At 52.1% G+C, this 69,930-nt stretch overlaps 3 protein-coding genes across 6 annotated transcripts in view; 2 read left to right on the forward strand and 1 right to left on the reverse strand.

Annotated features, from left to right (window-relative positions):
- The window catches only part of LZTFL1 (leucine zipper transcription factor like 1), a 12,589-nt gene extending 8,034 nt beyond the window's left edge, over positions 1–4,555 (forward strand). For both annotated transcript variants that reach the window (XM_021683062.1, XM_021683061.1), the window contains exons 8-10: positions 2,020–2,196; positions 2,929–3,032; positions 4,100–4,555. In XM_021683062.1, the coding sequence (XP_021538737.1) occupies positions 2,020–2,196; positions 2,929–3,032; positions 4,100–4,118 (300 nt within the window). In that variant the 3' untranslated portion in view covers positions 4,119–4,555. The remainder of the gene's footprint in view (positions 1–2,019; positions 2,197–2,928; positions 3,033–4,099) is intronic.
- A 20,638-nt stretch (positions 4,556–25,193) lies between these two features.
- Positions 25,194–55,864, forward strand: SLC6A20 (solute carrier family 6 member 20). 3 transcript variants are annotated; one of them, XM_044917324.1, is made up of 11 exons: positions 25,194–25,410; positions 37,185–37,325; positions 39,200–39,291; positions 41,385–41,612; positions 44,629–44,739; positions 45,531–45,811; positions 46,702–46,864; positions 49,196–49,400; positions 51,168–51,327; positions 53,486–53,651; positions 55,252–55,864. In XM_044917324.1, the coding sequence occupies exons 1-11, from the start codon at positions 25,290–25,292 to the stop codon at positions 55,399–55,401; spliced, it is 1,818 nt and encodes a 605-aa protein (XP_044773259.1). In that variant the 5' UTR covers positions 25,194–25,289; the 3' UTR covers positions 55,402–55,864. The 3 variants fall into 3 exon arrangements, with proteins under 3 accessions (XP_044773259.1, XP_021538738.1, XP_044773264.1); XM_021683063.1 differs by having other exon boundaries at positions 45,570–45,811; XM_044917329.1 differs by lacking the exon at positions 44,629–44,739 and having other exon boundaries at positions 45,570–45,811.
- A 5,817-nt stretch (positions 55,865–61,681) lies between these two features.
- SACM1L (SAC1 like phosphatidylinositide phosphatase) overlaps positions 61,682–69,930 on the reverse strand; it is a 60,110-nt gene continuing 51,861 nt past the window's right edge. The window contains exons 15-20 of the mRNA XM_021683230.2: positions 68,872–68,941; positions 68,681–68,753; positions 67,868–67,961; positions 67,683–67,775; positions 66,753–66,810; positions 61,682–63,437 (exon numbers count right to left, since the gene is read on the reverse strand). Coding sequence (XP_021538905.1) covers positions 63,301–63,437; positions 66,753–66,810; positions 67,683–67,775; positions 67,868–67,961; positions 68,681–68,753; positions 68,872–68,941 — 525 coding nt within the window. The 3' untranslated portion in view covers positions 61,682–63,300. The remainder of the gene's footprint in view (positions 63,438–66,752; positions 66,811–67,682; positions 67,776–67,867; positions 67,962–68,680; positions 68,754–68,871; positions 68,942–69,930) is intronic.

Consider the following 69,930-nt stretch of genomic DNA (forward strand, 5'->3'; position numbering starts at 1 on the left):
GAGTCTCTGTGATGGACACCTGAAAATGATAGGGCATTGCATGTTAATTATACTTCAATTTTTAAAAAAAGGCAGAATAAGTTTCAGCTGTCTTTTTCACCTTTTTCAAATAGAATAAAGGTATAAACTTATTATGAAGTGTTGGGGCGCCTGGGTGGTTCAGTTGGTTGGGCGTCTGACTCTTGATCTCGCTCAGGTCTTGATCTCAGGGTCTTGAGTTCGAACCCTGCATTGGGCTCCATGTTGGGCTCCACAAGGGCATGGAGCTACTTTAAGAAGTCGTCTTAGTTACTGTTCATTTTGACCCACCCCTGCCACTCCCTGAGAGGGACGCCACTGTTGTCCTGCCTCGGGACACCCCTGTCCAGGAAAGGCCGGGGTGGGGGACGTCGCTGGGGCAGGTACACAGCTCACAGGCTTCCCACGTCCCCAGAGCCCACTAGCACACAGATATTCTGACTCAGTTTATTTTTTTTTAAGTTCTTCTCCCTTTTACCTTGACATTCCCATTACAATGGGGGGAAAGGAAGTGAAGAAAGGAGGAATTTTTAGTTCATTGGATGTGTATTCGGTTTTATTATACAGAACTTATTATTAGTTAAGTCGGCCTTCGGTAAGTATGACAAGATAGAATGAATTTACGGAGTCTGCATCCTCACATCCACCTGCGTCTGGCGGTACTCGGTACGATGCGCTGAAATGCCTGGCTCTCCAGGCCTGTCTGAGCAGGCCACCGAGTACTGCTCCTGCTGCGGAACGTTCTCACGTGCTCAGTTCTGTGTCCTGGGGCCTTCCCGTCGGCACCAGATGCTGGAACAGACTTCCTGTCAGCCAGACCATGTGAGCGGATTTGCAGGGCGGCCCTGGCTTTTCTCATGTCTGCTAAACAGTCCCCAGACTTACTTCGTTAGGCTTCTGTTGTTACACTTTTTTTTTTAAGATTTTATTTGTTTATTTGACAGAGAGAGACACAGCAAGAGAGGGAACACAAGCAGGGGGAGTGGGAGAGGGAGAAGCAGGCTTCCCGCGGAGCAGGGAGCCTGACGTGGGGCTCGATCCCAGGACCCTGGGATCATGACCTGAGCCGAAGGCAGACGCTTAACGACTGAGCCACCCAGGCGCCCCTGATGAATTTGTTTCAAAAGCCATTTTGGACTTTGTTCCAATTTTACTTTTCAGATTTTGGCAAAAGCAAAAGGTGTACGTGCTTTCACTAGCTGCAATGAAGTAAAATCTTTTCAAAAGACTAGATTTCAAAAATGAGTGAGGAATTTTGTTGGTAGTACTGCTTTATCTTTATATTTAGCAAATATATAGACCATTTTCCTGTTGAGTAATACAGCTTTTTTCTATTACAAATGTATCCAGTGAAAAACAAGATCCAGCTGCTTTTATCATGCCGACACAGTGTGCGAACGTGCATATCGCATTTATACAAAAAAAAAAAACCTTAAAGTCTTATAAATTTAGCAAGCCATATAATCAGTAAGCATTGATTAGGCTCTCATACCTTAATGTAAATAATGATTAAGACATATGTCTATTAAATTTTTGATATAAACTCTGTTAGGTTTACTATTTTTCCATCTGTATCATTCAAAAGTCTTCACCAGGGTTGTGTTTTTTTTTAACCTGACTTTTCAAGAACGGAACTTGTTTGCCATCCCTACCCAGGGACACACAACCTTGTCAGATTTAGGATCTCACCTCTCTCCTGTTCCTCTTTGGAATTCCAGCAATTCATAAATGATATTTTACATATCTGGAGATGAGTGACTACTGAGCGTTGCCATGTGCAGGACACAGGGCACGGGGGCTGAGGGTGAGCTGGGCGCGCCAGCGACCCTCTAGGAGCGGGAGCTTACCCGGGCTGGCGGGGGCGGGGGGGGGGGGTGCGGTGGGGGCAACATGCACACGCACAACATTTGCTTTCATGTCATGATGCTGAATCACTGTTGTAAAACAGTCACCGGTTAGGGTGTCAACATGAAATTATGTCAGTGCATGTATCTTTCATAGGATTTTATAAAAGCCCAAGACTTGAATGACTTGGAAAACACAGTTGCTGCTTTGAAAAGTGAGTTTCAGAAGACACTTAATGACAAGACAGAAAACCAGAAGTCCCTGGAAGAGAATCTGGCGACAGCCAAGCATGACCTACTGAGGGTTCAGGAGCAGCTAAACATGGCTGAAAAGGTCAGATTTGTCTGTGTGAGGAACAAGGGTCACTGAGGAACACATTGGGGGCCAGCCGCAGATTTTCCTTTTTCTCAGTGTATTGGCCAATACATGTTAGAAATTTATCATTTCTGGGCATTGAGATCCTTCTGTCTTTGGCGCTAAGATATCTATGGTAATAAAAAGTCGCCACTCCTTCCCATGGAATGGTCAAAGACTCCTCCACGGATAGCTTACGTGAGCTGCCCTGCCCCCCCCCCATGTTGCCCATCCCTCCCACAGCCCCACAGGGATGGGTGACTTCTCTTTAAAGGATTCTATCCCTTGTTCCTAATTTCTATGAAATACGTAGAGAACCATGTTCTTCAGTTTAGGGATTAGACTCTTAAGCATACGGGAGCTAAAATGTAACTGAACAAAAAAATCCTCTTCCTAGAATACTGGTACCACTTTGGGATTTGGGGGAAAGTCATGCTTATTTCACCTGAGAATTAGTTTACTATTTCACACAGACTTCTCATTGTACTTAGTTACATGCTGACAATATTACTGTTTTCTGGACTTCTCCTTTGAAGGAATGTATTTTTAAAATTTGCATAGCCTTAATTTTATATAAGTAAATTTTAAAAAGAAATTAGAAAATAATATAAATGGAGTATTAGTAAAATTAGAGCAGAAATATACATGTTTATGAGATGTGTTACTTCTTCACTGTTTCGTAGTAACGGACTGATATTTTTCACTGTGCAGGAATTAGAGAAGAAATTCCAACAAACAGCAGCTTATCGAAACATGAAAGAGATTCTCACCAGGAAGAATGACCAAATCAAAGACCTGAGGAGAAGACTGGCCAAGTAAGCCTGGCTGATCCTGTGCGGCTCTTGGATTTGTCTCACCGCCGATTGATGTGTGTCCTTCACTAAATCTCAGTTTGTGTCCAGAGAGGTCAGGCCAGGGGGTGCTTGCTGTCATTTAGTCCAGAAGGCTGCATCTGAGGAGAGCAGAGGGGCTTTGGCTGGGTCTTGTCCATACTGTCTGTAAGGGCTTCAGTGTAGGTTCAGCCAGGACTTTAGAGAGAGAGAGAGAGAGAGAGACACACACACAGCTACACTAGACTACCCTTGGCAATGGATTCCTTTAAGCAGGATAGCAGAAAGGAAACCCAGCAAGCTAACAGGGCACCCTTGGGCCTTTCTCCTCAGGAGTGTCGGCAGGAGCCTAAGACCTGGTCATCCTGTGCCCTCCCTCAGTGACAATTTAGGTGGTAGAGAATGCGGTCCCTGCAGATGGGCACCATCGGAGGACCGGGTCTCTAACTGCGTGCTGCCCCGGGAGCAGGAGGGACGGTGCCGTTACCCGAACTCAGTGTACAGCGTGGGGAGTCTGCGGTGGGCCCACCAGTAGTCACGGCTCAGCCCCCAGTCCTCCCGGCCCACGTGTGCTCTGCTCCTCGGCTCATTTCTGTCCTCCGCGGTTTGGTCTGGAAACCCAGCTGCCGTTTTACCTTTATCAGGGCTCCAGGGGAACAGAGCGAGGAAGTAAATCCCAGATCCAATTCGTCTGTAGAGAGGGGGCTTTGTTAACCTTGTCCTCACGTGGTCCTATCAGCACTTTGTGTCCATCCGACAACTCGGATAATTATACAGAGTTTCTGCTGTCCTAAGCTGTCATGGGTCTAAATGCCAGATCCAGAGAGTTGGAGTCCGAAGGTGTCCTCACGCTTCGCTGGTCCTTTGTCCCCCTGTTGGGGGAGCCCCCTCATAGTGCCGTGACTGTCTTTGACTTCCACCCCAGTAGTGATTCTGCGTTACTGGGGTAGTCACTGGAGAGCTTGCAGGTAAACTCACTGGGTAACAATGACAGCAACAAAAAGTATCATGATGTTATTTGTGGTCTTAACGGAATTTTTATCTCTTTCCAGGTACGAACCTGAAGATTAAATCCCAAAGATTTCTTCTGGAAGCTGCCACCACGTGGAAGTACAAGCTGTTTCGCACCTCAGGCATGTATTTTGAAGCAGTCTGTTACATTCCCTCTCTTTATTTCTCTAATATATAGACTTTGCTTCTAATATTTAGAACGAGACTTCCTGTTTCAGTTACCTAATTGAGAAGAGGGGAACCTACTGACCGACTCTGGCCAGTCGTCCCAGACTCCTCTGAGCGCGCCTGAGTCTTAGTTCCGATGCAGTGAGAATTCTCTATTAGTAAAGAAGAGACGTTTAGAGTGGGAAGAAGAGTCTTAGCGTTTTGCATTAGTATAAAGAGTATACTGTTTCAGTAAATGTTAAAGCTAGCATCGTCTGTTCTTGTGCATTCCCCGGGGTAAAAATAAAAACAGAGTTATTAAAGATAGTTATTACAAATAAACCTATTTTTCAAAATCAAATTCATTTTCTCTATTTCATTATAAAATATGAATGCATTGAAAATGTGCCTACCAACTTTTATAGGTAGCATTTTTATCAGTTATAAGGAAAATTAATAGAACCACGAGGATTCGATTAACTTCCGTCTCTCTAGCTAAATGCTGTAATTATCAGAGGACGTGCAGACATTTTTTGCAACCCGACTTACCATGAATCTGGATTACTGATGGAGAAGTCAGATCCATCCTGTACTTCTACAGTTGAGAAAGTATCCGGACCCAGAATAAATATAATCTTTATACTTCAGTTTTCCAGAATATTCTCTTAAATTATACTTTTAAAATGACTTATATTCAACATAAAATCAGTTACCAGACCTAAGATTCAACTTTGATCATAGTTTATTTGTATGCATCTACAGTAACTGCATTTTCAAGGGGTTCTGATTATATTTCCATTGGTTCTGCTTTTTTCTTGAGTGATTTTGGATAAATCATTAGAAATGAGGCCTCAGTCTCCGCAGTCATGTAATGCAACGATTTGCCATAAAGATAAATAAAATAAGGTCCACAAAGCAGCAATGCGTCAGAAAGAAAGGACTGACTTCTCTCACGTTATTTAGAAAGTAATTGTTCGCATTTCCAGAAGCTGAGTGTCACACGCTAAGTGAGTGCTGTCTGCTGAGAGAGGCCATCCCACTTGGACAAATGAAGATTTTATTCACTAAGAAGAGTTTACTGATCAGATGATAAGGCTCGTTATTATTTTTATTCAAGCTTTTAATATTAGCCTTGAATTTGCTGTTTTTCTTGGAGGCTTTATGTTAAAATATCGAAGGAAGAAATGATAAATGTCCCCTGAAGAGGACACAGAAGGCAGTCTTAAAAAGATGAATGGATTAGAGAAGGGAGGGAAAAATCCAACAGGCCAGCATTTATTGCATATTCTCTCCCCACCTTCCCCTCACCGTTCAGGTCACTCATCAATCTCTCTTCCTTCTAGAGCTTTTACCCACATAGTTCTTTAGCCCCAAATTGATAGTCTCTCCAAAAATCTATCCCATTACTTAAGGACCAGGACATTCTATATAATTCAGAAACAGAACATGCTAGTAGATCCGTCAGAGACCATTTAATCATTCCTTCCCTGCATCTTTCCGAATGTGATGCCCAAGGGGGAGGAAGAGGTGTTGAGAAACCTATATTGCTAAGTAAAATTTCAACTTGTTTTTTGGTAGCAACTTTGAAATATTCTGTATAGTGTGTTCCAGTCCGATAATAAATTCAAAAGTATTTCTGAAACCTTAAAACCTAACTATGCCCCACGTGAAGATACATACGACATTCTTTGACATAAATCAAGGTGATGATTCTGTCACATCTAAATCCCTTGTACTCTGCTTTTGCCCAGTGTCGGGCTCCCTGCTCAGTGGGGGGGGTGTGTGTGTGTGTGTGTGTTTAACTCATGCCTTTAGCAAAATGAAGTTCTAAATGTTTATTTTTTGCATATTTACCTAGTTTTAAGATTTATCTCACTTGACTGAGAAAGCAAGCTTTTCTGGTCTATATATTTTGGGTTCCTAAGAGCATTGGCTCAAGCCTTGCTTAACCTTCCCATGTGCTAAGCCGTCTAGACGGTATATCTACCGTCTTCCCGTGTGCTAAGCCATCTGCACGGTATGTTCCTGGCTGTCATGATGCAGCTTTGGTTTAACTTAAAAATTCAAGGCTCCTGCTAAGTTATGACTCAGACCTTTGGTTGACAAAAGTAAGTATAAAGGGTTTTTATTATTAATTTCTTCTGTTCAACATTTAAGCATTCATTTTTTCCTCACTATGTGGTATGTTCTGAGTCTCTGTTAACTGTCTAATGATCATCCACTTGCGTCTTATAAGACTATTAGGAAAATATTGCTCTACATTGAATTGAATGTGTAATTCTGTTTCATAAGACCTCTGCTATTTGTTAATTCCATTCCGATGAATGAAACAGTCCATGGAGATGCTTATATTTTTAAATGCTAGGTGCTGTTAGATAGAGTGGATTGCACACATTTGGCATTAATGATTTCCTTGGCTTATGTGTAAATGCTTATTATATTCTAAAGCTTTGCCATTAGAAGTTCGAGACCTGATTCCTCTCGTGTAAGCAAGTCTTTTAAAAATAAAAGACAAGGGGCACCTGGGTGGCTCAGTCGTTAAGCGTCTGTCTTTGGCTCAGGTCATGATCCCAGGACCCCAAGATCATGACCTGAGCCAAAGGCAGACGCTTAACGGACTGAGCCACCCAGAAGCCCCTAGATAATACTATTTAAACAACAATTTTTAATACCACACAGAGAAAAAAGTTGGAGTATTTTACAGATTAAAAAACCACTGATACTAGATAAAGCAAAATTGGAATTTGAAAATCCTTCATAAACTTTTCAAAGTAACAGTAGGACGTGAGGTGGGGACGGTGTACCAGAAATGAGGTGGACGGCCCCTCACTGCCTGGCAGAGGAGGGGCCACGTGCTGCCCACAGACTCACGTTCTGGAATCCTGTCCGTTGGAGAATCGGAAGTCCTGGGGACCCGGGTTGTGCAGCAGCCCTACTGTGCACGCATCGCCTCCTTCCTTGTTCTGCTGGGGGGAGTGCCAAGGGGAGAGCTGTCTGCCCGCCGGCGGGCTCTCCTGTCTGGTGCCCACTCCAGCAGGCCCTCCCTCTGAGCCCTCTGGCCCCATCCTCACTGCGCCTTGGCCTCCAACCTCCCGGGAGGCATTGCAGCAGTGTGGTAGGACTGGCTTTGAGTGCCCCTGCCAAGGCACCAAATCCCAAGTCACAGAGGAGAACCCACGTCTCAGGAAACTCTCCTTAGCCAGCTTCTGTTCTGTCACCCGCGGGGCGCCCACGCACGCTCTTCTAGCTCCTGCCGGCCCACGTGAGCCAGCTTCTTCAGCTCTTCGCGGGGAATAATTCCCTTCCTTTCCAAGCAGGACAGTATCTCTTGCCACAGGCCATGCTGGTAGTCATCCCCGTTGTCTGATTTAGGAGAAACGAGTGCAAGTGGGGGCAGATCGTGGGGAGGACAGAGGTTCTCTGGCCAGTCTTCTCTGTCAAGAGAGGCCTTCATGTGATTTCCAGGTGAGGGGAGGCTGCTCTCTAGCCCGGGCATGAGCCACTTACTAGACCCAAGCATTCAGGGGGGGTCTGGGGTATCAAGGCTCTTGAGGGCTTCTGCCCAGATGGGCCCATCTCACATCTCAGAGTCCCCGCCCTTCCTAATCAGAGCCTGGCTTGAGCCACGGGGACTTACCAGGCCTGAGAACTCAGTCCACTTGGTGATCATGGCCCTCGAGATCCCATCCTGGCCTGATTCTCAGCACATTCTGTCGTCTGCATAGAGGAGATGTGGGTCTCTTCAGTGTGCCTGGGGCATTCGGATTGTCACAGCGTCTCCTGTGGTGACAGCTGGTTGACCAGAGCCTGCTGCTCTCTTCATCACCGCGGTCGTTCCCACGCTGGAGTTCAGTAGCTGGCCCAGCAGCACGCCGGCGTCTGTCACCTCCGCACTCCACATCAGGAGTGGGATCCTGTTGTCGTCTGGCTGGCATCCAAGTCCAGTAGTTGGGCTCCCCTAAAAGCAGGTCCTCAGACAAGGGTTTTGGTTGAAGTAGTTTACTTGGGAGGGGACCACAGGAAGCACAGTGAGGGCATGGGGGTGTAAGGCAGGAAAGGGAAGCAAGCCGAGAAAGGGCGTGTTCATGTGCAGGTGACCACTGTGGACCACCAAGCTCCATCCCACTCAGGAGTGAGGAGGCCAGGGCGTCATCCACCAGCTCCTTGTTTACCAGGTTGAGCCTTGCTCCTGGGGTGTTAACTCCCAGCTCTTCTTGTGCCTGGGTTGAGCATGCTCCAATGTTCAAGAAAGGCCCTTGGGTGAAGAGACACAAAGAACCTTCTGCAGGCCACCTCCAGGTGAGGATAAGTGGGATGTGTGGGGCATTGATAGCACGTGGTCCCACGATGAACAGAGAACGCAGAAGCTAAATGCAGTGGATGTTCTATACACGCTGTCAATACTTCTCAAAGGGTGAACTCAGAGGAGAAGTCACAAACCCTGCTCAGCCTTTCAGCCCAGTGCGTTCACGTGGCCAGACCACAGCTGCCTTCCCATAGTAGCGGCTCTGAGGAAAAGAATATCCCTGGACTGAGGGAGCACTCAGGCCAGACCTCCCCTCAGTGACTCAAGTATGAGGGCCCATTATAGAAGCTCAGTCCTAGTGTTTGTGAAACTGCACCTCTACGTCCTGCACAAGCACTGCTTAGCCCATGAAAACCTTGGGTAGATTGTTCAAAATGAGATACTAAGTTGGTTTTCTAATACCAAAATTTCCCCATACCAATGACCAAAATTTTTGAAAACCCGGCCACTAGAAAAATCTTTCATACAGAACATAATTCCCGTCCTTTTAAGTGGTGAGTCACAAACATAATTTTCTCTTTTCCTGATGACTGGAAGTCAGTGTTATAAGTATCAATGACTGTCCAGTGACCTCGGGCAGCTGAGGTGTGGAGTGCTGTTTGCCCCAAAAATAAGTGGTTTACAAGCACCGTGGTTTTTTTTTTTTTTTTAAAGATTTGTTTATTTGAGAGAGAGAGAGAGAGAGAAATAGTGCGCAAGCGAGGGGAGGGACAGAGGGAGAGAACCTTCAAGCTGACTCCCTGGCGAATGCAAAGCCCATGCAGGGCTTGATCCCATGACCCATGGGCTCACGACTTGAGCCAAACCAAAGAGCTGGACACTCAACCAACTGAGCCACCCAGGTGGCCCAAGCACCATGTTTTTTGAACTATTGCATCTTTTCTTAGGGTTTACCCACATCCACTGATGTCCTTTCCTATCAGGCTGGTAGCTCACACTGATTTTGACCAGTGTGCCAGTCTCTGTTTCTAAGTGGTATGGGCTTGGAAAATAAAAAGAGAAGCTTATTATAATTATTTATATCCCCAGAGTGAGGGCTTAAGGGACTCCTCTTCTATGGGTGAAGTGCATAGACTTTGTGGTATCTTGGCAGTTCCAAGACATTTTTAGGTGCTTTATAAGAGAACATTAACCTGCCAGGTTATCAGCTTTATTTCAAATAGTTGCAGTTTGCAGGTAAATAATTCTGGGTAAGTGGGATATTATGTCTTATTTATTTCTCTTGCCTTATTGCATTGGCCAAGACCTCTAGTACAATGTTGAATAGAAGGTAATAGAGGACAGCCTTGCCTCATTCCCAGTCTCTGGGGTAAAATTCTAAATACTTCATGAATAAGAATAATGTTTACAAGGGGCGCCTTGGTGGCTCAGTTGGCTAAGTGTCCAGCTCTTGATTTCGGCTCAGATCATGATCTCAGAGTTGGGAGATCAAGCCCCACATCAGGCTCCATGCTGGGCACGGAGCCTGCCTAAGATTCTCTCTCTCCCTCTCTCTCTGCTCCTCCCCCCCACACACAAAAAAATGTTTACAATATTCTGTATTAGATTAAGGATGTTCTTTTCTATTCCCAGTTAGCTAAGAGCATTTATAAAGATTAAAAAATGGGTACTGAATTTTGCCAGATGTCGAGATGATATACTTTTTCTCATCTTTTTCTGTTAATGTTGCAAAATACAACACTTAAGTTTCTGATGTTCAACTATCCTCAGTGTCCTGAAACCACTCCACTCGGTCACCGTGACAGTCTGGCATGCCGGCCACACAGGCAAGGGTTGAACCACAGCTAATCTGAGTCCTGGCAGGCGGTCTTGCAATTCTCCCAGTTGACAAGGGGGAGGGGTGGGAGGCTTGTGAGGAACTAGTCCAAAGCCACCTCCCACGAGCTGCCCACCTCCCCCGGGAGGGTTCTGATGAGCTCAGGATAGACAATATAAACTGCTTCCATGCGGTCTAGACCTGGTCCCTCAGCAACGCAGTGACCCCCAGCTCTTGTGGCAGCCATCCTGCCCCTTCTGGCATGTGGGAGAAGGACCCAGGGAGCCGGCACCCTTGCCTGGCTCTCTTCCTTTCATTGTGGATGGAGGTAATAAACTGCCAGAATCTAAAAGTGGCTCCTTGTCTCTTCACCATCTGACTCAGTCCCGCCTTGGCTGCAGCTGTGTGCTTGGTAATCCCTTCAGGATAAAGGACTGGGGCCCCAGCTATGGGAATGTCGCTGGCAGTTGGTCCTCAGCTGCCTATCCTTTGCAAACTGCCCAGCTAAGGAGAATCTCCTTGGCCAATTTTACGCGCCCCACAGGGTGACAGCATCCGACAAGGGTCAATGCAGAGGTATAAAAGCCAGGCCCTCTTGCCCCCTTCAAGACCCCCACAGGGTCGAGACCCTTTCCATGGGGACTGCCCAGTCCTGCTTCCTTCCCCTTCCCAAGGACCCCCCCCCAGCTGGGGTCCTGCACACCAATCTCTCTGTCAGGGTCTGCTTCCCAAGGGCCCCCACCTGCAACAGTCAGGATGCACTATCCTTTAATATCTTGCTGGTTCCTATTAGTTGACATACTATTTGGGGGTTTTGCATCAATATTCATGTTAGAGTTTGGTCTGGAATTTCCCTTCCTTATAAAACAGCTGTTATTTGAAAGCCACCAACAGTACTTCTGAATGAATCACTGCTTCACATTCAACTAAACCTTTGAATCCTTGAACCAGTGCCTGTCCCACTTGGTAACTAAAATCCATGATCTGCTATCAGAATCAAGCCCATCCTGAGGGAGAGAATAAATAGATGGGGAGAAGCCCGAGGGAGGTAGGCGGGGGTAACAGGCAATCCCCAGTGTCCCCCAGGACAGCTGTCCTGTTAACTCAGTCAAGGGCTCCTCGCCGGCTGAGGTTGCTGGCGGGTTCCAGAGGCCTAAGCAGCAGGTCCTAGCAGGAGCTGCGGGGTCCGAGACGCAGACTCTGCCAACGGCACCGTCTTGCAGGTGCATCCTTGGTCAGCCTCCAAATAGTCAGCCCTGTCTGTTCTCTGTCCCTTCAGTTTTACCTTTTCTGCTTCCTTGTACATTCTTGCCACATAGTCTTGGACTCTCGCATCTTCACACCTCCAGGATCCCCAGTGGGGATTTGCTTTAGACAATTATTACATTATTCTAGACAAACCACCTGATGATATCATCTTTTCGAGATATAATTTACATATGATAACCTGCACCCATATGAGGGATCCGGTTTTATGAGTTTGCTCAGATGCCGATGCCCGACCGAGTGTCCACAACGAGGAGGGACCATTTTCACCACCCGCCAAAAAGTAGCTCGTTCTCCTGTACAGTGACCCTCCTGTGCCCTGGGCTCGGGGCCACACTGACCAGCTTTCTCTCGGGAGTGCTCAGCTGGTATCATACAGAATGCTGTCCTTTATGTCTGGCTCCTTCCGCTCAGCAAAATGCACTTGAGCTTCATCCTCATGGCTGTGGGCAGCATCCAGTCTGTTGGCGCTGGGCGGCCCCCCAGGGCGCCAAGTGTCATCACTCGTTTATTCGGCTAAGTCTTAGAATACTTCAGCCAGGACTGACCACGCTGAAATCAGTAAATCAGTTCCTTTTCAGGCTTGAGTGCCTAGTAGGCGCCAGGCCCTGGTATTTGAAATGCATCACAAACAAAATAGTCATTTGTGCCCTCATGGAGCTCACAGTGAGAGACACAGAAAATAATAATAATAAATCAGTGAAATGGTATATACATGAGCTTCCTAGAGTTGCTGGAGCAAATTACCTCAGACTCAGTGGCCCTCTGTGTGTCTTCTCCCCTTCTCTTCTATGGACACTTGGATTGGAGTTAGTGCTCTCCCTAACCAGGATGCTCTCATCTCAAGACCCTTAACTTAATTGCATCTGCAAAGTCCCTTTTCCAAGTGAGGTCACACCCATAGGTTCTGGGTGGACATTTTTGGGGGGCTACCATTCAAACCGTGCAATGTGTTGGAGGAAGAAGGTACTGGAATAAAGTAACAAGAGTAGTGTAGAATGAGAAGGAACAGGAGAGCTGAGGGTGCTGAGTGCAAGGTTGGTAGGCCGGTCAGAACAGGCCCCCTTGAGGAGTCGTCCCCCGGGACTCGGAAGGGAGTGGCCGGGCATGAGGGAAGGCAGCAAGGAGCCCCGGGGCTGGATCCTGCCGGCTGTGGGGCTGACTGGGAAGAATCCAGATTTTACTCAGAAGGAACCGTTTGCGGAGGTGAGCCTTGGGATGATAAAACCCGACCACTCTGTTGGCTGTGTTGAGAGCAGACCTCCTTGGGCAAGACTGGGAGTGGGGGCAGCTCAGGAGTCCCCCAGCTGGGAGCCCGAGGCTTGCATCAAGGGAGGAGCCGTGCAGGTGGGAAGAGTGGTTGAGTCTGGGTGCTCTGAACCGAAGGAAAACTTAACAGCAAAGCGTACAGATCCTAGATGTACAGCTCACAGCACTTCCACAAGGGAAGTACTTTGTTTAGCACCCAGATGAAGACTCGCCCGTCATCTGCCCCTAGAGGCCTCCAGTGCAGCTCCGAGGCGGCCCCGTCTCTGCCCAGAGACAACCACTCTACCGCCTCCCAGCACCTGAGGCTCCTCGAGGCTGTCCTTGAACTTGACACACATGGAGTCACACCGCGTATCCCGTGTGCAGCATCTTTCAGCCCTGTGCATGCGTTCATGTCCCACCGCAGTCCGTCCTCCTCCTCCTCCTGCCTCGCGTCTGCTCGTGTGAACTTTCCACGGCTTCCTGACCGTCTCACCGCCGCTGGACATTCGCCGGAGTTGCGGGGCGGGGCTGCAACACGCTGCGCGGGACTTCCGTGGGATCCGTGGGCGCACGAGCACCGCTGCCGGACCGTGGCGCACACCAGTGGTGGCCGTGAGACTTTTCCATGCCGCCCGCTGACACGCCTGCCAGCTACGGAGGAGAGTCTGACCCCGGGTCTGTGTTGAGGGTGAAACAAACAGGACATCGGGGCAGACTGGAAGTGGGGTCTGAGAGAGGGGCACCCGGAATGACTCCAGAGGGTCCGGCCTGAGCAACTAACGGCTCGGTGACACTTGGGTCAGCAGAGATGAGGAGTAGGTCCCGGGAGGTGAAGGTCAGGAAGTCTGTCTGTGCCTCGCAGACATCCCAGCGAGGACGCTGGAGAGACGGCAGACAGACAAGGCTAGACGTCTGGGCTGGAGAGACAGTGGTGTAGATGGCTTTAACCATGAGAGAGCAAGACGCACCAAAGAGGTGAGTGTGGGTGAGAAGCAGGGGTGCTGTAAGATATCACGAGAGCAGGGAGAAGAGGAAGACTCAGCAGAGGAGACAGGGAGGGGCTGCAGGAAGGAGCAAACAGCAGGGGGGTATGGGGGGGATAAGGAAGGGACACTGAGGACTGGCCTTCAACTGAGCCATGTGGGGTCACTGGTGACCTTGACCAGACAGTTTCCTTAGACTGGGGGCTGGGAGGTGATAGGTTGGTGCAGGTGAAAGTAACGGGAGGAGAGAGACTCGGAGTAAGCATAGACGCCTCTTGATGAGTTTTGCTATAAAAGAGCGAATTCAAAACCAAAACCAAAAGGCAACAGGGCAGAAGTCAGAGGGGAAAGTGGTATCAAGCAAAGGGACCGTTTCCCTGGGATGGGAGAAGCCCAGCGTGTTCTGTCTTCCTCCCCACTAGAACACGCGCAAGCCCGAGATGGTTTTGTTGACTCTGAAGGCATTTTCATGAAAGTGGGAACGGCCGGAGAGAGCGGGCAGAAGTGGGCCGTTCACCAGGAGCCCCGGGAAGGGTGGGAAATGGAAAATGTGTGTTAACGCTGCACAGAGGGTCCGGATGTGCAGCCAGGTCTGCAAACCCTGTGTGCACTGCGGGGTGTGAACGTGCCTACAATCACCCCCCACCCCGGGAGTCCTGCTACAGCGTGCACTTTGACTTAAGGGGGCCGGGGGAGGGGCCCGCGTGAGTCTGCACTTCTCACAGGCTCCCCGGCGGTGCCCACGCTCGGCCACAGAGCCCATTTCCAGGACCGACAGGAGAAAGAAATCCAAAATAATCTGAACTGGTGAGCTTGCGGAATGAAGCGCGTGTGTTTTCTGGCAGAGTGAGGCTCATAGGGCTTCTCCCGTTAGGAAGGTGAAGAACAAGCACAGAACAGCACCGCAGGACACAGTGGAAGTCCTTAGGGGGTCCCCGATGGGGACAGCGCGGCCCCCGGGACACCCTGACCCTCGAAAATATTTTCGCAGCGCCCCGTCTGTTCTTCCTCACAGATCACGCCTCCTAGCTGGTCCTAATTGTTTGTTCCCCACACAAATATGTGGGGCGAAGAAGCACACGGGGCCAACGCCAACAGAAAGTACGGAGGGAATCTCGGCTGCCCACTGGGCCCGGTGTTTGCCCAGGGGATCAGCTGAGCGGTCCTGGGGAGCGGCCGCACTGTTTTCCCACTAAACCCTTTTCTGCGTCTGTTCGCTGGGGCCTGAAAAACACCTGTTTGTTCCACTCAGGCCTTTCTGAAGGATGCCCCCTTGGTGGTGTTTATGCTCACGAGCTAGACAGCACCAGCAGCAACTTGCCGAAAATCGCTTCAGCTTACTTTGTTGAAGGCGGTCGTCCTTGGGAAGGTGTTATGTGGACAGGAGGACCCCGGATGTCACACTTGTGGGTTTCCTTTAACCTCACTCCACGTCTCTCAAGGCCCTGAGTTCTCCCCAGCATAGACTCTGTCAAGTCTACAAATTCAAGCATTCGCTTCAACGTTTTCCCTACATTAGTTTACGTTTAGGCCTTCTGTGCTTGCAAGCCTGAGACCTCTTTTCATTTTCTTTTCTCTCATTTTTAAGGCTGCCATGAATGTCACCTGTGTCTGTGACTTCATCCTGTCCCACAGCGGCGGGAGGGCCAGAAACAGCCACAGCCTGCCACCGCCGCCCCCAGGCCCCATTCTGTGTGGCCGTCCCCGCCTTGGTCATCCTCCACCGCCCTGGGGCTCGCCGCCGCCCTGGGGTCGGCCGCACAGTCTGAAGGGCTTGGGAGCGCTCAGTGAGGAAGGCCCGCAGCCTGTCCCATGCTGCAAATGTAAAATGCAAACTCAGAAAGGTCATACGCTCATTTTTTCCCCCAAAGTCCATCAATCACGATACAGTCAAGTGCCTGAAGTGCATATACAGTACTACCTGTCACAGGTGCCATGGAAAGGCTAAATTGAACACATTTTCTACAAGTTCCAGGGAGAAGAAAAAAAAAAAAACCAGTGTTCGATGAGCCCCAGGGAAACCATCAAGACAAATTCTGAATGTAGGCCATTCTGCAACTGACACAATTAGCCCAGTCTCTCCAGAAAGTTCATGCCACGGAAATTAAAAGGTGGGAAAACCATCCCAAAAGCAGCTCTGGGGACACCCGAGTGGCTCACTCGGTTAAGCGTCTGCCTTCGGCTCAGGTCACGATCTTGGGGTCCTGGGATTGAACCCCACGTGGGGCTCCTTGCTCAGCGGGAGCCTGCTTCTCTCTCTGCCTGCCACTCCCCCTGCTTGTGCATGCGTGCTCTCTCTCTTCTCTCTGACAAATAAGAAATCTTTAAAAATAAAAAAAAATTAAAAATTAAAAAATAAAAGCAGCTCTGTTCGCAACAGCCAAATGCAAGGTGTGAGCCTGATTTGCTCCCGGATAGTCATAAAGGGCGCTAGGGACAACTCCCTGAAATGTTCACTTTGCATATTTTGACGAAGCCTAAAGTTACCTCCTTAGAACATTTTAACCCCTATCACGCTTCTAAGTTACGTGCCCAAGATTTAAATTCTACCTTTTTATTTTTTCAAAATTGCACAAAGTAAACGCTCTTCTGCAGTGAGACCTTGGTCATGGATTAAGGGCTCACCGTGACGTTCTGGCTCATCCTCATGATGTATCTTGATACATATTTTTCTTTTTTTAAAATCCTACCTGGGATTCATTGGGCTGCATGAATCTATAGTGGGAAATGATGAGCTCTTAGACTTTAAATACTACTCTGTCTTAGATTCTCCCTCTTCCCCTTCTAGAATTCTAAGAAAGCATATGCTACTTTATTGCTCTACATATCTTAACCTTTTTCATGTTTTTTTAACCTCTTTGTCTCTGTGCAGTGTTCCAGAAAATTCCTTCTGAGAGATCCTTGAGTTCATTGACTCTCCCTAGCTGTGTCTGATCCACTCTGAACCCATCCACTGAGTTTCTGATTTCATTTACTGCGGTTTTCTTTTCTAGAAGTTCCATTCGGTTCTTATTCTAATGATCTGTATCGTTTTCTGTTCTCTGCTCTGTTTCCTGCTTTCTCTGCCAGTCACGGACAGACGAGTATAGAAGTCTCTCTCATGATTGGCAGCCAGATCAGTCTCTCCTAGCGGTCCTATCCAGTTTCTTGAAGCTGTTTTATTCATTGCATTTGACTTTGAAAATGTTACATCTTTCTGGTGACAGATGTCCTTTCTGTCACTAATAACACTTTTTGGTTTCAAGTCTGTTTCGTCTGATGTAATACAGCCCTCCGTGGCTTTCTTTTGGATACTATTTTCCTGGTACTTCCTTTTCATCATTTACCGTAAATTTTTCTGTGATGTTACGTTTAGTATGCGTCTTCTAAATGAATTTTTTTATTCCAGTCTTTGTCCTAGTCCATTTAAGTCATGTGTATTTACCGTAACTACTGGCACACTGGGATGCATGGCCCCATCTTACTTTTTGCTTCCTATTTGTTCTGAATTCTTATTAATACTCCCCCCACCCCACCCAACCACCACCTTTGTTTGCTCTCATCAGACCAAGCAAGAATATAAAGCAAGGCTGCTGTGGAGTCTTGACGCATGTACATGAATACATGGTACAACCACTGTTAGGGATCATCTACCAAAGTTGAAAATACACACACAACTGTTTCAGCAAATGCACCCATAGAAAGTCATGCGCACATGCACCAGGACACACGTACCCAAAGGCCCTGGCAGCTTTCTTCACGACAACCAAGCTCAAAGAAAATCCACATGTCCACCGAAAGTAGAGCGGATAACCGATCTGTGGTTATAATCATATAGAAAATACGATAGAGCGGCAAAAAAGGGAATCAACTACAGCTACACATGCCAACTTGGAGGAAACTTCAAAAACAATAATAACGTGACAGGAACAAAGTCGAACACCAAAGAATAGCCACTGTATTTTTCCATACTATAAAGTTCAAACACAGATAAGACGAAAATGTAGCGATGGGGGATTCACGCCCGGGGAGTAAAACCACACGGAAAAGCAAGCAAGACGCCATCAGCACAGGGATCCCCTCCGCAGGGAGAGTGGGGGTCTGACGTGCAGGATGGGTGAAGGGGCCACTCAGCGCAGGCAATCCCTTTCTGGCCCCGGGCGAGACGATCATCTGTGAGCTATAGATCTGATGTGCAATTGTCTGCCTGGGTGTTCTATTTCACCATGCACAGGGAAAACAGGAATACAGTCCAGAAGTATCTCTTTTTCTACTCATTACCATCTTTTGCCAAACTTCCACACTCACTGACAATGTTGACGTCCTTACATGGAGGTGTCTCATCTTCAAAGTTGCTGTGCGTTCGGTGTCGGCCCGGGTATGCGAGGTCACAGGGGAGGCTCATTCTAACCTAGGTCCGGGGGCCACGTTACTCCCTGATCAGAGGTAAAGGAGTGAATGGTGGGATGAGGGATGGAGATGGAGAATGTGGGACACACACACACAGAGAAAAGCTATCTGCCATGTCAGGGAGAGCCGGGTGGCCGGTGGGACAGACACCAGCCCCAGGAGGTACAGGAGACAGTAGGAGCCCACGCTCAGGGAGGCTGGCCACGAGAGAGAGCTGCAGGTGAGGTCCCAGCCTGGAGGGAGTGCCCTCAGCTGGCCAAGCGATGCTCAGGACCTGGGTTAAGTCATCAGTAGGCTGAGGGGGATGGAAAGAGAGGCTTGAGAGGTGCACAGAGAAGATGGGGGACCCCGGCCCAGGGCCATGAGACAGGACAGGACAAACAACAACAGCAACAAGCAAGGCCCTACTGAGGCCTCATGGCCCGATCACAGCTCTGCGAGATCTTTCCAGAAGCACCTACCAGCAGTCCGGGGAGCCCAGAGAGGCTCGAGTTTGGGTGGCACAAGGCTGAGAGACAGCAAAAGGACTGGGAGTCAAGGGGGTTAGGAGGGCAATACATGGAATCGGCTGCCCGTTAGGTCCGGGCCAGAGATGGGGCCCTGGTCCCCAGGAGACAGACAGGTAGTAGGAGGGGTGGGGGTTGGGGTTTCCCCTCTCGCAGCTGGAGGGGCTTCAGGGGACAGAGCCACCTGGGGCATATCCAGCCTCCCAGTGGGAGGATGAGGGGTCGCATTCAGCATCCCGAGAGGTGGAGGAGCAGAGCAAAAGAAGGTCCCATCTTTTCTGGGGACAGGACAGCATTCGGACATGGCTGCATCCCACTCACTTGCTCACAGTCCGGGCCCAGCAGGTGGAAAGCTCTCCGTGGGAGGAATTAGCATAGAACCCCCCCCCAGGCTCCCCAGACCCCAGGCAGGAGTACCCGGCGGGGCTTCCTGCAATGATGGGGACGCTCCATATCCTGCTGCGCAGCACGGCAGCCACCAGCCGCACACACTGCCCCACTCTTCAAGCGTGGCTAGTATTGATTTCCTATTAGTTCATTTAACGTTAAGTAGGGGACGCCTGGGTGGCTCAGTCGAAGCGTCTGCCTTCGGCTCAGGTCATGACCCCAGGGTCCTGGGATCGAGTCTTGCAACAGGCTACTTGCTCAGCTGGGGGCCTCCTTTCCCCACCCCCACCCCCTTCCCCGGCCTGTGCGCGCGCTCTCTCTCTCTCTCTCTGACAAATAAATAAGATCTTAAAAATAAAATAAAGTTAAGCAATGGCAATGTGGCCAGTGGCTGCCATGTTGAACAGTCCAGCTTCAGCTCCCCTCCTTGAAAACAGAGGCCTGGCCTTGGCAGTGGGGCTCCAACGTTTGGGGACCTTAACACTTTAGTCCAAGTTCTCCACGGAAACCCCGTATCTAAAAACATGCTGGTGGGGCTCCTCCGCTCGGGCTCCCCCTACTGCCTGCCAAGCCGCGGGCACGCCGTGGGAATTCCGGGGCTCTGTGGGCACCGCCTGTGGGCAAGGGGTGGGGTGTCTGCACTCGCGGCGCCGGGAGGACCCGAGGCGGCTCGTGGCAGCGCCACCGACAGACATTGTGCAGCTGGGATATTTACCAGCTTGTCTTAAAAGGCATTAGACCAACACCAGCTTTACAGGTATGGTAATGATGGAAAGCTTCCTTTTAGAATGCATTTAAGTGAAACGGTGAATTCATTTAAAGGATAATGATAGATAGATAATAGTCCCCGTGGTTCACAAATGGGGCAAAATGGTGGTTCAAAATCCTGGCAGACGTGGCTGCGGCGTGGGGAGCACTGAAGGGTCTGATCTGGGAATCCGGGGATTTGGACCAGGGCCAGCGGCATGCCCTTGGCACCTTGTTGGAAACGCACACTGGGAGGCCCCATCCTGAACCTACTGAAGCAGGACCTGCGTTTTTTTGTTTCTTTGTTTTTTAAAGATTTTATTTATTTATTTGAGAGAGAGAGAATGAGAGACAGAGAGCATGAGAGGGAGGAGGGTCAGAGGGAGAAGCAGACTCCCTGCCGAGCAGGGAGCCCGATGCGGGACTCGATCCTGGGACTCCAGGATCATGACCTGAGCCGAAGGCAGTTGCTTAACCAACTGAGCCACCCAGGCGCCCCAGGACCTGCGTTTTAACGAGCCCCCAGGGCATCTGTGGGCACATCAGTGGGGCTGGCTACGCCGAGAGTCCCAGGGTGGAGCCCAGGAGCTCCACTTGCAGCCAGGAGAGGCTCAGGTCTCCTGGGAGCTCCTGTCCCCTCAGCACCACACACACACACACACCCACACACATATGCACACACATGTGCATGCACACACTCAGCCCTGATGCGGGGGCCCCCAGCCTGGCTCTCGGGAGGACCCTCCTCCTCACCCCCTGACAACCCCCCCCACCGCCACCCCCAGCAGCTCCTCGTGGCTTCTGCACTCCCATCTGCGCTCCCCCAGAGAGAGCAAGCAGGTACCTTGGGCAGGAGGGAGGGGGCGCTGTCCTGCCCCGAGGTGTGCCTCCAGTCCCCCAGCCTAGCAGGCTCCTGGCACATGGGAGGTGGGCAACAAAAACTCGAATGCCTGAGGAAAACTTCTGAAATGTGGGCGCCTTAGTTGTCGATGCTATGGAGCAATAATGATGAATTGACACCAAAGTGCTCATTTATCAGCTCGCCTTTACTGAGACTCAATGATGCACCTGGAATAGGGAGAAAAAGATGAATAAGACGTGACACCAGTCGGTTAAGCGTCTGCCTTCGGCTCAGGTCATGATCTCAGGGTCCTGGGATCAAGCCCCCATTGGGCTCCCTGCTCAGCGGGGAGCTTGCTTGTCCCTCTCCCTCTGCCTGCCGCTCCCCCTGCTTGTGCTCTCTCACACTCTCTCTGTTAAATAAATAAAATATTTTAAAAAAGACGTGACACCAGCCATGGAGCAGAGGGGACACAGATCTTGCACTCTTCGTGACAAGGCTGCATGGACAGAGGACAGGACAGCGTTAGAAACCAGATATGCAGCCCCAGGCTGGGGGGCGGGGGAGAGGGAGCAATGTAGCCTGGCCGGAGTGGTGGGCGGGGTGCTGGACTTCCAAGAAAGGGGTAGTATTTGGGGGCGCGTGGGTGGTTCAGTTGGTTAAGCGTCTGCCTTGGGCTCAGGTCATAATCCCAGGGTCCTGGGATTTAGCCCCACATAGGGCTTCCTGCTTGGCGGGAAGCCTGCTTCTCCCTCTCCCACTCCCCCTGCTTGTGTTCCCTCTCTCGCTGTCTCTCTCTCTGTCAAATAAATAAAATCTTTAAACAAGGGGGGGGGGTAGTATTTCATCTGGGTCAAGAAGAATGGAGAGCCTTCTCCCAGGTCAAGAAGGGAGAAGGTGATCCTGGCTGAGGGAACAGCCCAGGAGGACAAAAATGCACAGCATTTTCCGGAAGGTGAAAAGCCTAGGTGAGCAAGGGTCAAATTCCTCCTGGCCCAATCAAAAAATAAATTCCTCAGGGCCGTACAGACCAGGCTCAGGAGTTTGGACTTTATCTCATGAGGAACTAGGGATTGATGGGGAGTTAACAGCATCATCTCGAGGGTGGGTACATTAATCATTAAAAGCTGGGTGGCTGGAATTGGTGTGAAGAGTCTGGAACCCTGGCACGGGGCCGTGACCACACCTGTGCAACTGAATCAGGGCCGCCCCTCCTTTCTCCACCACCCTCTTCCCCAAGTCAGATAACTGGGGCAGGCTGGCCTTCTGTCCTGATTGACATGGGGCCCGATGAGACCGGACAGGCCTGTCGGAGGGGAGGATTTCTTCCATCCTGGCAGTGGGAGCCCCCAGGGAGCACTCAGGGTGGGGCTGCCCTTGGGCACTGGACCTCTGAGACCTGGACTCGCTCCCCGGGGCCCCTGCCATACAGAAGTTGCCGGCTGGTACCTCTTCCAGAATCCTGTGAGCTGATTGTTAAAGGCAGCCAATATTAGAACTTCAGTTATATAAACTAACAGGTAAATGGTGTAAACCAGAGGTGATAAATGCGCTCAAACCCCACCACTTCTTAATTGTCCACTGCACCTCCGTCATGCTCTCGAGGCTGTGTCTACTGCGTGTGTGTAACGGAGATCCAGACAACGGTGGGTTCCTGCGCGTCTCTGCCCAACTCCATGTTCAGTGGCACCGTGTTGGAAGTTTGGACTTGGCCACAGGGGGAGTATTTACACCGGTGAAATTGGCGAGCACTACCAACCAGAGTTCTGTAGAGAGCCGTGGCTTTAGCATTTGCCACCACTCACCCCCACCCTCTGCTTTGCTGGTTTCCCGTGGAAGCGCATCCACCCCTCCCAGGCCTGTTCTTCATGCTTCCAGCAGCACAACCGGTCTTCTAAGCTTAGAGAGAGCTGTCGTCGGTGGGCATGAGGAAGGTGTGAGGACCTTACCAGGAGCCCTGAGCATCTGCCCCTGAGAATTTACTTAGTCCTACTATGGGGAGTCTCTGTGCGCTTCCCACAGCCCCCACCCGGCGTCCCCCGGCCGTGATCAGGCTCCTGGGGCGTCTGGCAGTGTGACTGCTGGGACCCTCTGGCCTGACCCCTGGGGGTGGGGAATGGAAGAGGGGCCTTGACTTTGTCACACCAACCACCTGCAAGCAGACGGCAGGCAACCGCACTGGGCGTCCGTCCGGGGTGGCCAGCTCCTGAATGCCACCGTGTGGCCGGCCACCCTCTAGGGAAAACTCATTCACAAGAGTTGTTTGTTAAGAGTTTGTTAAAATCAGGACCGTCCGTTCATCAGAAGACACCATTGATAGAATAAAAAGACAACCCGAAGGCCGTGGGAAGGAATTCGTAATACCTAAAACTGACACGGGGCTCATACCCAGAAGGAGTAAGGAACTATCTAGGTCAGGAGGAAAAAGACAAGTCAATTACAAGCTGGCAAAAGAACATGCACGTCATGAAAGAGGGTATCCAGATGACCCAGTTAGCCTATGGGAAGGTATGCAGCCTCATTCGTATGAGGGGAAATTAAAATTAAAAGTCACAGAGAACCATCATGACACACCCACCAAACCAGGGAGCACTTTTAAAACAGAACGATAGATGTTGCTGAGGATATAGAACAACAGAAACTCTCGTGGGAGTGCAAACGGGTACTACCTCTCTGGGCAACAGTTTGGCAATATCTGCTCGTGCTGAACCTCCAGTTAACCGTCCAGCCCGGAAGTTCCCAGCGATGAGTGTACTCGTCCCTCAGTGGCACTAGAATGTTCATCACCGCCTTATTCACAATAGCCCCAACATGGAGACAATACCATGTCCTTCCGGCATCGCCTGGAGTCAGTTCACAGCATGGAGTACTATGCAGCAGTGAGGAAGAACAGCCCGGAGAGGTGCGCACTGGAGCAGAATGACTCGCACAAGGAAGCCGGGCATGAAAGCGCACATACTGCCCAAGTTCATGTGTGCAGAGGTCCAAGCAGCGGAAACTAACCTATAGCCATAGACACCAGGATGGTGGGTCCCTCTGGGGAGGAGGCAAGTTGTAGGAAAAACACTCACTAGAATCCCAAAGTTTAAAAAAGCAAAAATAGTCTCCCTTGCTGTGTTGTGGACTTCTACGGCTTTGGCTGTTGGAGGTGGAAAGTTCAAGGACAGGCAGCACGTAGGAGGAGCCCCACCTTCCTTATCACACAGCCCTTCCTGAGCCACCGGCCAGGCAGGGACTCCGGGGATTGATTTCATTTTGGCTTCAAGGAAGATTTCCACTAGCAACTCCACTTTTTCATCTCTTTTTAATTTTATTTATGTATCAAGCATTTTCTTAGCAGGCACTGTACCAGGCACCGTTCAAAGTATATCATCATTATTAACTGATTTAGCGTGCTACCTTTTCCATTCATTCAGACCTCTGGGGACTCATACCAGTGGCCCCTTTATCAAGCACGTACTATGTGGCAGGTAGTAAGCTATCAGTTAATTCTGACATGAGCCCTTGGGAGGGGGCTATGTTTGTTTCCATTACAGATTAGGCAACAGAGGCTCAGAGAGGCTCAGTGACTCGTCCAAGGTCGCACAGCTCAGTGGCAGAGCTGAGATCCAAAGCCAGCCCTTGGCGCTTCTCCAAAGCACCAGGCTTAGACAGGTCTAGTGACCACCTTGAACGGAACCACCTTTCCAGACGGGTTTTCTTAGGCCTTAACTCCTGTATAATGAATCAGAATCTCTAGCCCTTAGACCCACCTGAGCAGTAGAGTATCCCACAGAGCTTGTTCAAAACGGGATTCCTGACCCCCACCCGGCACTACAGAGCCAGACTCCCTGCCCTGCACACAGTAGGCAATTAGGGCCTGTCTGCAGATGGAGGGAAACCTGGCTGCCCCCATTGCTCTTCCTCCCAGAAGTACTTGTCTGCAAAGGAGTGGAGGCCCTGGAGAGTCCCCCTCTCCTTCCCTTCCTTTCTTCCAGTCTCTGGGCAAATGTCCTGTCTCCTCCTCTGGGAAGCCCTCCGGGACCACGCAAGCCTACCGCCACGATACTGCTCACGGTTTTGCTTTGCCTTAGTTGCCTTCCTCCTGTCTCAGTCTTTTATATGGACTAAAACGAACCACATGAAACTGTCCCTTCTGTAGGTCAACAGTAGTTGAAACTGGGACCTTTTATCCCGGCCAGTTTAAGCATTTCCCTCCCGAAATGTCAGTTCCCGGAAGGGTCGGGGATGTGTGCGTGTGGCTCACAGCCCGTCCCCAGACGAAGCCCAGCACCCAGTAGGCACCCAGGAAACGATGGTTGGGTGGCTGGGAGAACCTGACGGCTCCGAAGAGCCGCGCAGCAACACCCCGGCCCGGCCGTGGAGCCGGAGAGTCCCGGGCGCCGCCCCGTGCCCCGCAGTCCCAGGCGCAATCCCGGGCGCCTCCCCGGCCGCGGCGGCCGGGCGGGGTGGGGCTCGCCGTCATCCATTTACCAGTCTCGCCCCTCCGGCGGGCGCGCGTTAATGAGATTAGCAATTAAAAAGCGAGCGAGCAGGCGCGGCCCAGGCGCGAGGCCACCCGCAGGCGGAGCGGGCAGGGACGCGCCGGGCAGCCGCGCTCCGAAGCAGCCCCGCGCGGCGCCCGAGGGGGAGCCGGCGCCCAGCTCGCGGCCATGGAGAAGGCGCGGCCGCTGTGGGCCAACCCGCTGCAGTTCGTCTTCGCCTGCATCTCGTACGCCGTGGGCCTGGGCAATGTGTGGCGCTTCCCCTACCTGTGCCAAATGTACGGCGGAGGTGAGTGCGGTCCGCGCGGGGGGGCACCTGGCCGGGTGCCCCGACTCCGGGCCGGTAAACTGAGGCTCGCCGCGAGCGAGGGGCATGGGGGCGCAGAGCCCGCCGTCTCGGACCCAGCACCTCCCGGTCCGCTGCCGAGCTGTTATCCAAACCCGCCCGCCCCCCGCGCCCTCTGCAACTCCCCACCCCCACCCCACCCCACCCCACCCTAGGGGCCGCTGAGTCCCCTCCGCACCCCTGCTCTTGTGAGCCGAAGGAGGCTCTGGACGGTTTTCCCCCTGGGGCAAGGGTCTGACTTCTAGTGAGTAAAGCTGACATTTACGTGTAAAAAGTGAGCAGGAAATGGTCTTGTTCAACAGAAACTCCCGCTACAGTTTTCAAATCCGAAACATATTCCCAGCAGTTCGTTTTGAAACCGGTTAAAAGGATCTTGAGCCAGTTCTTTACATGTTTTATTAAAACATTGGTTTGGATTTGGAGTCACAGATAGCAGGAAAGGCAAATCATTCTATTTCTGTTTTGGGGGTTTTTGTTTTGGTTTTACAAATGTTTCCCCTAAAGCATCAGGGCACACTCACTAGATAGACCCACCCACGCCCATCGCATTCCCTTAACGTGGCAGGGTGCTGGGGACACCTTCGTGACATGCGAGAGAGCCTCTGTGCAGGCCAGCCTGTCGTTTTGGAAGGCGGTGTGGCAAGAGGGATTGAAGTCTCAGCATGAAACAGAGTTTTCCTCCTTGGTTCCATTTCTAGAATTCTACCGAAAGGAAATTATCAGAGGTCTGACCGAGGGTGGCGATGGAAGGACGGTCTCAATCTTTTAATAAGAGGAAAACGTTAGAAACTTCCTGAGCCCTCAACGAACGGGGTTGGGTCAATAAGTTATGGAACATCCGTGCAGTGGGGCTCTTTGCAGCCGCTAAGATGGAGTTTTCAGAAACTTTCATAGGAGTTTTCTCCTGTCATGTATTCAGTGGAGGGAGGGGAAGTTAGATTCAAAACTGTATAAAAGGGATGGTCTCAGTTACGTTTAAAAATATGCCAAGAAAAGAGAATGAGAAAAAAATACACCAAAATGTTAACAATAGTTATATCTCAGGGTGATTTTTCTTTGCCTTGGATCGTGTGTGGGGGGTTGGGGGGGGGTGGGGGAATGTCTTCTATAATCAGGAATGTTTTTTCACCATAAAGAACAATAAAAGATGTTAGACCAAAGTATTAAGATTTAACCCATTTAAGAAGGACCAAGACCTAAAGTACTGCTCCCCCTTCCCCTCCCCCCACCCGCTCAAAAAAAAAAAAAAACAACTTGACAAAAGGTTTTTTCTCTGATTCCTTCTTTTATTTGAAGGGCATTAATACAGCATAATGATGGGAAGGGCATGTGTTGCCATGTGTTGTAACAGCTTCATAACTGACTTTTGAAAGAATTGTTTGTCAGGATGAGATTTCCAGGTCATTCTGTGCTCAGCACCCCTACCCACAATACCTTTGTCCCGGCTGCGTGTTTTCCAGCTATCGGGCCAGGTGAGCCTCGCTGTCACATGACTGTTAATTCCTTGTTTCTAACAAAACACCATCCCCTGAATAGACTGCCGGTGACATGGGTCAGTTGGAGTAGTTCTGAAATAGAATATATGTAAGGAGTTGCTCGGAGAACAGCAGGACCCAGAAAAGACAAGAAGAAATCCTGTGTCCGGTACGGAGTATGCTCGGGCTGGCTGGCTGGCTGGCTGGGTGGAGAGAGACGGATGATGGCTCACGGGTGGGCAGACACCGAGGAGAGGCTGGATTGGTGGCTGGCTGGGTCCGGGGTGGGCAGATATAAGCGGGGCGGGTGGCACCCTCTTAAGCATAAGTGTCTACAGAATAAAGACCCATTGGCTTATCCTGGCCCAGTAAGGGCTTCATCGCCCAACACCTGCTCTTCTTTCCACCCCATTTCCCGCCACTCATCTTCCAGCCCCACCAAATGTTCTGGACTGTTCTGGACAGTTCCCTGTCAGCGAATGCCTACTGTCTGCCTCCACACTTTGCACGAGCTATTTCCTCTACCTGGGAAGCTGTCCATAGCCTGGAGCCCTCCTTTCTCTGCCCCCCCCCAACCAGCCCCACTGGTGGGGCCAGAGAAGCACCAAAGAATATTTGTTGGATGGCTGAGCAGGCTCTGTTGGGAAAAGCGCGGGGTACGTGAGGTAGGGATGCTGGTGGTTTTCCCCAAGCCTTTCCCTGTCCAGGGGTGGTCTATGTGGCCCGAAACCCAGACCGTTTGCAGACCTATTCTTTACCTAAAGCTAAAGGGTAAACCAACCACATCATGAAAGAAAGGCTCCAGAGGAGTGTTCAACCTCCTTCTAAACAGTGCTGTGACCCACCGCCTCCAGACAACAAAGAGCTTGTTTATAAACTACCGAGCCAAGCTGTGCCAAAATACTTCCCAGAATAAAGCGGATTAGGGGTCCGTGCTCCTTTCCACGGGGCTGGGCCTGTGACTGGGGAGGCCTGTTCCTTCCTGCTGTCCAGGCCAGGCCCAGCCCAAGGAATGTTAATTCCGAAGATTACGTTTCGGGTACCAGCCACGTCTGTACAGCACGCCGGCGCTAGAGGAAAAAGAAAAGCCTGCCCAAAACCTCTTCTGGGACAAGGCAGCAGGTCTCGGCGACTGTGTCAGCGTCTAAGGCGGTGTTGTTCTGGAAGAAATTCGGGATGCAAACGCGTTGTTCGCCCGTGTAGAAAAGAAAGGCACCAGCAACTGCTTTCTATACCAATGTGCTCGAGTTATGGAAGAGACACGGACCGATGGGAATAGTTGCCTGGCTGGTGGCAACGTGGTGCTTTTCCTCCTAAGTTTTCTTGCTATTATTGTGACCTGTGAAGGGGAGGAAGTCGGAGGACACCTGCCTGCATTGGTTCGATGACACTCGGACTGGTTGTCCCACTTCCCCTCGAAGACCCCTCTGCTCTTCTCTGGCGCTTAGAGCATCGCGCCTCCAACCGTAGCCTTCCTTCCGGGGGAGCCTGATAAACGGCAGGTCTCTGGCCCCCCCGCCTCCAGAGATTCTGACTCAGACACCTGCCGTGAGGCAGGGGCAGGATCTGCCTTTCTAGCAAGGTCCTAAGTGGTGCTGATGCTGCTGGTCCTTGGAGCACACCTTAGACCGAGGTCAGGGTTGTTCTCAGGCCGCCCCCCAGGCCACCCGCTGCGGGGAGCCAGGTAGCAGGGTGCTGGGAAAACGTTGAGCAGCCGGCTTTTGGTGGCAGAAGTAAGACCTGATTTGTAGCATCCGATGATTATCGCCGTGTAAATACTCCCACCATGGCCAATTTCACACTGTAATGTCCTGGGACATGTCCCAACGTGAGGTCCCGGGACGCGGGGCTGACAGAGATGTGCACAGCCGGCTCTCGTGAGCTGGTCTGAGCTGGCCCCGCACCCCCAGCCCTCCAAGCCAGTATCCGGCCTGGGACCGAGCCACAGCAGCTCAGCGCACGGATGGACAGGTGGGTGGCACCTGGGGCTGCTTGCTCTACAGCGTGCGTGCGCGCGCGCGCGCGTGGTACGTGCGTACCCCTGCGTGGTGCGTGCGCGCGTGGTGCGTGAGTGCCCCTGCGTGGTGCGTGCGCGCGTGGTGCGTGCGCGCGTGCCCCTGCGTGCGCGCGTGCCCCTGCGTGCGCGCGCGCAATGTGCTTCAGTGTTTCTACGGTTCCCCTGGGCGGGACGGAAACCTGCGGTTCAGAGGTGGTAGTGCATCAAGCCCGTAAAGTTTCCACAGTCAGCTCCGAATGGTAGGTGAGAACATGGGCTCTGTGAGTCCCTCGAGAAGCCACGTCTGGTGCTGCTGCTGGGGCTTCTAGACTCAGTGCTGGGAACGGGCGCGTCTGGGCTCCTAGCAGCAGGTCCTCGCCGTCCTCCTCCCAGCACCCCTGCAGTCGGTCCTGTCTGCCCCACTCAGAGATGGGAGACAAGTCCAGAGAAGAAAAGGGGGCTCCTGGGGGCGGAGCTGGGGCTCAGGCCGCTTCCGTGTGGGAGCGAGGCTCTGCCCAGACCCCCTGGTGTCAGGGTTTCCTGTTCTGATAAAGGCAAGACGGAAGCGACTGCTGCAGAGGCCTGGGCCTCCTCCCAGGATCGGACTTGCCCTGGCTCAGGGCCCTTCCCCACACGGTCTGCTGTGACGCTCAACCACGGCTTCCCCTGCACACCGGAGGGCGGCTGGCCAAGCACCTGCTCTCTGCCGTGTCCACCCAGGAGAAGCCCTTGTCGCTTGCAGGCCAGCCCTCTCTCTGCCCCTGCCCTTGCCCCAAATGTCTGGTGGCTCCCCCTCTGCCGGGGGTACCCATGCTTCTCGCCCTCTCCAGGACACCTCCTCCTCCCTAAGTTAAAAGTGGCTCTAAAACCATGTCTTACCGTGCACAGCACTGTGGACTCTTAACGCGGCTCACCCCCGTCCCCCACAGTGGGGAGGAAAGGCCCCCAGCCAGGACCCTGCGTCCACCTGTCAGTGGGGAAGCCTCTACCCATCTGCACATTAGCATCCCCCGGGAGCTGGGCCACACGCTGATGTCTGGGTCCCACCCCCAAATCCTGAGTTGGTCTCACGAGTGACCTGACCAGTAGGCATTTTAAAGCTCCCCAGGGGATCCTGCTGTGCACCGGGGCTGAGAACCACCATCTTAGATCCTTTCCTAAACAGGCAGGAGCATAGAAAATTAAACCATCAACAATATAAACCTCTTAGGAGTTTAATTTCAGTCCTTCAACAAGCATGGATTGAGTATCTGCTGCCGGCCAGGGACAAAGATGGTCATCTCCCCTGAGGATGTGACACCATGGAAAGGTCCCTTCCGCATGAGCAGCAAGAGCATCCTCAGAGGGCTCTTTGGGAGGCTTGACTGAAGTGACTCAAGAGGAAGGACTAACCGCCCGAGAGAACCCAGGAAGACTTCTGGCAGTGGTGGCATTCCATCTAGGCCTGGACAGATGAGTCTGAGCTCATCAGGTAGATTTAGGGACAAAATCATTCTGGGCAGAAGAAACCACATGTGAAAACGACACAGAAGGATGTGCATCTAAGGGGAATGGCTGGAAACTCTATGTGGCCAGGATGTCTGGGGTGGGGGCAGGACCATGGCGGGAGGGCATGTAAGGAAGGGTCCAGCATGAATGCAAACCAAAGGGCCTTGACTAACAGGCTGGCAATATGGAAATTCACTGGGGCAGCGAAGCCAGGATTCCAGGAGGGGAAGCCGTGCCTTTAGGGCTTACAGAGCAGAGGGCAAGACAGACGCCAGGACCACGTTCACCAGGGTGGCTGGTGAAATGATGCTGCGCCGAGGGGCTGGGCCAGGAGCAGGGGGCGCCTATGGGATGGGCATCTATAAGTTCTAGACCAAGGCGTCAGGCAGGGTAAGCGGGACTTTCATTTTTCTTACTTGTGTCTCTGTTCTTTGTTTCCAAAAGTTGACCGGAGTTGACTCCAAATAATAAACTTTTGGGGGAAAGCCAAGATGCAAGGGGGTGAATGAGGAGGAGGCAGGCGGTGGGATGGGGTGCTGCAGAGAATAGGACAGTGCTCCTCAAAGTGTGGTCCCTGGACCAGCAGCTTCTGCATCACCTGGGAACTTGGGATCTGTGCCCCTTAAAGACACACACACCCCAAAAAGAAAAAAATGAGGGTAAAAAGTCCCTGTGTGGTTTTGTCAAGACAGAGGTGTGGAAATGGAAAGACAGCATGAGTTTGAAAGCCTGAGCAAACTTTCCCCTGAAAGTGGCCGCATCTGGTTGTTTGGTCTCTTTGTGGGCCTCAGAGGACAGAGATTTGCGGAGATAAACTTCATACAGAGAGGAATTTCTCTTGTAGGGAGCTTCTTGAGTGTAGCAAACAGATACGGTACTCGCTGTGATCGTTAGAAAAATAAGTAGCAGGGGCGCCTGGGTGGCTCAGTCGTTAAGCGTCTGCCTTCGGCTCGGGTCATGGTCCCAGGGTCCTGGGATCGAGCCCCGCATCGGGCTCCCTGCTCAGCGGGGAGCCTGCTTCTCCCTCTCCCCCTCCCCCTGCTTGTGTTCCCTCTCTCTCTGTGTCTCTCTCTGTCAAATAAATAAAATCTTTAAAAAAAAAAAAAAAGAAAAAGAAGTAGCAACATGCTCTTAGAATGACGTATTCGTGTGTGTGTGTGTGTTGGGGGTCATAAATGTAATAATACATATTCGTGGTAGAAAATTTGGAAAATAGAGAAATATATAAAGAAATAAAATACAAAATCACCCCAATCCCAGTACCCCAAAAAGTCATGACCGTTACTTTTTTTTTTTAGCCTAAAACAACTAGAGGTATATTTTGTATGTCATTTCGTGTCTTGCTGATTTTACTTTCCCTGTGACAATCAACAATCGTTTCCAGAATCATTTAATATTCTTTGAAGCTGTGAACTTACACGGCTCTTGGAGATTCCATTTACAGGTAGAGCGTTAACTAATTTGCCCATTCTCCAGTGTGGTCTGGGACTTGATCTCACAAGCCTCGTAGGCTATACGTCTAGGCCTTAAGTACATTCTCATCAGTTTTGCCTCGGACTAGTATGGCTCCCGGCATGCAGGGTGGAGACCCTTCCCCGTGTCCCCTGCTGATTACAAACGTCTCGAGCCAGCTGTTGACTCGCTGGAGGGTGCACCAGAGCTCCTGCTGGGAAGTCAGTCCTTTTTGCAGATATTAGCCCACTTGTCCTTGTGAATGGCCTGCTGGGGCTGCCCGATGGGCTGGCTGACAGGTGAAACCCTCAGGGGTGGGCTTCCCTGGCGAGAGGGCCCAGGAGTCCCCCCTTGCTGGAAAAGGCTGCTCTGTGCCTCTCCTCCCCCCTTTCTCACAGTGGGTGAGGCAGGGTGCCTCTCCTCCCCTCTTTGTCACAACGTGACGCTCTGTCAGGTCAGCTGCAGACGGGGCTGAACGACCCGAGTGTTCTGCGGGGCGAATCCTGCAGGCGAGGACACTCAGAGCTGCACCTCCCCACCGCTTTGGCTGGTAGCTCACAAAACTTTTTTTTTTTTTTTGCTTACAAAACTTTTTAGAAAATGTTAATGTGGGACTAGTGAGCCCTTTCAGTGACATGGCCAGGGAAGCATCTGGTAGAATTTGTTGTTCCAACTGCTGTGTCCACAGCCTTCTCTCCCGCTTGGTTCTTTCTAGAGACACAGGAGATGCGTGGGCTTGCCGTCCGTACCTCACCCTGTGTCATTTCCACTTTATTCTCTTCCCCTGAGCTACGGGGGTAATTTTTTTACTTTTGACTTACAGCCTCCATTGGCTTTAAATTCATCCGCCATATTTTTTTTGTGTCTTCATAAAATCTTTTTTCTCTTTAAATTGTCCTTTCTTCCTCATTGCCTGATGCCGTTCCTTAAGCACAGTGTCCTCTTGACTCTTAGAGACCAGGTACTAGAAATTTGCTACAAATTTCTTCTGTTTGTCACAGCAAATTGATTTCGGAGGAAGGCATTTGCTCTAGATGCTTTAGAGGGGCCCTTGTGTCTTGAGCTGTGGTGTATTATCCTAGGGCCAAAGACTGCCTTCTGAGTGTTCATCCTTTCTGAGGGAGGTACAGGCCAATGTAGAATTGCCTAAGGTCCGTATTACCTAATGCAGCCACAAAATAAAGCTAGAGTTCAAAGGAACCTTCTATGAAATTTTATGGTTTTAACATGATGGTTTTAGCAACCGTGACGAACTTTCCCAGACCTCTCTGTCATCTCTCTCTGGTAAGAGCTTCACAAATTGCCCACCCACATAGAACCACCATCAAAACCACTTACCATCAAGCGGCCATTCAGCAAACACACTGAGCAAGCACCCACTCCGTATCGGGCCCTGTGGTAGGAACTGGAGATTCCGCTGTGGGCCTGGCAGACCCCATCTCCGCACTCGGGAGCTGTTTAGGGAAGTAGGGGTGGACAGAGCAGTAGACAGTGAGTAAGGGGCTGTGAGGAGGGACACCCCAAATTAGCTTTGGGTGATCTGGAGAGGTTCCTAGAGGAAGCCATGTGTGTGGAAGGTCCAGTGAGCCTGAAGGATTCTGTCCTGCATCCACCAAATATCCACTCTGCTCTGCTCTCTGCCCAGCTCTGTTCCGAGCAGACCAGCGGCGAGAGCGTCCATGCTAAGGGGAGACAGACACCAAGTAGACAGCTAAAATTACAGCATCACTTTACAGGAGTAACTGCTTGGAAGGAAGGTCCAGCGGGGTGAGAAGTTGGAGGGTCCCTCTAGCCTGGGGGCCGTGGTCACTAAGGCAGACCAGGAAGGCCCCTCTGAGGCGGGCAAGTTTGGCAGAGAAATGAGAGAAGGGAGAAAGCATTCCAGGCAGAGGGAACCGCAAGGGCAAGTGTGCAGAGGCCGGACCAATGGGAAGGGCCACGGGGCTGCAGTGGCCAGAGGGAGGCCACCAGCCTGGAGAGGAAAAGGGAGCCCTGGGTCTCAGAGCCTCAGAGGCCACAGGAGGGAGAGTGGGTGTTATTCTAGGTGTGAGGAGACCCAAAGAGGCTTTGACCAGGTGTGGGGGGGATGGGGGAGGCAGAGAGGGACACAATCGGACGATCAGCTGTCGGGGGGCAGCTGTTGGGAGTGGACGGGCCCAGAAGACCAGCCCCGAGGCACTGTGGTGAATGCTGGGAGATGGCAGGGAGTAAGAGTTCCCCAGGCTCAGAGCTGTCTTTACGTCCTCGGAATAGAAATGTCCTCTGTGACCGTAAACATGCCCCTGGCCCAGGGTCGTGCGGACGCACACAGGCCCGCGCCACCCACACTCCCTGACCTATCTCGGCCTATCAGAGCACTCTAAAACTTAAGGACTTAGAAGGAATGATGGAATTAGAGGGTCACCCGTTGGCAACTAACATGATGATGGGTGTCTCCTGCAAGAATCCCCCAGGGCTGCTAAATCTAGCGGACAGCGGTCTGATGGGAAACAGGAAGGCGACCTTGGCTCAAAATACCTCCCTGCAAAGTCACATCATTTCCAAGGGGCAAACCTGTAACTTTCCACAGAGAAACCTGGTCGATCCCCACACCCCTTTGACCAAGTGAGCCAAGTGAACCTGGCCAAGAACGGGTACAAATCTTTTGTACATTTTTTGAATGGGTTCTTTGTTTGCTCACTGTTGAGTTTTGAGCGTCCTTTATAAATTCTAGATACTGTCTTTGTCAGATACGGGTTTTGCAGATGTTTCTCCCAGTCTTTAGCTCGCCTTTTTAATTTTCCTAACCGTGTCTTTCACAGAAGACAATTTTAAAACAAAACCCAACTTACCGATACCTTCTTTCCTAGATAGTGCTTCTGATGTAAGCCAAGAAATCTTTGCCTAGCTTATGGTAAGAAAGTTTTTTCCCTGGGCTATCTTCTAGAAGTTTTATAGTTTTGAGCTGTGCTATAGGTCTGTGATCCATTTTGAGACATTTGGGGGGGGGGTTCTAAAATATGAGATGTGGGTTGAGATTTTTTTCTGCACATGGGTGTTCAGTTATTCTAACACCATTTGTTGAGAAAACAGTTGCAGAGCAGATTCACTGGGATCACGTGTTTGGATAATTAGAGGATGGGAGGGATGATAGAAATGTGTGATGGGCAGGCCTCAAGAGCCCCCATGCCCCCGCCTGGGCACCAGGCCTTGGATTGCCAGTTTTCCCATGGGCAGTGGGCCATCAGGCAGGCCCTGCCAAAGAGAAAATCCTGCCATGGACCTTGCCAGGCCCCATGTGGTTACTGTTTAACACCTTGGGTGAAAATGAGCTTTTCTTGTAACCACTGAGGGTTTGAATGTTGCTCCAAGCAGATGGTGCCCACACAACCTTGGTTGTTAGGTTTGTGGTGGGTGGGAGCCCCCAGCAGCCTGCCTCTTGGACTCCCTGCTCCAAGAAGAACCTGGAGAGATGCCAAAACATGTTTCTGCAGGGCAGGACAGGAGCCGGGCCTGGCAGAGGGCAAGTCGTCGGAGCAGAGTCCAGAAGTGAGAAGGGGAGCACTCGTCGTAGGCCCCAGTGTGAGCAGGGAGGACGGAGCTGGGAATGTGAGGCCTGGTGGTCCTGTGTGCACCGTCGGTGCATTTCTCTCGGTGATGGGACACGGCCCTGCTTGGTCTCTGCTCGGTCTTGACGCCAGCCATCCTCCTCTTGGGATTTCTATCCCGAGGAAAGAACCAAACACGTGGGCCAGGCTTTGTCCCACTGCTCTGTTTAGGATGGCAGGAAACTGGCTACAGCTTAGCGGCCAAGGACGGATGAAATGAGTCTGGGTGCGTTTTCCTAGTGGAACTCCGGGCGGCTGCTGGAGGGGTGAGGCACACGTACGTGTTGTGGTCGGGAGAGGGTTTGTGAGATCCCTCCGGGGAAGAAAAGTGGGCTCTGGGGCCGCAGGTACGTACAGTGAAGGCATTGTTGTAAGTATTAGCTGTTCATGGAAGCATCTATATTTCATTCTTTACCTGAACACTTTTGGAACCAGTTCCTTCTGTAACCAGCCCCTAATCCCTGCAGCTGTAGTGTCAGGGTTTTATTTTAATCAGGAGTCCTGCCCTCTTCTCCTTCTGGACCCTTTCTCAGGTCCACTGCCAAGGAGCCAGGAGCCGGGGGAGAGAGGAGCAGGGCTTCAAAGAAGGAGGGAAGGAGGGGCGGGGCTCACCGGAGAAGCAGCGGGACAGCGCTCTGCAGGGCAGGGGTGGGGGGCGCCCCCAGCAGGTGTCAGCAGTGGGGAGAGCTTCCATAGCTCCAGCCACACTCCCGAGCTCCCCACTATCATCACAAGCACTTGTCTGCAGATGGCTCCTCAGGAGCCAGGGGGCTTTTAATTTGTGTTAGTCATAGTGCTCTTTATTAAAATAAAATTTTAGACCGAGGGCCACTGTATAAAACAGATACACATACAATAGAGGTGCTCTGAAGAAGAAGCATTATAATTCAGCTATAATTTATTTTTTTAAAGATTATTTGAGAGAGAGAGTACTCATACATACAGAGGGAGAGGGAAAGGGGGAAGGTGGTAGCCTAGGCTCTGTCTGTTGGGGACCCCTTGTCTCCCCACACATACACACCAACCCCTGCCTATGCCGTTGGTTGCTACAACAGAAGATGGATTAGGGTTCTGGCAGAGGAACTGGGGCAGCTGAGCCATCGAGGAAGGCACTCAAGGGGCTCGGGACAGTGGCAATTACCACCTGGGATGGAAGGATTTAAACATTTTAACTAACAAGTCCGCATGTCATCCATGGATAGATGGATGAACAGATGGATGGATAAGTAGAAAGATGAAAAGACAGAAGGATGGATGGATGGATGGATGGTAGATGGATGGATGAGTGGATGGTTGGATGGATGGATGGATGGATGGATGGATGGGGGAGTGGATGGATAGATGTGTGGATAGATGGATGGATGGATGGATGGTTGAATAGACGGATGGATGGATAGGTGGATGGATGGATGGTAGATGGATGGATGGGTGAATGGTTGGATGGTTGGATGGATGGATGGATTGATGGACAAATGGAAGAACACGGATGGATGACAGATGGGTGAGAGGAAAGAAAGAACAGTGGGTTGTGGAACAAGATGGAAGAGAGGGAAGGCAGATGGATGGAGGATGGATGGAAAGGTAGAAGGATGAATGGATACGTGGCAAGACTGAAGGAAGGAAGGGAAGGTGGATGGAAGGACATGTGCATGGAGGTTGTGTGGGCTCCAGAGTACGACCCGTCAGTGACGGCCTGCTCTTGGCTCTGGACGCCCGCAGGGAGCTTCCTGGTGCCCTACGTCATGATGCTGATGGTAGAGGGCATGCCTCTCCTGTACCTGGAGCTGGCAGTGGGGCAGCGCATGCGGCAGGGCAGCATCGGTGCCTGGAGGACCATCAGCCCCTACCTTGGTGGTGTTGGTAAGTGGGTCCCCTCTCGTCCTTGGCCACCTGGACCCCTGTCCGGGATGCAGCAGGGGCTGGGGGTGGGAGCCCACTGGCAGAGCAGCTGGGGCCAAGGAGCAAGCGCAAGGCCTAAGAGAGAGCCCCTGGATGGGTGGACACACGGCCCGGGAGGGGGTGCCCCCGCATGCCGGCTGGGAGGGGCCGGACTTCTTAGCCACAGGCCAGCGAGAAAGCGGGGATGCACACGCGCTGGGCAGCTGGTGCCACATTGCTTCTCTTCTCTGGGCCTCAGTTTGCTCTTTTGTAAAAGGGAACTAGCTGCCCAGCCGAGGGGCTATAACGCAACGTCCCAGCTGGCTACCACTCTGGGAACTCACCTAGCTAACTGCTCCCTGCCACTTACTAGTAACAACGTCTCCCTGTCTGTGAGCACCTCCTCGGTGCCGGGTGCCAGCCTGTACGACAGATGCTCATGAGCCCAGGCGAGCTTTGTCACAGCACTGAGAGGCCGCGGGGCGCCGTTCATACCGCCAGTGCACGGAGCCAGAGGCTGCACGGCACCCCCGCCGAGCCACTTGGAGCTGGTGTCCCGGGCACCGCTCGGAGATGGTTAACCTGCCCCGCACAACCCTCACGTTGCAGGGCTGCCTGGGAGCAGCAGGAGGAACTTTGGGCCACACTGGCCACCATCTCTTCTGCTCCACCCTCCTGCCCCCAGACAGGAAGGCAGGCAGGGAAGCAGAGGGTGTTTCGGGAGCAGGAACGGGAGCAAGGAGGACGGACACGTCCGTGGCCTCCCGAATCATCTCTAAACCCCAACTGCCTCCTCATCTTGAAGGGCTGTTAAGTTTTTTTTTTTTTTTTTTTTTTTAGATTTTATTTATTTATTTGACAGAGACAGAGACAGCGAGAGCAGGAACACAAGCAGGGGGAGTGGGAGAGAAGGAGAAGCAGGCTTCCCGCGGAGCAGGGAGCCCAATGCGGGGCTCGATCCCAGGACCCTGGGATCATGACCTGAGCCGAAGGCAGTCGCTTAACCAACTGAGCCACCCAGGCACCCGGGCTGTTAATTTTTAACAAGGAGGCGTGTGGTTTTACAATCTGCCCACGTAATCAATCACAAAGGGCTTCTCTGAGGTGGCATTTGCTGCCTAATAGGAAAGATACCGGATGCTTGTGCCAAGCAGGGGTGCGGGCGAATGTTTAACCACCAGCCCTCGAGGAGGGCTGCGGTAGGGAGGGCCTGGCGGTAGCGTTCACCGAGGCCGGTGGTATAAATACTTGCACCAGGGCGGACTGCAGACCCCCCACGCGATGTCCCACGGGGTGGGGTTGGGTGGAGATGCGCACAGTGGCTCTGGGGGGCTGGCCGACCCGTCCCCTCGCCTCCTGACACCCAGCCCCATGCCCCCGCTCCCTGCCGCCATGAGGCAGGGCTGGGCACAAGGGACCCCACTTCGGGGGAGCCCCGGGGGGAAGCATCGGGGTGGTGCTGGGCAGGCTCAGCAGGCCGCTCACGCTCCGTGCTGAGTCCACGTCTGCCACATCGTAGCCCGGCGCTCTCGGGCAATCTCTGTGCCTCGTTTTCTCCTCCGGGAAGGGCAGGTAATGACGCCCCCATGACCACGTTGTCGCGAAGACCTAAAGCCCATCAAGTGCTCGGATCGCACCTGGCACCGAGGGGTGGCAGACATGGCCTCGGCCTCGGCAAAGCCGGGGAGTGAGTTTGCAGGGACGGACCGGCCCTTAGGGCCCACAGGCGCCCGGTCATGGCTGGCCCTCCCTCAAAGCTGTCGGAGGAGGAGGTTTCCTCTCCCGGGGCAGTCACCCAGGCGCGTCCCGGCAGGCGGAGCCAGGCCGGGCCTCAGCGCCCCTCTGCCTCCTCACAGGCTTGGCCAGTGTGGTGGTGTCCTTCTTCCTGTCCACGTACTACAACATCATCAACGCCTGGGCCTTCTGGTACCTCTTCCACTCCTTCCAGGTGAGCCGGCCCAGGCCAGAGCGGGAGCCACCCCCAGGGGGCAGCCTTGGGAGGGCAGGGGGCTGGGGAGGTGGGGAGGCTGAGCACCCCACGCCAAGCAGAGCCTGGCCTCCACGGGCCCCTGCCATGGTGTGTGTGTGCGCGTGCGTGTGGGTCCGTGTTTCTGGGGCGCAAGTTTCTGGCTTTCCCTGGGTTCTCTCTGAAAGATGTGACCCGCCCCTCCCACCACCCCTCACAAAATATTGAGCGCCAGCCCTGGAGAATGTATGGAGAGAGCCAATGGGGAGGGATTCCCCCAACCCAGCAAGACGGGAGGAGGCCCCTTCCTTCTCCTCTGATTCACCCCCCCACCCCCTCCCTGCTCTGGTCACTTGTCCTTCCAGCTTTCCAACTCCAGGCTGAGCCCCCACTTTTCCCCGCAGACCAGAGTTCTCCTAGAAGGACTAGGGGCTACTCCCAAAGAGAAACATTTTAAACATGTATTTCTGATGATGGCCACAGCTGACGCTCATGGTAGCACGTGGGAGGGGGCTGAAAATCGTAGAGAAGAGAGAACCCCGATTCCTCGCTGAGGTGCTCTTTGTCTCCAAGCCAAGAGGAGTCTTCCCTTCTGCCGCCCGTGCGCACTGCTTTTCCTCAGTGCCTGCCCTTCACTCTGGGGGACCCCCCGCCCACTGCCCCCTCTTGCCCTCCAGCAGCCCCCCCTCCGTCTCAGACAGAAGGTCACTGGGCAGATGCCCCACCCTTTGCCCCTGAACCAGGCCTTCACAGGACAGACACTGTCCCCAAGTTCCAAAAGCAAGGCAGGGCTGGCCATGCACTGTGGACTAACCCCAACTTGTGGGGCCACTGTCTGGAGTACTGGGGCACAGCCTTGAATCTTTGGCACCCCAAGGAATGCTTGGGTGAATGACCTCTATAATCGGGACTTGGCATTTACACTCGGAAGATACTACATCCACACCCCACTCTGGCTACCCAGTCAGCCCTACCCGGTCACCGCAAATGCCCTGTGTACATCCTTGACAGGAAGGACTCTCTGCTCTGAGCTTAATTGCAGCCCCTCATCTTCTCCCTGACTCCACAGCCCTGCCTCTCCTCCACCTTATGGGTGGAAACAGTAGCTCCTCTTACTCTCCACTCTGGTGACGATTGCTCCTCCTCTGTGCAGATCTGTCATGTACATCTGGGCAGGTTGTGCACTGCACAACAGCACCCCAACTAAAGAGCTGCCATACACATTACCGGCATTACAGATCTGTATACTCATAAAGACAGTTTTCCAAAGGTGGAAGCAATGTGTCTTGTTCTAACAAAATCAGAATAATTTGACGACCTTCCAAAGATGAAGATAAGGTTGTCTCAAGAAATGAGACCCATTTTTCTAACTCTCAGAAGTTCGAGGACCAGCAATTCCTGAAAATCACTGGACTGTCCATTCATTCCATCATTCACCCTCAGTCCCTCTGCTCTGGAGCCCTCGTCCGTGTTCACATCAGGATAGGACCAGCCGCAGACACTCACTCACACTTGCTCTGGGCCAAGCATAGACACCGGCAGCCTGGCTTCAGGGGCCCTGCTCCTGTTCATCCCACTACCTGGGCTTCCCAGCCTCCTGTCTGACCTTCCCCGACAGTAGCACCAGGGGCTATTAGAAATGCAGATGCGAAGACCCCAGCCTGACCCAGAGGCTGCATTCCTGCAGACACTGTGGCTGGAGTCCCCTGGGCTCCTCGCTGCAGAGGTTGTGGGTTCTACCGTCATAGATGGTCTGGCCATTGTCCGTTTGGTCCAGTCTCTCGGAGCCATGACAGAGCTAGGTAATCCTCAACAAACACCTGTTTGTTGAAGTGTGGAGCATGTGAAGCCTTCGGGCCGCCTCTCTCCCACCCCGCAAGCCCTTTCTGTGCCCCTGACCAGCCCTCCCGTTCCCTGTCTGCCTTCAGCTATCAGGCCACCTGTCCTTTGGGGACCAGCGCCCTTCTCCCCCACCACCCCCCCAAGCCCCTTCTCAGGGCCATTCCCATCCTTCCCACTCGGCCCTCCAGCCTCAGCCCTCACTGGTCTGTATAATGCTTCTTTTGATCCCAAAGGATCCCCTGCCCTGGTCCGTGTGCCCGCTGAATGACAACCACACGGGCTATGACGAGGAGTGTGAGAAGGCATCCTCCACGCAGTACTTCTGGTACAGGAAAACCCTCAACATCTCCCCGTCCATCCAGGACAGTGGGCACGTGCAGTGGGAGCCGGCGCTCTGCCTCATCCTGGCCTGGCTGGTGGTGTACCTGTGCATCCTGCGGGGCACCGAGTCCACCGGCAAGGTGGGGACGGCAGAGCCTCTGCCCGGGCCTGGGCAGTGCCAACGGGGGCGGGGGGAAGCTGGGCTGGGGAGGAGGGTACGGACACGAATCACCTAGCAGGCCACCAGACAGTGGTGCTTGAAGTTGCAATCTTGAAAGGAGGACTTTCCCCCTACCTAAAAAGATGAGCATTCCTGCGCCAGCCAGCCCCACATCCATACCACCCAAGGGGCACCAAGCAACTAGGCAGTGAGTTTTCCCTTCCCTGGAGATGTCCCCAAGACGCCCTAGCCACTGGCCCTCCAACTTAGCTGCACATCAGTGTCATCCGGAGAACTTCTAGAACTCTGATGTCTCAGTCCTCCTCGCCCCCGGGAGGTCCCGGAGTCATGAGTGTGGGGAGGAACCTGAGCATCCGGGTGGTAAAAGCGCCCCCAGGTGATTCTAATCTGCAGCCGAGTCTGAGAACCTTTGCTCTCGGCTGCTGTCCATGACCCTGCAGAGCTGTCCGGCCTGACTGATGAACCTTCTCTCCTTAGTGCATCCCCAGGTTTATTCTCCTGCAGGGGGGCGCTGAGATGCTCTTTAATCTGCCCGATGGAGGACGTGTTCCTGCAGGCTCTGCAGCACCTGGCATCTTTCTGGAGCTGCAGCAGATGCCCTCCGCCTCCACCCCGGGGTGCTCCCCATCCTCATACTCGGGCACTCGTCCTAGCCGATCCCCTGTGGGTTGGGCTTGCACCTTGTCTCCGTCTTGCGGGAGGTGCCCTCTTGGTCTGGTGAGCTACCTCTGTTTGCTCTCTCTGTGCCTTTCGTGACATGATTCATCCCAGCTTTTCCCTTCCGAAGGTCCTGAGGCCACCTGTCCTCATCCTCTTGACCACCTGGGTCACCTCTTCCAACCCCACCGTGTTTCTCTTGAGGCAGCAAGACCAGAACTACTCGTGATATTTTAGGTACCCTGTGATGTCCCCAGCACTGTGCCTATCCCATGGCCAAGCTGAGGGACTAGTGAATCTTCTCTGGAAGAACTTAGAGCCTGGCAGCTACTCATTCCATCCCATCTTGAAGTTTGGCTCGTATTTTATGCTCATAAAAAAAATGTTTTTTGCGATTTGTCTTTGCCAGATTATTATGCACGTGACAAAAGATCTGAGGGCAGCATCTGTAAACCTGGAGATTTAATGAGGCCATCTCTTTCGAGATCATTTATAAATGTGCGAAATGAGGTCATGTCATGCCATGAACTCTTATTTATTCTTACTATTTCCTCTGCTCAAGCCACACCCCCTCTCCATGCAGAAATACCCCAACAGCTTCATTTACGGGGGAGTAATTCTGTTAAAAACTGTGTACTATTTCCTGACTTCTTCTCTTGGAATCTGCTCCCCCCCAACACACACTCCAAGAGATGTCATAGATGGGTCAGAAATGGTTTCTCCTGATGGTGTAGGCTGGGTCACATGTCCAGCTTCCCTGATGGGGGAGAAGTGAGCCCAGAGAGCCTTCCAGGAAACTTACTGACCTGAGGGGAAGGAGGGAAGTTCCAAGGGCCTGCCTCAGTATCCCCTAAGTGTCCACCGGTTATGGACATTGGTTATCCCTCTCCAGTTGCCCTCAGTGTTCTTAAGCTCATGCCCGATGTCCTTGTCCTCATCTGTCTCCATCTCGCTCCTGGATTATTTTCTTGTCAAGTCAGCTGGCTTGATTACTCGAGTACAACGACCTCAGTGAAGAATCAGTGGTAAGAGATATGCCCCACCTCTGCCTGCTGTCCCCCGGGGTGAGAGGGCATGAACCGGTCCTTTGGTGGCCCTGGAAGTTTCCGGGGAGGCCACCAATGATGCCACACCTCAGCAGGAATAGAGGGCCTAGTGCGATCCAGTCCAAGCCCACCTGGACACGGGCCTCCAACCAGATGTCTCACAGGAGGACCCAACCTTCAAGCCAACAGCTTTCGCCAAAAGAATTCTGCAAAATATTTCTGTGCTTTACATAAAGAGGCTCTGGTGCCCATATGAGTCGATTCAGAGACAAAGCGCCAGGCCCAGATGGACACACGTGCACCTGCAGGTCCCTGTTTGACGGCCGTGTGAGAGTTACCGTTAGTAGAGTTAGCAGGCCGGGAGTGTGGACGGCTGCCAACACCACCACGGAAACCAAGGACAAAACGTCGTCGAGCTTGTGATGGGTGTCAGCAGGAAAAGATTTGGTTGAACAAAAATTCCGTTCATGGGCAGTTTTAAAGACCGTGAGAGGGAAGCCTTTCATAAAAAAAATCAGATCATTGAGTATCTGTCGTATTTCCGATAGGAACATGGTCCGCACACCAACATCATCACTTCTCATTCAGGAGCCCTCATGGCCAGATTTCTCTCAGGTCTCAGCTCTGGAGACACATGCCCTTGCTCCAAGCCCCTGAGGGGTTTTTCGGTTTTGTGGTGGTGGTGGTGGTGGTGGTGGTTGTTTTGGGGTTTTTTTGGTGGGTTTTTTTTTTTTGGCCTTCTAAAGACGGTATTAAAGGTGTGAGCGACGGTGCTTTCTGCAGGGCTGGGGCCGCTAGGAAGCTCAGAGAGGAAAGAAGCTGCTCCCAAATGGTCTAGCCCTCACACACACATCCTGTGGGCTGCCTTTCCTTTTGGGCTCATCTTACTGGATCACTCACACGGTCTCTCATCTAGCAGTTAAAAATAGCGATGTGCTAGGTATACTCAAATCCTTTCTGGAATAAGGTCCTGTCGAAGGGAGGGTGGAAGGCAGAGGCCTCGTACCCATTTGCCTCTGGTCCTACTGATGCAGATTTCCTGGTGGTTACAGAGGCGGGCAGAGGCATCCCAGCACCCCAGCTCCCAGCCCAAACTCAGAACCAGTGGTCCTGCCTTTCCAGCCGTCAGTAGCCTGAACGCCTGAGACGGGGGAATGTTCTGTGGGGACCACCCCCTGGGGGTCTGTCCCAGGGACAAAGGGGCCCGGTGGTGGCTGGCGGCAGGTCTCCCGGAGGCTGACACTGCCCTCTGATGCCCTCTGGTGCCCGCAGGTGGTATACTTCACCGCGTTGCTGCCTTACTGTGTGCTCCTCATCTACCTGGTCAGGGGCCTCACGCTCCACGGAGCCACCAACGGCCTGGCGTACATGTTCACACCCAAGGTACAGGCTGGAGGGAGGGGGACCTGCCGTCTTCCAGGGTGGGTGTAAAGAGGGGGAGACCCAGGGAGGTGGGTGGGAGCCCACCAGGCTGAGGGAGCAGTATGGGTTACCTATGGGTGCTGGGTCACCTCCTCAGCCAGGCCGGCCCCAAGCCCTGTTCGTTCTGGGGACACTGAGTCTTTTGTCCGCCCATCTTCCTCGTCCTCCCTGCACCCCAACCGACTGCTACCCGAGCCCCATGTCTGGCCTCCTGGGCCCCACTCTCACCTCGCACCCTCCTGGCAGCCTGTGGACTATGTGATTTATCATCCAACCACTTCTCTCTCTCCTGCCTGTGTACCTCCACGCACCCCTTTCCCTACAGGGGTAAATCCACACTCCGCAGGGTATCCTGTGATCCCTCCCCAGCCCACCCGCTCCCCTGCACCCCACGGCCAATGCTCATCCATCGGCAGGGTGTGTGGAGATGGTGTGGGGGGCGGGGGGCACTACCGACTTTGGGACAAAACAGGTTCTTCATTTAGCAAATCTGGAAACAAAATGACTGTGGCAGCGCCCCCCCCCCTGCCGAGATGCCCCCCCACATTCCAGATGGCCCCCAATGTCTTAAATCACTTCACCCTGCTCTTTTCAATTGCACACGTCTGCGGGGAAAGGCGCTGTGGAGGATGGGACGTGAGCCCATGCTGCGGGCTCCTGGGGAGTGGCCGGGCTCCTGCGGGGGGCGAGGGGGGGCACAGGCACGCTCGGTCCCCCTTGCCGGGCCTCCTGCCCCTGCCAGTGGGTCACAGGGTTGGTTCAGCAGCCCCGTCCCTTGCCTGGCTTTGCAGCTAGAGCAGCTGGCCAACCCCAAGGCCTGGATCAACGCAGCCACGCAGATCTTCTTCTCCCTGGGCCTGGGCTTCGGCAGCCTGATCGCCTTCGCCAGCTACAACGAGCCGTCCAACGACTGCCAGAAGCACGCCATCATCGTGTCCCTCATCAACAGCTCCACCTCCGTCTTCGCCAGCATCGTGACCTTCTCCATCTACGGCTTCAAGGCCACCTTCAACTACGAGAGCTGCTTGAACAAGTAAGCCCGCCCCAGGGGGCCGTCCCCGCGAGCCCCAGGCGTCGGGTGGGGGCACGTCCCCCAGGCTCCCAGGGCCGCCCGGGAAGAGGTGGGCGCCGGGAAGGCGAGGGGCGAGAGGCAGCGGCTGTGCAGCCCTCCATCCGGGGCCCCAACCCGGGCACCCCTGCCTAAGGGCTGAGGGCAGTGCAACAGACAAGCCTTGGTTTCTTCGGCGTCTCCCTGACCTCGGAAGTAACCGAGCGCTCTCCGGGTGAGCCGCGGAGAGCCCAGAATCTGCTCTCTGCCCCCTTCCCCTTACCCAAATCACGACAAACCTGATCGAGTCCCGTGCGGGACTAGCCACACGTGGCTACTGACAGATTGAAATGGGGATGGATTCACATAATTAATTTTTAAAAATCTAATTAGTTGATTAAATTTTAATCAATTGAAGCAGTTGTGATTTTAAGTTAAATTAAGTCAATGAATTAAATTTTTGTTTAAACTGATTTCCATTTACCTGTAAATGAATTCAAGTGGGTTTCTCAGACTCGCCACATTCAAGCACTCAGCAGCCCCCCATGGTTAGTGGGGGCCACACTGGGCAGCACCGACATAGAATATTCCCATCATCACAAACATTCTGTCGGACAGTGCTGGCCCAGATGTGAACGTGGCCGAGCTGGGTGGGTTGGTTTCTCATCTCCGGTCCTACTTGAGGCTCCTGCAAAGCCATTCAAACCCCCCCGCCGCCGGCAAACTTTAAAAGGTCACCGGTCACTGATCAACAGAGTCCCTTTGTTGGCGAGACCTTGCCCGATCAGAGGGGAGGGACCTCCAGCATCCAGGCTTCGAGAGGGTTCCGTGGCCTTTCTAATCATCGAAGGTCCATCTGGTGCTCTGCTCTGCAGGGTGATTCTGCTGCTGACCAATTCTTTTGACCTGGAAGATGGCTTTCTGACAGCCAGCAACCTGGAGCAGGTGAAGGGCTACCTAGAGTCCACCTTCCCCGACAAATACAGCGAGGTGCTCCCGCAAATGAAAAACTGCAGCTTGCAGTCAGAGCTGGCCACGGTAAGGCGCGGGCCAGGTCTCCGCTTGCTTCCCTCCGCCGAGAGCTGCCCACAGGGACAAGTGCAAGCCGAGGAGGATTCTGCAGTCAGCCTTAGTGTTCAACCTGTGTGTCATTTCCCAGAGGTAGTGACACCTTCCTTGCAAATGCCTAGGCCCCTGTGAGTGTGCGGGGGTGGGGGGACCTGCCAGTTCATACCCAACGGGAGGCCTTTGTCATTAACCTTTGTCCTCCCGAGTCCATCTGTGGGTGCCACATTTGAGGATCCCGGGGCCTGGAGCTGTTTCTGTCGCGGTCATGCTGGGATCTCTGCTGTTTGGAACTGATGTAGCAAATTTCCCCTCCCAAATTTGTCCCATGCCTATTTAACTCAACCAAATCTGCGGTTCAACAGGATCTTGACTTCCCACCCAAACAGAACAAAGACCGTAGTGCCCGTTCATCTCGTCCCTCTAGTTTTAAATACCATCTCTGTCCGCTTCTGTCTTTTCCTCAGCGTTTGTCTTTCCCCGAGTGTTTGCCTTTTTACCTGTTCACCATTTCCTCCGGCACCCCAGACATCTCCCAGGATTGTTTTCTCCCTTAAAATGCATTCCTTTAGAGCAGCTTGTTTTTTTACCCCTTTAATTTTAATCCCAGTATAATTACAGGGCTATATTCATTTCAGGTGTACAGCACCTGTTTCTTGATGATAAATTTCCTTGGGTATTGTCTGTATGCCATGTCGATATTCAGTCCACTCTTTTGAAAGACTGTCTCCCCTGCGTGGAACATTCCAGGTTAACAGTTATCATCTCTGGACACGTCAGAGATGTTTGCCATGGGATTCTGGCTTCCACTGTTGCTCCTGAAATGTCCTGTCCTTCTTGGAAGCACTCGGCTGCCCAGTGCTTTTGCTCTGATTTCTCTGTGCCCTTCCTGTGGACTCTGGCCTCGGCCACCTAAGCGCGGATGTATTTTTTATTTATCCAATGTGGCTTGGGTGAGGTTGGGCTTTCTGGATCCGCGGATCCATGTGTCTTTATCAGTTCTGGAAAATTCATACCCGTTACCTCTTAATCATTGCCTGTACTTCCGTGTCTCTGCTCAGAATTCCTTCCAGACCTTCGCATCCCACCCTACATGTCCGCTCATTTCTCTTTTATCTTTTCCCAACTTCTTATCTTTTTTTTTCTTCACCATGGATCCGTTCCTGGGATATGCCTACCAGTTCCCTAATTTTCTCTTCAGCTGCAAGTGGCATTTAGCTGTTGATGGAGCCTTTCGGTTCAATCATTTGTTAGACACGATTTTTTTCCCTCAAATTTGCTTTTCATGCTAATAGTTTCTTGTGATATGTTTATCTTGGCAATTTTATCTTCTGCTTCTTGGAAAAGGTCGTACATAGCTGTTTTAGGGGTGGCCTTGAGCAGGAGAGTGACGGCAGTCTGTTTTGTCATTGGCACTGTCGAGAATTTGTTGGCTCATAATAACGATAAAAAGCAAGCCAACTTTAGCAGGTTTCATTACTGTTTGTAAATTCTCTGCAAAGGATCACCCCCCGTTGTCTGCACCCAGAGCCGGCGAATCCCACTAAGCTCATTGGTCTGCCATGAATCTGCCAATCTAACCAACATCTGCCATCTTGGGGAATTATTCCCACTGATTCTTTCCTCAGTAGCTTGTCTTCTTGTGGGTTTATAAATCTGTTCGCAAGCTCGCTGCTTGATCCTCCCTGGTGGTCCCTCGGGTCTAAATTGGGGGAGCTTGACCCAAGAGAGGGCTTGTTTCTGCGGCTGGTAGCCAGGGCCCCCCACACACACACACACAAACCTAAGACCTCTTTCAACCCTCTTGGAGGGTTTGTCTTAAAGCAGGAGCTCCAGGCTCTGTTTCCACAGGTCGAATCCCCACCACAGTGGTATCCTCCGTGGATCTGGCCACGGAGCAACCCCGCCCTCCCAGCTCCCGTGGCTCCACTCGCCCACCTTGCCTCCCAGCCACTGAGGCCTCAGAACGCCTCGGTGGTCATGATACTAGAAGCAGAAATTATCCAAACCTTGTTTGACTGTATTTCGTCCAGAGTGGATGTGAGTTGGCGCCAGAGAGGGGAGCTCAGTGTTCCGAAATGACTGAAATGTCTCCTCACACTTTGCAAATACGGGCTCCTGACAGCTCACACTTCTACCAAGCCCCGCTAAGCCCGAGGGGCCGGTGTGCGGATGGCAAACCCAACCTCACCATGTGGCTTCTCCTGGCCACCTCCCAGGTCCCCCAAGTTGCTTCGCATCAGGTGTGCTTAAGGAGTCCCAAGCCCCTTGGGGGTGTAACTGCTGTCTTCTTACCATGGGCAGGCGGTCCAGGGCACTGGCCTGTCTTTCATCGTCTATACTGAGGCCATTAAAAACATGGAGGTGTCCCAGCTGTGGTCGGTGCTCTACTTCTTCATGCTGCTGATGCTGGGCATTGGGAGCATGCTGGGGAACACGGCGGCCATCCTCACGCCTCTGACCGACAACAAGGTCATCTCCAGCCACCTGCCCAAGGAGGCCATCTCCGGTGAGTGGGCCCATCCGTGGGGGAGGTGGGGCTCAGGGAGGGCCGGGCCTGGGGCGCAAGCAGATGGAGGAGCTGTGTGCTCATCAAGGTGGCCACCTTCCGGCGGGCCTGCCGTGGTCTCTCCTCCTCGGGGCCATCTGGGACTGGTGCGCATGACTCTCCCGTGCCTCTGGTTCTCCATCACGGGGAAGCTCGGTGGCCACCCCAGCCTTGGGGAAGGCCAAACCCACCAACATGGGGCTCAAAACTCTTCAGGCTAGGAGGGAATCTGCCTTGGTCTTTGTTTCAAATGAAGTATAACAATTATAACATGTACATTTCTTAAACAGAATCTCAATGATTTTTACATGTTTCCACCCAAGTAACCACCACCTAAGTCAAGATGCAGAGCATTTCCAGCACCCCCAAGAGCCCCTCCCCACCCCTTCCCAGTCAATATGCCCCCAACCCCAGAAGCCACCTCTCTCTGACTGCTACCACTTTAGGATTGTTTTTCCCACTCTTGAACTTCATATAAATGAAATCACACCGTCTGTGCTCTTTGTGTCTCTTGTCTTCACCAAACTCTGGGCGGTCCACCCCGTTGGTGCCAGTGGCCGTCAGTCTGCCCCTTTCCCGCCTGCGTGATAAAAGATCTCCTATAAGACCACCCACGCTGGGGGGCATTTGGGTTGCTAGGGAAGGAACCTGTATTTCTCACCACCCCCTCCCTGCTTCGCGCCACCATCCATCTGCTCCATCATCCCACCTGGCGGTGTCTGGGGGACCCAGTGGCCCCGACCCCTGCCCACGATGATGCCATCCCACCACATCTACAATGCCCCTTCTCCCAGCCCGAATCCCACCCAGCTCCCATCCCATCCCCTTAAAGTCCTGACCAGCCAGGTAGAGCTGCTCACCCTTTGTCAGAGCCCTCGAGCACTGAGCATCGCTCCTCGCACCTGGTCTCTGTAGCTGCCTGATGTGTGCCGTTAGCCCCCAGCCAGCACGTAGCCCCTTCTCCTGGTGTGTCCCCGCAAGATGGCACGGGGGCTTGGTGACTGGTGGGACATGGTGTGGCAGTGGGAGGGGCAGGCGGGAGCTTGAGAATCAAATACTTCGTGGGGCCCCTGGGGGAGTCAGCCAGTGGAGACTGGGACAGGAACCTGGGCTCTGGAGGCAGAAGGGCCTCCATCTGAATCCCGACTCCACCACTTCCATGCTGTGGGATGTTGGGCAAGTTCCTCTCTGAGCCTTGGGTTTCCCGTCTGTGAAAGCGGGCTCCCCAGGCTATTGGAGCCCATGCATGACACATGCCAGGGGCATGTATAGTGGGAGCTGGGTGAACATTCCTGTCTTCCCCTCCCCTCCCTGCTCCCTCTTCTGGCCAGACGTGAGTCCTCTCTAGGAGGTCCTGAGATGGGTGCCCCGATTCACCTCCCGTAAGCTCAGAGGCTGAGTTGTTGGGGTAAACAGCATCACCAGACCCACCGGCAGGGTGGGACCCCCCCCTTCCCCCAGACAGCAGTGCCCACAACTTCCTCTTTTCCACTGAGCTTGACGCCCCCCGCAGGACAGCTCCCTGAACTGACATCAGTGACTTGTGCAGACACACACTCCTTGGGACACCATTGTTGCCCCCCGAACACACACACCTGTGGCATACACAGGCAGAAAGGCCAGTCCATGGCCGAGTCCCCTTGAGGTCTGTGGCTCCGCTGGGGCACAGGAAACTGGCTGAACGGGTGGGCGTCTCAGGCAGGTGAGCGTGTGGTCTTGTGGCCCCAGGTCTGGTGTGCCTCGTCAACTGTGTCATCGGCCTGGTGTTCACCATGGAGGCCGGCAACTACTGGTTCGACATATTCAATGACTATGCTGCCACACTGTCCCTGCTGCTCATCGTCCTGGTGGAGACCATCGCTGTGTGTTACGTGTACGGGCTGCGGAGGTGAGGAGGCCCCGCCCCCGACACCTGCCGGGGGGACGTGCCCACGAAGGCCGCGCCCACAAAGGCCACGCCCACAAAGAAAGCGGCCCCTTCGTACATGCACTTCACTTTTCTCTTCCAGCTTGGCATTGCTTTTCCCTTTGCCCAGCTAATTCTCTGCCTCATTCCCACCTTCAACCAGTATCTCCTCTCTCCGCTTTCTGTATTTTTACTTTTTATTATAGGATGTTCGCCTGTTGACCCTGCAGCGGCTCACTGGGGCAGGGAACCGTGCCTCCAGGCACTAGACACTCTGAGCATCGGTAAACATCGGTATTTTTCGAACATGCTGACCAAAGTCCAGTTGATACACCCTAGAAAACGTGGCAAATTCAGGATGTCAGGTTCCCGGTCCCAGGGCATGATACAGCACTGGAATGTTTTAAATCTCCCCAGATGATGCAATGTGCTGCTGGGCTGAGACCAGGGGTCTAGAGCGGCTTCCAAACTCAAGCGTGGAGGGCCAGTTCTGACACTGACCGCTGGGCCTCACCCCAGGGCTCCGATTATGTAGGTGCCGAGAGCAGCCCAAGGACTCACGTTGCTAAGGAGTTGCCGAGGGCGTCCGGGGAGCTCAGTCTGAGAACCACTGGTCTAGAGAACCTTGCTGCCCCAGGTGTGGTCCCAGAGTAGCAACCTCAGCATCATCAGGGAACTTGTTGAAAATGTGGGGGGATCTCGGGCCGCCCAGGCCCACTGACTCAGATCCTACCTTCTAACATGGGAGGGGCCCGAGGCACATTACACTGTGGGAAGCACTGCTCAGAGGTGAGCCAATTACAAAGGTGTGTCACATGCTGCCCCCCACCCTCAGTCTTTTCTGATCCTTCCAACTGGTTTGGAGGGTGGTGGGAATGGGGAGGACCAGCCATAACTCTAGAAACCAGACCCGTTGAGCCACATTTCCCACCGTGTCCCTGGAAGCTCTGGGGTCTGCTGTCACACCAAGGGACTTCTGTGATCAAATAATTTCGGGACATCACAAGTTAAACAAAACCAACATTTCTTTCCTATAGGACTTCTTGGAGCCTTGAAGACCATTGTGAATCTCAAAAAGGGGGTATAATGTGTAGCACTTCCAAAACGTTTTTGGTCAAGAAAGACTTTTGTATCCATCCCTCCCATTTGCTACCTATCGAGGACATTGGGGTTAGAGTGACTCATTCTCCCTGTTTTCTTGGGACCGAGGGGTTTCCTGGGATGTGGGACATTTGGTGTTAACACTGGGGACGTCCTGGGTCCACCGGGACAAGTCGGTCACCTAGGAAATGGCAGTCTAGAGGGAGAAACAGATCGGTCCCCTGCGACAGTAGGGGTTTCCCAGGAAGAGAGAAGGTTGAGGAAAGAGGACCAGAAGGCAGGGCCCAGGGGAAATGGTGGAGAAGGGACACAAGTCCATGCAAAGGGCGGGGTGCTAAGTGGTGAGGGCCGGAGGGAGGGAGAAACTGAAGGTGTCTGGCAGTTTGTAATGTAAGGGGCAGGATCCGGGAATGGCCGGGAGAGGGCAGTCCCTCTGCTGGCCCAGGGGACAGCGCCATCTAGTGACCGCCGAGCAACAGTGCCATGTCACCCTTTCTTCGTCAGCCAGCTAGCTCTCCCCGCCTTTCCCTATCCAGGAAGGGGGGGAGGGGCTGGGGGGGGACAGGGGATGTGAAAGGACACAAGAACGTGTCATCTGGAAAATCCCAGGTATTCACATTAAGCACAGGAGCCTTCGTGGCCTGGAACCCAGGGTCCAGCCAGGTCAGCAGCAGCTGGAGGTCTGCAGGCTTCTGTGGGACAAGCCCCAGGCCCAAGTGTGGCAAGTGGCCATGGCTGCAGCTGGTGACCGTCTCGCCTCAGCCCACCCACCCCGCCCCTCTCCATGCCTACTTCTCCCACCATGGAAAGCAGCCCCCTGGTTTGCTGCCCTGCTCTGTGGCAGCCTCAGCTCCTCTCCCCTCCCCACCCCACACACCCTCTCCCCAGAAGGCATCAGAGAGGGACCCCGGAGAGGTGATCATCGGTGGTGCACAGAACAGAATCTTCCTAAGCAAAGGGATAAAGGGATATGAAAGCCGGAGCCCCCCTCGCCCCAACAGCATGGGTAATCCAGACTTTCTCCCCATTTCCCAAATAGGTTTGAAGGTGACCTTAAGGCCATGACTGGCCGCACCCTGAACTGGTACTGGAAGGCCATGTGGGCCGGCGTGAGCCCACTGCTCATCATCAGCCTCTTTGTCTTCTACCTGAGTGACTACATCCTCACGGGGACCCTGCAGTACCAAGCCTGGGACGCCTCCCAGGTACCCTCCGTCTCAGGGCCCCCAGGCTCGCTCTCAAGCCCCGGCTTTACGTTTGCTGAAACCAAAGACCCATTTCCCTGTGTGGGCAGGTTATTTGTCATGACGCGGAAACATCACCCAGGTACTGAAAAACACTCAGCCCAGGGCAGCAGAAGTGAGCTTTGGTTTTTCGACAGGTGCTCCAGTAAAGTGAGTAGGATTCCCTCCAGAACTTCCCAGGGGGCCTTTCCTGGAGGCCGGGAGAAGGTCTCCTGCACGGCGCTGGTTCCCAGCCCGGGCAGCACTCTCTTCCTCCTCCTCCTCCACCCCAGGCCCTCCGACCTCTGTCCATTAGGCCTCCTCGGGGAAGGCAGAGCGAGCCTGGAGGGCCAGGCCCCTGAGCCCTGGAAGGGACACCGCAGGGGCCTGAGGGGACCCTGTTAGCAGCGGGGTGCCGCATCCTGGCAGGGCCCGGCTCCGCGTGCGGCTGGGACAGAACAGGCTCGCTCAGGGCAGAAGGACAGTGTGTCAGAGTCTGAACAGCCAGCCCGGGCGGTCCCTACACAGACGCGCTTTCATAGCGAACATGGCCGACGGCGGCCGGAGGCGCCCCACCCCTGGTTCCAGCCGCTGGGCCTCTCCAGCCGTGGCCGGGGGACCAGGGAGTCTTCCCCAATCCATAGCAGCCTGATACTTTTGTAAGATGCAAGGACAGGGAACCACTTGAAAAGTGAAATGAGAAAAAGATCTATAGAATACAAGCTCCAATTACTTATTATATTCAACAGACACAAGACGAAGCTGTCGAATTGCTACAACAGCTTCTAAATGTCACCCCTCCCCTCCCCAGTTTCTGCACTGGTCAGGACAGAACAAAAAAAGGGAAGAGATGAGCAACCCAAAGTCTGTGGGCTGGTTTCCCACACCACACTCTAAGCAGCGTTTTGGTTTACAAACCACGCTTGGTTGACAGCAAACACCCGCTTCCCCTGGACGTAGCTGTTCCGTGGCTCCCTCATGGAAAGGTGGCCTTTGTGGGCTTTTTGACCTCATTTCTCATCAGCTTTAATGCATGTGCATTCAGGGAAACATCCAGCAACTAAATCCAGAGGTTCATCAAGCCTTCTCCTGACTAGGGCTGTGCGTTCAAGATGGTAGCCAACAGCCACATGGGGCTATTCACATTTAAATTCATTACAACTCAATCAAGATTAAAATTCAGTTCTTCACTCTCACTGGCCACATTTCAAGTGCTCAGTAGCGCCCTGTGGCTGCAGCTGCCACGTTGGACAACACCGATACGGAACATTCCTACCCTCCCAGAAGGTTCTGTTGGACAGCACTGGGCTGAGGTTAGCCCCCTTCCATGTTGGGGCCCCGAATGGTGCCTCAAGTGGAAGGCCCTTGATGATTCTTGTGGTGACTCTTCAAGGGTAGCGGTATGCACGATGGGTGAGGTGTACGGAAGAGAGCGAAGGCAAGGGAGACCAGCCTGCCCAGCACACTTGCTAGTGAGCTGCAGAACCAGGTGGCCCCAGACACCCCCACCGCACACAGCCTCTCCAAGCCACGCTTGGCCTGCAGCGGCCCCTTCCTGCTGACCCTCCGTTTCTCCTTTCAGGGTCAGCTTGTGACCAAGGATTACCCCCCATACGCCCTGGCTGTCATCGGGCTGCTGGTGGCCTCCTCCATCATGTGCATCCCCCTGGTGGCCCTGGGGACTTTCATCGTGCGCTGCCTCAAGAGGGGAGACACGCCCCCCGTGGCCTGAGGACTGGGCTTCCGAGAGACCGTGGTCGGCTGCTCCCTGCCCTGCAGCTAGGATTTACAGGCGGCATCTCCTTTGGCTACTTGTAAAAATATTTGCTCCAGAAATACTCAGCCCGTCGTCTTCCTGAGTGCATCAAGAATTGTGGAGGAAGACGGCTCCCTCGGGAGGACCCACACCCCGCCCGCGGAGTGGGCCCTGCTCCCCTCTGCGTCCCCCCAAGGTCGCACCGTGCTGCCTCCTTGTCACTAGAAATGCGGGCTTCTCAAGGCCAGTCTTGAAGACAATCACTTTCTTGACTCTAGGGAAGTCCTAGGATTAGGACACACTGTGAGCTGAAATTTGACTATAATTTTTATGGAATAAAATTTAAGTGGTTTTTTCCTTCTGAAGAAATCCCAAAATATCAGAGGGCAATTGTTTTTTTAGATCGGTTGGAAAAGAGGTTTTTTTCAAGTGCCTGAGATGACAGATCTGAATGTCACTGGTGTGAAATCAAGTCTCTCTTTTTTTTTTTGAGTCATAGTGAATACGCAACTGCTGTGTTCTTCACTAACAAGACTGGCCACGCAGCAGGGAGGCCTTTGTTGGGGTCCACAAAGGGGGTCACTTCTGTGATCTGACATCTCTCACAGCGGGTCCAGGCCCGGTCCTCCCAATTACAGTACGCAACCCCAAACCACCTGAGCAGTCCGTGCAGACGGCCCCTATCCCAGGGTGTTGGAAAAGATGCCAGAGCCACGTCCAGGGTGAAAGTAAATCCAACTTTCCCATAGAAGGTGTTATAGTTGGACATGGTGGCCAACTCGTTAGAGCAAAGACCATGAACATCACTTACAATCCATTTTAAATTATTTGTACATAAGTTTTCTAGAGTGTATATAACTCAAACAGAGCCTCTTGTAACTGAAGACACCGTATTTATGATACAGCATCAGTGCACCGTGCCCACGTCTCCTGTCTTTTTTCAACCACAATAAGTAGGTCAAGGTTATCCCTAAGCGGATCCGGCCCCTTCCTACCCTAACATTCCGTGCTTCCCCGACATACAGGATTCAGGGACGTTTCTTTGGGTAGATTTGTACAAACATCTTCGAAGACACTTAAACGCTCATGTGGGACATCAGTTGGAGGTTTTTTGTTTTTTCTCTACTTCGTTTTCATGATCTAAGTGTCCTATATAACAAAAATAGGCATTAGGAAGGACTTCTGCCTTTTTTATAGCCATCTTATCAATATTTCGCAGCTTCACCTCACGGCCAGTTATAAAAAGGTCGCCTGCCTTTAAAATGTGTGCACCAGCATTTACTAACCACAAGTACCCAGTCCTCTGATTTCTCATCAGAGAGTTCAGTGTCGACAAACCTTACCTACCAGGGCTTGAAGAGTTGGGCGCACTCCATGTCAAATACGTGGCACAAATACACGGTTCCTGAATCCCTACAGAGAGGACTCCCGCTAAGCCCACAGGCACGGTCACGGTCTTAACAACCCTGGCCGCCCCTCCTGGGGTCCGGCATCAGCAGGGGTGTCAGCCTCAAATGCCAAGTATCCTCAGGACCGTAGAGGCCAACACTGCCCTAACTCATTCCTGTATTCAGTTACTGTGTGTCACTGCTTCTACCCCTGGCCGCCCATCCGAACCACCTGTGAGCGAGCCTTGACATCTCCCCGTGCCCACCCAGGCCCCGCCCAGAGCCAGCCAAACCCGAGAACCAGGGCCCCACGATGGGTCGTGCATTTAGGAATATTTACATAAAAAATGACCTTGAAACGTTTGAAAGCATTTTTGAGCCCTTCAACTGTATGGAAAAGCCACTTCTGCAGAATAATTTTTGCGCCCCAAAGTCGGACAGATGAAATCACGCTGTTCAGGAATAATGTGCTCGAGATGAAAAGGCCTCAGGTTTTGATTCAGTTTTATTCTGGTTTCTGTGAACTTCATGAAGAGCAGAATAGTTCTCAAGCATCCTCTTGAACCCGTAATTAAGTCCTGTCTCAAAAAATCCTTGGCTGACCGTTTTCTAGGTACTGCACGAAAGTGGTCAACTGGTGTTCGTCCACCCTCCTCCCGGAGGGCTGGAGGGAGAAAAGGGACGTTCCATCCCTGTCCACGTAACAGTCACCAGGATGCCACGGCCAGATCGCGGGCTCCAGGGAGCTTTCTATTAATGCTGGAGGCGTAATGGCCCTTGGCTTTGCTCTACGCAATCAGGGAGGGAAACAGCTGGGTTTTTAGCAATTGTCCTCATAAATAAAACCCTACACAAGTGTATCTGTAGGTTTTTGGTCACGTACTGGCTGTGGTTTTAAGAGCTCTCTCTTCACACAAGATTTCCCTTCATTATGTAAACAGACGAGCCGATTCGCAAAACATGGCCAATAAAGGAGGATCCACCCAGCGTCTTGTTTCTGTCACCTTCCCCATGTCTCCCCCATAGAGCCAGTGAAGCCCACTGATGCGGTCGGTGTACAAAGACCCTCACGTGATGGTTAGATTCCCTAAGAAAAGTCAGAAAAATTATGTCTCCCTTGCTGGGTATAAAACAGGGTGTGAGCTCAGAATCTTCTCAACCCCACTGAGAGGTGTCCTGGGCAGCCTGCCCGTTTCAGGGTCTCTCTCTGGCTGAGGCCACGAGAAACCGCAGTAGGCGTGAGTGTGTCCTTACAACTGTCCTAGGGGCAGAGGGGCCATGTGCAAACTACTCTGTTCGACCTCTGCCCGAGTTCCGTAGAAAGATTAATCTGTGGCTGTTCTACTTGACAGGAAAGCTGGGGCAGAGAATTAACCCCCCCCCATCAGTTTCTACTCGACATTAGTCAGGGGAAGAAAAATAAATAACAGATTTAAACATCCACTTGTAAGGTCAAAACGTTATCGACAAATAGGAAATTCTTAACCAGAATGTCCTGACCAGTATCAGACATGGGCACCACCTCTCTTCCTGACCGTGGCCCTGCATAGTATCAGCCTTCATTGAGAGCACCAACTGCATTACAAACCAGTCCCGGGGTAGGTGCTGGGGACGGTGCTGAACAGAACAGACACGGTCCCTGGCCTTCATGGCACTTACATTCTGGGAGGGAAGAGTGACGATCATGGGTAACAAATGAGTACAGAATGTGATCGTTTCTAAGAAGGCAAGAAATGGGTCGAGGGATGGTGTGAGAGGGATATTACTTCAGTCAGGTGGTCGAGGAGGAGCTTTGAGGACAGAATGTCTGTCTAGGCAGAGGCAACAGCACGTGCAAAGGCCCTGAGGTGAGAAAGAGCAGAAAGGAGGCCAGTGGTTGGAATGGGGAGAGTGATTGGAGGGGGGCTTGGAGGAGTGGGCAGGGTCAGGTCAGTAAGGCCTTGTGGGCCAGGCAAGGGGCTTAGCTTTTCTTCAAAGAGCAACAGAATCCCACTGCGGGTTTGACATGGGGGCCCTGCCCTGCATGATCTGTGGGAGAAGATTTATATAGCACATATAACCAACAAACAACTCTCTAGAATACAAAGAAGTTTACAACAAATCAAGAAGGACAGACAGTCTAACAGAAACTGGCAGAAGACCTCAACAAGGCACAGAACGGGAACACCGAAGACCAAAAAAAGAATGACGAAAAGATGCTCAGGCTCATCAGGGATTGGAGAAATGCCAGAATGAGATACCACTTTATACCTCCCGGATGAAAAAATTAGGAAGTCTGGCATACCGAGCGTTGGTAGTCACGTGGAGCCACTGGGCCTATAAATGGCACAAGCCATTTAGAACACGATTTCATGTTATTCTTGTATATTTCCGGGCAGAGAACAGGGAGAAACACGCTCCCACGTGAGCCAGGAGGCGTGGGGAAGGCGCACAGCCGTACGGAGTGCAAGAGCTACCAACCAGAAACCACCGAAATGTCCATCAGCATCAGACCGGACCAGACTGGATAAAAAGGGAAGTGTGATCTATAAGTCCGGATGAACACGGAGACTGTCGTAAATTCATTCACTATAAAGAGACTGGCAGGAAGGGACGACAGCTGGGACCACCACCACGGGTGAGAAACACCAAGCTGAGTGCGCACACAGCGACACACCTGTCTAGGGATCCACGGATGTACTCGACCAGTAAGGCGTGCGGGGAAATGTGAAGAATGACGAGCAAGCAAGGCCCGTGCTAACCCCTCTGGGAGGACGCGGGGTGGCCCTGGGAAGAACACGGGCCTCCGCAGGGGCAGGGCTTGATCGCCCCCATTCTGTTACGGGCCCCTAAAGCACAGGACAGAGGGAAGCAGCGAAGCTTTAGACTGAGCCGAGGTACTGAGCCGAGGTACTGAGCTTCTACAGCAAGGTGCCTTCTCCCCTAGCGCTCCTTCCCCGGAGGACAGGGAGCCCGGAGCCGGGCAACAGCGGGGAGGTCCTCGCACACTGCAGTGTCTGTCGCCTCCTTCTGCCTCCCCACCCCCTCCTGCTTCCACTTCCTCTCTCCCCCTTCTCCCCTGCCGCCCGCCCCTTCCCAGGTGAGAGCAAGCGGCTGGTGACAGAGGGCCCCGGCCTCGGAGCCACCCGGCCAGTGCCAAGTGCAGCAGAGATGAGCGATGCCCGTGAGGCCCTGCCCAGACTGCAGGGTTTTGTGAGCAGAACATGGTATCGCTGTTCTGCGCTGCTGCGGCTAGTCTGCCATGCGGAGTTAGGTGACCAGAACCTGTCGGTCCTGGCCTAAGCTGCCCCGCCTGGCAGGAGGCCACTGGGCTCTCGGGGCACCAGCCCGGAGTCTCGCTCCTCACTGGCTAAGGCGGCCAACTTCTAAGATGGCCCCAGGGATGCCCACCTCCTGGCGCTCGTGCCCCCGTGTGGTCCCTCCCCTCCCCTCGCATGAGCTGGATCCACTGACTGGTTTCGAACCCACAGAGAACGGCAGACGTGATGGGGCGACACTCCCGAGATTAGGTTACGAGAAAGACTGGCGTTTCGGTCTAGCTGGCTTCCATGAGCCAAGCAGCCGTGCTGGGGAGGCTCACGGGGCAACGGACAGGAAATTCTAAAAACTTACCCTAACATATCCTTATTGGGATACTTTCTTCTGACATCAGGACTCTTGGATGATAAAACCCCAAAAGCCTGATTTAAGCCGCTTCCCCCCACGCCACCCGCAGCGCACCTCCAATTCCAGTCCTGACACCACGGTACATCCCAGTCCGTCAGGACTGACGCATCTGCGTCACATAACTCTGGGGACCAGCCCCACTCCTCCCACCTCCCACTCCCTGGTCCCAGAATCCTCAACGGGACAAAGCTTGTCATTCCGGAGCTGCAAATAAGAGCACAAACAGACGCCGTGGGTAACACACGGACTAAGATCTCATTCGTACTGAAGTATAACCAAGCAATCAGAGCATCAGTAACCTTTCTTTTCGCCCCATGGCGAGGAAGGAGCTAGAGGTTACCAGGCACAAAACACAGATTAGTGTATCGGAGGGAAGGACAGAAGGTCACGGGGGTGGGTGGTAGAGAATTCCTGAAAACCCCTTCGCAGGAAGCCGCTGGGGTGGCTCCTGTTCACCAGCCTGGGCAGGAAAGGAAGCTGCTAGAGCCCATGCAGAGAGCCGACACCAGGGACGGGCCGGACACAGCCTGAGGCGGCTCTGCTCGGCTCATGAGGGGGACGGCAGACTCCACATCCCATCTCCAAGGACTTTTGCCTCACTACCCTCCACGTGGGTGGAGGCCTCCCAGGTCATTCCCACCTTGTCCCGGACACATTCCGTGGCCCGAGAGATCAGTTTCTAGTAAGCAACACTGTCCCTCTGCCAAGGTGAGACCTGTATCCTTTTGAAAAACTAACTTGGGGGGAGAGGTGGATGCAGGGGACATCTTTTTATGGATGTCACACTTCACTAAATATTTCCCTGGTTTTATCTTTAACTAAAAAATAATTACACAGATGAACACAATTTCTCAAGTGATAACTGGAAAGTAGGATTTCAGAAGCTATGGATTTTCTTGCTTACTTACACTGTCTACTTTTCTATAAAGCCCCTGCATGCACTGCTTTGTTTGAGTTCTAAAATTCTAAAATAAAGGGGCGCCTGGGTGGCTCAGTCGGTCTGCCTTCGGCTCAGGTCGTGATCCCGGGGTCCTGGGATCGAGCCCCGCATCGGGCTCCCTGCTCCGCAGGAAGCCTGCGTCTCCCTCTCCCACTCCCCCTGCTGGTGCTCCCTCTCAAATAAATAAAATCTTTTAAAAAATTACAAAATAAAAAAAGAATATCCCTTTCAAGACAAAGTACAGGAATGATACCAACGGTGGTTAGAAAAGAGTATGATGTTTATTTTCACTTAAGGATGTACAGTACATGAACTTAGAAATCACAGCACGGCAGGGCTCTGAACACGGACACCTGAGGCTCTGACAAGCCAGCATCAGTCCATCGGCTGCGGAACAGCCACCCGAGCGGCTCTCACTTGGTCTTTGCCGTGGCTGTGGAAGTCAGGTCTTCACGTGAAATGTCCGGGAGCACTTGAGTAATATATTGCAGTAGACATGAACCACGTTTCAAACATTTCATCTTTGGAACAAATTATGCTTATTTACATGTTAAGAATAGGTAGTTCTAATTATTTACCCTACTGGGAGTTTTAATGACTGATTTTAAGCTACCGAGGGCTTCCAGCTATTCTCCTTTAGAGCTTCTAGAAGCAACAACTCTTATTGTTTAAAAAAATAATGTTGAAAAAAAAAGTGATGTTGAAATAAAGGCGCTGTGAGAGATATTTAAGGACCACTATTGAAAAAAACTGTACATATTTGCAAGCACAACACAAATATTGTAGCAGTATTTAATCGGTTTTAAAATAGTGGCAAGTATACTACTCTACACACTTTTCTAATATTTAAACTTCATAATTACAGTTTGAATATACAGTCCAACTTATAATTAGAACTATGCACAGCTTCTAAAGCATATTTTTCAGGCTTGTTTTTGCACATAAATTAACAATGAAGTTGGTCCTTGATTTGGAGAACTCTAACTACCAGGAAGCACTAAATTTCAGACACACTTATTGATAGAATAAAGCTAACAAAAACCTTTACAAAGTGAGAAGCGCTGACGGTGCCAGGCATGGAGCCTCCCCAGGGCTCGCGCGGCTCGATGAATGAACCCCAAGGGAACACCACAGCCGGGAGGGGGAGCCGACCAGCCGAGGGTCTTTCCCACGCTGCGGCGAATCCTTAAAACAGAGGCGGCTTTGGACCTTTAGCATAAGACACAGACTTTACATTCTTTGATTTCATTTACACCTTGTAAAAAAGATAAATCCTATCTGAACTTCTTTGCACTCCAGTTCAAGCTGAACTCAAGAGGCAGTCCAACCGAAACCCCAACAGGATGCCAGACCCGGCTCCCTTCTCCGGCTGACTACCTGACGTCTGCGAGAGACTTCCGCCTCATCAACACAGGCATGTTAGCTTATCACTCATCTCTTAGGAAAAGCCCAAAGATGTGTGGGGACGTCTGCTGGCGAACAGCAACTGCTTCTACAGTGACAATAAGGAAACTGAGCTAGAAAAATAATTTTACCATTTTAAACAAGGAAAGAAGCTAGAGTTCTTGAATATATTACTTATTCTGCAAGAGTTGATCAAATCGACAAGGAATAGATTCCTTCCATCCCAGGAGCTGGATTCAGTGACCTTTTAATTACAGAAGAGCTTCCAATTATAGCTAGAGCCCCCCAGTAGTGAAGAGATGGGCAGGGCAGGAACACCGGGCCGACTGCAGGTCCCCCCCGGGCACAAAGCAGAGGGCAGACGTCCGGAGAAAGGCTTTCGAAAGACCTCGGGCTGACGTGGAAAGCGGGTCAGTAAAGACTCCAGTTCTGCATAATGGAATCTTCCAAGCCAAGCCGCTTTCCACAGACACAAATTCAGTCCATCTTTTCTTTCTGGACCAATCTGGGAGCATCGACAAAATCTTTGCCATTATAAAGAATAATGAAAAATGTTCCAATGCTTGCAACTCCCCAAAAGAGCACATAGGCCAGTGTTTCTGTCCAAGTGTCACCTGTTGATATTAAAAAACAAAGAGTTGGAGCACCTAGGTGGCTCAGTCGGTTAAGCATCTGCCTTCGGCTCAGGCCATGATCCCAGGGTCCTGGGATCGAGCCCCGCCATCGGGCTCCCTGCTCAGCGGGGAGTCTGCTTCTCCCTCTCCCTCGGCCTTTCCCCACTGCTTATGCTCTCTCTCACTTTCTCGCTCAAATAAATAAAATAAAAAAAGAAGAGTTGATAAATAAAAATCATTTTATTGAGGGGCGCCTGGGTGGCTCAGATGGTTGGGCATCTGCCTTTGGCTCAGGTCATGATCTCTGGGTCCTGGGATTGAGTCCCACATCGGGCTCCCTGCTCAGTGGGGAACCTGCTTCTCCCTCTGTCTCTGTCCCTCCCCCCACTCATGCTCGTTCTCTGTCTCAAATGAATAAATGGGACCTTAAAAAAAAATCATTTTATTGATCCCAGATCCAGCTTTCAGCTGCTTAGCAACATTAAAGTCTAGTGTTTAAACATTAAAATCTAAAGTTTAATCTTGACAACATCAAAGTTTATCAGCACATCTACAGGAAAAATACAAGAACCTCTCAATTAGGGTTTGAACAAGTGGTTCTTGAACTCTGGCTGGCGTTAGAATCCTTTCCAGGGCTCGATAAGACATCAGCTGCCAGGCAACCCCGGAGATTCTGACTTGGCAGGTCCGGGTGGGACCCAAGAATCTGCATTCTAACAAGTTCCCAGGTAACATTGACGCCACTGGCCCAGAGGCCACAGCATGAGAACCATCTGACTGTCCTATGTGACATCACACAAATAATTCCTTACTTTAAGATTAGGTACTTTCATATTAGAAGAAGCTATTAGTAATACATTCGCCACAATCAAAATGCCTACACACAAAAAAATTACAAAACATACATGCTTCAGAAAAGCTATGTATGAAAGCATATAAAACAAAACTCAGGGACATATTTTAATGATCTACTTCACACGACTCTCCCGATCGGCACTTTTTGCAACGTCTAGAGTTCGTGAAGGTTAGCGGCAGCGGGAAAAGATCTACTTTGTTCTACTCCTCGCGCAGCTGAACCGAGTGCTTCTGCCCTCCTGCGCCAGGGGACCCACACAGAGGAGGAGACGGTGGGAGAATAGCAGGCTCCGCGCTCTTTCCTCGTCGGCTGTCGGGGTTCACGCTGCCCTTACCCCCCACTCTCTAAAAACCCAAAGTACAGGCTGCAAATCAGACGCTACCCTATCTACACATCACAGCGCTCATCACCTTATGGCAACGAACGGACACGCAGTGCTGCCATCCACGGCGTCGATCTCTTCGTACACAAAACACGGACCAATTCACGTGATCGCTAATGTTCACACCTTTGAGTTTTTAAATTCTTCTCGGACAAAGAAGAAAGGCAGTTCCTCACAAGCCCAACTGGGGACCATCCCCCAAAGGAACTGTCCCATTTGTTCAGGCCGAGCTCTCTGCCTTGACTTGCCTGCCTCTCCGGAGGTTCCACAGGGAAGCCAAGGAAACACAGAACAAAGTGACGAAACGAATTTCACGGGACACAGGCTCCCAGAAAGTGGCATCCACTAGGCAGTGTTTTAAAGCAGTCAGAGAGTCGAGGGAGCGAAGAGCGTGGCCCTCAGAGGAATCACGGGCGGCACGTGCTGGCTGGCCCTGTCCTCTTCCTTCCTGCCCCCAACCTGGACCCGGGACCCGACTTACGCCACACAGCTCTGCCTGTGCTCCAGAGCCCTCAGCTGTTTGGTACTCTGAGCTAAGAATGGTTTTTACATTTTTCAAGAGCTGTAAAAATAAACAATGTGCAACAGAGAGGATATGCAATTTGGGAAGTTTAAACTAGTTATTATCTTGCTCTTTACAGAGAACGTCCGCTAACTCCTGCCTGAGAGTAACAGGATGGCTCCCTCCCCTACATGGTGACTGTCTATAGTGCTGAACCCCAAGGGGAGTATGGGTATTACAGAGAGCAACAGGCACCTACAGAGTCTCCCTTCCAGAATGCGCGTCGGGCGTGGGGTTAAGGGTCCCTGGCTCAGCAGACTTTTGCTGAGAGTTTACTATAGCCCAGACACAGGAGACAAAACAATGAGCAAGACACAGTCTCTGCCCTCAAAGAGTTTCCCATCCAGTGGGAAAGACAAATGAGTGTGCAAATCATGGCTCACGAAGAGAAACACACACTGGGGAAGCCGGGGACACTGGAGATGCACACCACCTCTGAAGAAGAGATCCCCAGGGGCTTATGCAGCCAGAGGACAAAGCGCTGTAAGAAAAGGACACAACGCTGTGGAGAGAAGGGGGTAAGGCCTGTGTGGGAGAACAAAGGGTCACGGTGAGAGGGGCCCATGGGAATGGGGCCCTGCCAACGGGCGGGGCTCAGACAAGACAGGCCCGAGTGCACAATACAGCCAACGCGCACACTCCTGCCCCACAGCTCTGAGGAGTACTGAACGGAGATGCGCTCATCCTAAACGCTCATGAACTTAGTAACACAGGAAAATACTGAGAGAAAAACAGAAAACCAGTAACGACCTTGTTAGCACAAGTTCTTATTAGGCAATTCTGCTCTCAATCTACTAAAAAAAAAAAAAAAAAATTTTTTTTTTTAGAGACGGGGAGAGAAAGAGAATCTTAAGCAGGAGCCCGGTACAGGGCTTGATCTCACAACCCTGGGATCACGACCTGAGCTGAAATCAAGAGTCAGATGTGTAACTGAGCCACCCAGGCGCCCCTCAACCTACTAAAATTTAATGATAAGTAGTGTATTAATCTATTAATAATATTTGTCTAATAATAGGTGGTTGGTTAAATAAACTATATATTCATAAATGGATTTTAATGCAGCCATTAAAAATAAAGAACACGGGGAAATGCTTATATTGCTCAGTGAAAACAGATTACAAAAAATACATCTTTCACTTGTGAAAAAATCACACACACAAAGATTAAAACATCAAAATGTTAAAAGTAGTTAGCTTATGTCTGGAAGACAGGATGATAAATAATGTTTTCTTCTTTCTTGCCTAACTGTATTTTCTGTAATTCCTATGTGTTACTTGGGTGATAAGACAAAAAAAAAAAAAAAAGTTTAAATCTTAAGTAAAAAAACTAAACAATTATCAGTATATGTTCTTCCTCCGGTCACATCTAAGGACTAATCACATCCACTCACTTTGCTCACTAAATTTAACGGGAAAACATCAAGTGTTGAGCAGACTCACAATCTCAAGATGCTGTATAAGGAAGTGGCAGATTCTCAGAGATCAATGTGAGTCTGTGAGAGAAGGGCAGACTTACCGGCCATCAGCAAACAGATAATGCACATCGAGAAGGCAACAACCATGATAATAGGCAACTGAAAAGAAAAATGGAGAGACGAGCCATCACTTAAGAATGCTACTCAATGGTTCTGAAGTCAGTTGCACTTGAAAAAGAATAAAACCCGTCTGCAATCTAATATACAAAATATCTTTCCCCAGCAAAACATCATTATTTTGGGGGTTCAACCACAGTTGCCCCAGTTTTCAGACTGGTTAGGTCACAACATCTGAGGAAGCACGGCTCTGGTCCAAACACGGGCATGCTGAGGGGGCTGCCCGAGTGAGAGGCCGGGACGCCAGCCAGCAACATTCGGGAACACTCTGCCCACTGGATGAAACCCCAGAAAGGCTCCTACAAAGTCTGGTGAGCAGAGGAGGCAAAAAGGAGAGAAGTGTCAAAGACACACTCTGCCTTCCATGTTACAGGCTGGCCCCCAGCAACCCCTGATTGTGACAGGAGTCGAGTCTTCCAGAAACAAGAAACCTTCCACACTCCCTTTTGCTCATGTGTTCTCACATAAACCGACAGTGAAGTGTCACAGAAAACAAACGCCCCAGAGTTATTTTACTCCTTTCCCTTACCTTCTCCTCAGGGAAACAAAGTATTTACAGTCCATTTAGAACAATGTGTAAAGTTTTAAATCAAGGGGAGTCGGCACCATCTATACCTCCAGACATAATGCTTTTAAAAACTTGAAAAACAGGGGCGCCGGCGTGGTGCGCTCGGTTAAGTGTCCAGCTCTTGATTTCGGCTCAGGTCAGGATCTCAGGGTCGTGCTCAGCAGGGAGTCTGCTTGAGATTCTCTCTCCCTCTGCCCCTGCCCACTGCCACTTGCACACGCTCTAAAATCAATCAATCAATCTTAAAAAAAAAAAAAAAGGCTTGAAAAACATAAAGGTTTCTTACAGCCAGGAATTTCAAATCCCGTGGAACACTTAAAGGACTATGAGATTCTAATTCATCCACTGAGTAGTTTCCAAGAAACAAGTCTATGGAATCCTAGAACAGAGGAAGGAAATTAGTAACTCCCCAACGCGAAGTAATGATACGACCACGCGAGGACCAAACATGAGCACCAAATACAAACCTACCTGCCTAAAGCCATCAGAAAAGTTGTTCTTGTAATACCGTATCAGGGAGTTCCAGCCATCCATTAGCAGTCCCAGCTGAGTTCTCTTCCCAGTTCTGGTTAAAAGAGTTGAATTCCGAGTTACAGATCTGTATATTAAATTCTCCCACAGTTTTGTGGCCAATAAGTATGTGGTATGGAGATAAGTGAGTTACAAAGATTTTAAAGATCACCCCTGAAAGCATAAAGGAGACACCTCACAAAGGAATCCTCTAGCGGGTCCAAGAAATATGCATTCTTTTTCTAAAATATTACCTAAGTGGGCACAAAGAGAAAAACACTCAGGGCCAGCGGCAAAGGTAAGAAACGTGAAGAGAAACACCCAGACCAGGTTAAGCAGCCAGAACACGGCAGAGACTAGGAATCTTAGTTTGCTCCCAGGGAGTCCCTATGGCAGAAAAAGACCCACATCTGTACAAATCCCCACGTCTTGACCTCTCACTAACCAGTGCGGTCCTGGAAAGCTGCACGGGCATCACCTGGCTGCTACCCTGAGGTTCAGGGTCTCAGCCCCGCCCCAGCCCGCAGTGACCGGGGTGCACCGCGAGGTCTGGGAGGGGCTGAGGGGCCGAGGCTGCCCCCCACGCGGCACAACCACCCAGGGAGGCTAGGAACCCTCCAGCGCCCGGGCCTCCCCTCCCAGCAAGCCTGACTCGACTGCTGTGACCCGAGGCGCCGGGGGCTGGGGTTCTGCTGCGGCCCAAAAGCTCCTGGGGCATCCTGACGGGACGCGAGACCCGAATATCTGCAGTGCTACTTGAAAAGCATGGCTTGCCTGGTAAAGTCCGTCTTCAAGGCACCAGTGCCCGCGTACTGTTTGGCACAAGCATTTGCGTTGTCAGCCCAGGCTGTGAACACAAGGAAAAGTCAACGGACAGCGACTTAAGTGACAACCAGAGTTCCTAAATCCAAAATAGTTTATTTCACCATTTGAGTGACTCTGCCTCTATTGAGGAAATTACCCACCATTTTTGTAAGTCTTCTCAAATTCATTTTGTTCTTCAAGCTTCTGTCCCACATGCAAAACTCCTAGTCTCTGGAATAAGAAGCACACCATATTCGAGTGTAACCTATTTCAGCACACGTGATTCAGGACCAAAAGCAGACAGTCCCACATGGTATCACACGGTTCCTGGCTGCAGGCGGGAGATGTGGTCCTTGCCTGCGGGGGGGGGGCAGCTCACCATGGCCTCCTCCTCTAAGGACTCCTCCCCCCGCGCCCCAGCCCCGCGGGAACAGAGGGGCAGAAGGGAGAGCAGCGGTGGGACCCAGCCATTACCTCCTCCTTCCCGGCTGCCCCCCAACCTCCCACTGCCTCCACCCTTTAGCCTCCCCACCACTCGCGTCCCCGGGCTTCCCTCAGCCGCAGCCCTACCCCTCCTGCGGCCTAATGCTACACACCTACCTCCCCTCAAACTGCACATACACCGCGCCCTTTGCATATCATCTCAGACGACTCCTGGACATGCTGAATCCCCCTATGGACTCCCCTTTGGGGGTCACTGGGCAAAGATTAGGAGCCCCTGCTTGGACCTCATCTCGGACCTCAACCACCTCAGAGCCCCCACTGTCACTGAGCACCACAGGTGACAGCTCACTATCTCTACCCCAGAACAGCACTCCCACCTCAGATAGTGCAGGGGCCGCCCTCAGTGACCCTTAACTGGAGGGGGGGGCACAACTGGAGGCCCCACCAGCTGACACCGACACCCCAAGACTCTCTGAAGGTTGGTTAGATTTTATACTACTACATTCAGCACACGAAAGAGTTAAGTAGAGATTCCAGAACCTAGTTAAATATTAAGGCTTTAGTTTATTGGGCTTGGAAACAACCATTATTACTACTGTTTTGTTTTTTTGCTACTATTGTTTCTATTAAAAAATATACCTTGAAGTCAATCCATCAGATTGAGGAGGACATGGTACAATACAAACTAGAGCCGATGCTCAAACAGGGAAACCGCTCCTTTGGCCTGTGTTACTTAGGATTCAAGGGCAATTTGTTTTAAAGGAGGTGTTTTACTT

This window comes from Neomonachus schauinslandi, chromosome 1, assembly GCF_002201575.2.
Source record: "Neomonachus schauinslandi chromosome 1, ASM220157v2, whole genome shotgun sequence".
Classification (NCBI taxonomy): Eukaryota; Metazoa; Chordata; class Mammalia; order Carnivora; family Phocidae; genus Neomonachus; species Neomonachus schauinslandi.

Bases quoted from the DNA above. Each gene is read 5' to 3' on its own strand.
- SLC6A20 (XM_044917324.1), top strand. From the start codon at position 25,290: ATGGAGAAGGCGCGGCCGCTGTGGGCCAACCCGCTGCAGTTCGTCTTC. The intron at 41,613-44,628 runs GTGGGGACGGCA...TGGTGCCCGCAG, and splicing joins GCACCGAGTCCACCGGCAAG to GTGGTATACTTCACCGCGTT. The intron at 44,740-45,530 runs GTACAGGCTGGA...AGTGGGTCACAG, and splicing joins CGTACATGTTCACACCCAAG to GGTTGGTTCAGCAGCCCCGT.